Here is a 72,089-nt window from a genome sequence, read left to right as displayed (position 1 = left end):
TGTGAAAGAGAGTATGTCTACGCATCTATCTAGACGGTGAATGACTAGATTTGGCCACTGAGAGGTGTCTTACGCGCTTCCTTAATGACGCAGGCGCGGCCCACTCACTGGGGCGTGTAAAAACACGCGCCAACAGCTTTTTAAATAAAAAATAGAAAAGACAACGTGAAAATACTAAAACACCCCATGATCCTCTTAAATACATATCATACTTAAGTAAATATCATTATTGCAATCTACAGTAATCTATGTCTACAGTTACAATGAAAACTCTTTGTTATTTACCTTTCATTATAATGAATAATTATGATTTTGGAAGTGATGGAATATGGAAATGATGAGAGTACATTAATAGTACATTAAAAAAAAAACAAACTTGTTAAGTATTTTATTATTTATACACTCATATTTCATTATGAATTTGTACAATAAAATTATTATTTTGCTAAGGGTAAATTGATAATTTTTACTGGATAAAATTGTCAATTCAAGATTATAGGGAATCTAGGATTTTTCACTTTCTTGTTGTGTAGTATAATTAAAAAAAAAAACTGTTTAAAAAATACTATCTCACCATGCATTGTTTTCTTACACTATATATACATACTTAAAAAAAAAAAAAAAAAAGAGGAGCCAGGCCATATCTATGTAGCACTAATTAAGCAGCACATAACGAATCAAAGTGAGAGAGAAAGGGTGAACATACCCAATGAGATATAATACGAAATAATGTCCTTTAGATTATTAATATATATGGTAAAATTTTATTAAGAAATAAAAGTCATAATATATAGTATAGTATAATTAGTAGTTGTAAGGCGCATAACATGGTCCGTGTTGGAGGGGGTGTGCTTTGTCTGCCGTAAACCCTAAACTAATTAATTAATAGCATACAGATTCGGGATTTGTTCACCTGCTTAGTCAAATCATTTAATTTATTGTTATTTTCAATATTGGACATGAAACGGTCTTCGAAGGTAATTACATAAGCAAGTCTGCTCCTTGTTAGTCTAGCTAGGATGCAGAAATATTCTACTGATCTTATCCCTTTTATTTACTGCTAACGTGGTCTTCTAATTACTTGTTTTGCAGGAACACCAAGAACTCATGCCCATGGAAATTATATGATCCATTCTTAGGTAAAAGCAGTTCAATGATCCAAATGAATATATCACCAGCTAGCATAGAAGATTGCAGTGAAGGATGGGACATTCCCAGCGGGGGAACTATCCTCATCTCAGCATCCATCTTAGCAAGGTAATTCATCCAATGTAATCTCAATTCAAATTCAAAGATAAAATAACTTAAAATTATATCATTTAAATTTTAAATACAAATAACAAATAAGAGTTTAACCAATGTGATCTAATCGACTCAATGAGTTCAAAGATAACCTGAACGACCAGTAAAAATATTATTTGACTCAAAAAAATTCAAGGAAACATCTTTTATATATATATATTGAAACGACAACATATTAGATCGATCCAGGTCAATCTAAGTTAACCTTTCAAATTCATGACTCGGGTTATAAAACTATAATAACCTCAAATTAAGCAAATTATTATTTGGCCGCAACGGGACTGGAACATTCCAGTTCAAATTTGGATGGAATTTCCAAAACTGGTTGAGATTCTGAGCGAGATGAGATCTGTTCTAGTTTGTTCCGTTTTTTAACTAGAACAAGATATATCAACCATTCTCGATAGAAAGTAACGGAATTGACAGCCAAGTTTCACACTTTAGTCCTTAGAGTATCTCCAAGGGAAGATGTTATTTTAAAGAGCTAAATTGATAAAATAACACTTTAAATAATATAAATATGGTTTTTTTTTTAATTATGTATACTCGAATGAGAAAAAACCATTTGAAATAATTATATTGGAGTGAGAGAAATAAGTGCTTTGTTTTTTTTAATGAGTTTGATGTTATTTTTTTTTCTACATGGCTGCATTTAATTAGTTTATTTTTTGTTGACCTTGCTTTGTTAATTTTAGTTTTTTAAAAAAATAATATTTTTGGGAGAGAAAAGATATTTTGATATTTTGTTTAGCAGTCCTTTTGGAACATGTAAAACAAGCATAGAAAAGCAAAATAATATATTTTTTTATTTTTGGCTTTCCATTCAGCACACCACTTGGAGTTGCTTAAAAGTCCTTGGTATTTCAATGTAGTAATGAATAGTGAAATGCAAAGACATTTCACACTTTAGTCCTTAAAAATCAAGATTTTTGAGAACTTTTTTTATTTTTTTTTCAATTTCATCCTCTAACATTATGTTTATTTGGTATTGAACTTCATAATTTATTTTGATTTGCTTTTTATGAAGTTATTCTGGTCTTATGACCTGGATCGCGAGTTTTATAGGTTAGCATTATTGCCTCGAATAATTTTTTCCCCTTTCTTTTAATTTTTTTTCTCAACTTCATCTTTTAACATTGAGTTGATTGATAATTGAGTTTCATAATCATTATTATTTTTTTATTTGCTTTGTATTAGATTATTATGATTTCATGATCCGAGTCGCGAGTTTTGAGGGTTAGCCAGGTTAACTTAGGTTTTTTCTTTTCTTCTTTCAATTGAATTTTTTTTCAATTTCATCATTTAACATTGGATTGATTGAGAATTAGACTTTATAATTTTTTTAAAAATTTCTTTTTATATAGTTATCCCGATCTCCTCACACGGGTTTGACAGGTTAATGCGGGTTGACTCAAGTCATTGTTTCTTTTTCCTTTTTTATTTGTTTTTTTTTAATTTAATCCTTCTACATTAGGTTGATTAAAAATTAAGATTCGTAATTTATTTTTTATTTTTTTATGGGGTTATCACAGTTTTATGACCCGGATCACGGGTTAAGTTGGTTCACTTGAGCTTTTTTGTCCTTTTGTTGGATGAATTTTTTTTCAGTATTTGAGTTGGTTGGGAATTGAGTTTTATTATTTATTTCAATTTGTGTTATATGAGGTTTTCATGACCGGGTTACAAGTTTGTTTGGTTAACTCGGGTGGTTTTTTGTGTTTTTATTTTAATTGATTTTTTTATTTCACCCTTCAACATTGAATTGATTGTGAATTGAGTTTCATAATTTATTTCAATTTATTTTTTATAAGGTTATTTTGCTCTCATAACTTAGGTTTGATAGATTAACCAGAGTTAACTTGACTCATTTTTTAAATTGAATTTTATTTTCAATTTCATCATTCAATTCTGGGTTAATTAAGAGTTGAGTTTAATAAAAAAAAAGTTTTTGTTTTTTATAGAATTATCAGGGTGTTGTGATCTGAGTATCAGATTTGATAGGTTAATCCGAGTTGATATAATATGTTGTCATGGTAATACATTTTTTAAAAATATCTTGAATATTTTAAATCAAATTATATTTTTATTAGTCATTTAGATTATATTTGTACTTATCAAATCAATTAGATCATCTAAATCTTTATATAATTTTAACTTTTTTTTATTAAAAAACACATTAAAATCACCTTATGTTATTTTTTTGTCCAAAAAATATTTAATACGACCCGTCACGGGTGTGTATGTATATGTTGAACCATTCATTCAAAAGATTTGAAAGGGCAGGGGAATCCATGAAAGAGATGAAGAAAGAGACAAATGATGGCCCCCACGTAATTAAAACACAAATATGGGACCCTTCTCTTTCTAAAGAGACAGCTTTGCTTCATTTCATCTGTCCCACTTAGCTAATTCACCATGCAAGCAATAAAACACTTAAAAACAATAGAATTCACATTAAGATAATTGAGGGAAAAAAACCAGCACAGAGAGGTGAGCAGATGAGATCAGTGCAGGCAGCATTTTGCTAGTGCCTCGCTCGCTACCCTAAAAGGCTACGAGCTATAGAATATCTCAATCTCACCTCTCCTTGATCTACTCCTCCAATCCATGGTGCCAGTTCACCCAAAAAGGCAGCCTTCCCTTGCCAGGCCATCATGTTTTCTTCTTTACTGCCCCTTTGACTCGTGACTTTACACACACACACACACACACACACACCCTTTCTCTTTCCCTCTCCTCTCCTCTCATCAGGCAGGTGCCATGACCCATCATGCATCATCATCATGCTCGTACTCTTATTCATATCACTGCCTGGTAGCTACACTTACTTCTCATATACCATGCCATAAGGCCCCCCCCCCCCCCCCCCCCAACGGCTGTGTAAACATTATGATCATATGCGCCAATGTCCAATTGCATGGTTAATGCAAGCTCAACACAGCTAGCAAGCAGAAGAATAAAGGGGGGCCTGCTTTTGACATGCATCAGTGTCATTGTTTGTACACGGTCTAGCTAGGCAAGGCTTATAGTCATATCAAAGCTTCCATTGTTTAATGTTTGTTAGAACATGCCCTCTTTTGAAAATGACTTCCAAGTACACAAATTTATCCATCCATGATATTAATATTATTGGCTCATATTTACCTATGCCAAGACAACGCAAATACAGCCATATTATATAGATCGTGGAACAATTTCATCCAAAAGAAGAACACCTAATTTTTTCATGTCTTAAATAAAATATTTATAAAATCTTTCATTCATATCCTCATCAATGTTCTTATTTAAATGCATGCACATGGACAATCAAATGCAAGTGAAAGTAGTTTAGCGATCAAAATGCAGCTCGAATGATTGTATAGAAAGGAAATAAACATCATGAGAGAGAGAGAGAGAGAGAGGGAGAGAGAGAGGAGAGTTAAAACGAGATGGAAATTTCTTTTAGGAACACTTGACTCCATTGTCTTTCAGCCAAGTTCCTAGTCGACTATTATTCAAGGATTTGCTTATACATTGTCTAGTTTTTGAAAGCTTTGAGATTTGCCTAACAAGCAGAAAGCCTAAAAAAGTGCCAGACTCAACATCGGAACATTAGAAATAAATACAAACTTTGTCTGAGATCCCAACCGCAAAACTCATACAGGCTGTCTTTGATAATAATTAAACCACCACTATTTCTTCTATAAAGTCATTTCTGAACCCAAAAGTTTCAGGCAACGGTAGCTAGTTATGGGAGAAGCTCAAGTTCAGTGCCTCGATGTAAACCTGCAAAAGCACAACTGCGCAGAAAAGGTCATGCAAGCTAACCACGGTGACTATGAAAAGCTTGGAGAATAAAACAGCGATGCTGATCTTGCCACGGTGACTATGAAAAGCTTGGAGAATAATACAGCGATGCTGATCTTGGATGAGCAGATGAGTTTGATGCAGCCACGAAAGGATTCTGTTGCAACACGCTGGGACCTTCCGATGGACAACCCCACCTAACAGGACTCGTATTAACTAGCCTAGTGGCAGTTGCATGAAAGTTGCCATTGTGCAACAATGGTGTTCCACCAAGTGGAGGGTGGTCTTGTGACTGATAACAAGTAAAGGGATTCACATTACTCATGTTATAAACTGGGATGGTTGGAACAGAGATACCAGATGGAACTGCTTGTCTTTCCCTCCAGCCTTCATTGTATCTTGTAATGTCACTGATCACAACAGTTTGACTTTCAGGAACATCATCAATGATGATGATTTCTTTTACAGGATGAGCAGATGAATCTGCACGCTTGCACTGGCGGTCAGGAGTTTCTGTAGCTTTCTGCATAGTACACGTAGGAAACGCATCTAGTCTTCTCTTTAGCCTGTTCTGAGAACTTGAGAAATTATAATCATCTTTGCACTGTTGAGGCTTCATGGATGTTACAAAACTACCATCATTTTGTTGGTCACAAAACATGCCTGCTGGTAACTGCGATGGTGCCCGGGGTAGCTTAGAATCAGTGTGGCTTCCAAAACTGTTGGACAACCCAACATCAAAACGTTGAACTGCTGTCTTGTAATATGGATCCCGACTAAAGATGGCAAAACCTTGAGGGGTGACGTGATGAAATGAATGACTGTCCTGATTCTGAATATTGCCAGGAGAGACTGCAGAAATTGTTGGAAAGTGAGGAGTTCGATTGATTGTTTGAGCACAAGGTTGGACCTGCCCAATTGGCATGGCTACATGATCATCTTTGTTGACCACCATTAAGTTCTTCCCCATCAGTCTGAGTATAGGATTAGAAGCAGATGGACTAGCAGAATCACCATCTGCACGAGCTAAGGATCTCACTGCAGAATTATTGGGAGAGTCCTTCAAAGGAATAGGATATCCGGGGGGCTTGATGAGTGGGAGAACCATCTTTTCAGATCCTGAAGCTGAGTAACTGTTCAGGGAAACTAATTCAGGCCTGACATCCAAATTAATCGGCATTGGGTTTGAATTGCAACCCATTTGCTTGCTAACAGAAGGAAATGTCATCGATGGCATTTTCCTCCGCCTTAGTAGCTGTGATTCTTGGTGATTTAGAGCAACACTCTCAGCAAACCTCTCCTTTCTTTGGCAACAGCATGGCTGATCATTTTTGAAGCCAAAAGATTCCTTCTCAATGGGGATCCCATCAAGTTTCACGTACTCTCCCAAGAAAGTAGCTCTTTCAACTCTTGTAGTTGCTGCTTGTGGAACTGCATCAGCATTCTGTGCCAAAGGTTCAATTCCAGCAGAAATTAAGCCTGACCTCATATTGTCTTGAAAAACATAATGTCCTGCTGATGATGGTGGTTCTGAATAATTGAAATCAGGTCTGCCAGCCATGGAGTTAGAGATGGTCGATGCTGCAGATAGAGGGGAATCTGATGAATCTCCATCAATCACATCATACTGATCTGGAGATGACTGAACCTGGCTACTAGTCAATGATGAGTTTCCTTGAAAATCTTCAGAGCCCATATCTCTAGGACTTGGCAAAAATGACCCCGGTGGTCCTGGAATCAGAATGGGATCAACCTCAGGAAAAGAGTCTACTTTCGCAGCTTCAGAATCCAATTCCACCACCCTCGTATCAGCATTATGGCCCATCATGCCATTGCCAGCTTCAGCAGCAGAAAACATCCCTTGGTCGTGAACAAAACCTGGTTCAGTTGGACCAGTTGACACATCATTTTTCCTTGAAAGTCCTTCATAATCTTCAATAGACCGAAGACATTTTGATGGGACCTTTGAAGAAACACCTAGCTCATAGAATCCAGTGTCAACGGATTTACTCGTACCAGAGGTGCTCGTCCTCCCATCCAAAGTCTTGGAAGATGGTTCAACAACAATGTCCTCATGTATTGGAACTTGTGTTCCAGGAGATTCTAGGGGATCAATTTTGCGCAAATAATCATCATCATCAAATCTAGCTGAAGAATCTACATTTATCTCCTCGTCATGACCATAGCGAGGTGTAGATTTTGAGCTCCTCAAAGACAAGGCTTCCAGCCTTTCAGAACTACATGACAATCTTTTTTCTTGCCTAGTTTCCCGGATGGAGCTTCCACCAAGAGACACCTCATCAGTTATTTCTTCTCTTTCAAGTACATTTTCTGTATGATCCTGCATCAAATCATACTGTTCATCAACCTCAGAATGCCTGCCCATTGCCTCTTCATCTATTTCTGTTGTCGAAGGCTCTTCAGACTTGTCAAGGGTTGACCATCTCCTGACCTCGCTGGGCCTGGATTCAGTCACAGAAGATTGGCTGCTGACAGACAGTACACTTTTCCTAAAGGAGCAGAATCTCAATGCTTTAGATACAGCTGTACGAGAACTCCGGGATGATTTTGTGCTAGCAATGGGAGAGGTATCTGAATTATTACTTGTATCAGCATCAGTATAGATTGTCTTCTTGGTTAGTGAAGAGACCTTTATCCTGGGAGAGTCTGGAGGTCTTAGCAAACAGGTATCACGGATAGAAGTGCCATCTTTGCTCAACTTCATTGGTGGAAACAACTTATCCACTTTGCCATTAATCCTGTCTCTCACTGGGAGATTTGTTACCATCTTTCTTCCAGGAGAGTGCTCCATACTCTCATTTACTTGGTCTTTATGAAATGGCTTCTCCGTCCTCTCAATGTTTCTATGAGAAGATATTGGGTTATCAGACAAGATGACAGATTTCTGATCAGTGCGGCTCCTCTCTGAAAGACTATCATTCTCAACCAGCAAGTCTTGAGCCAAATGCCATTTACATCTCACAGGTTGATGATCCTCTTGAGTTGGAATCTTCTTTGGAAAACCTCTTCGTTTGGAGCAAATCCATGGTCTTAAAGTCCCGCCATCATTGGGATTGATTTGCTTCAACATCCTTTGTTCTTTCTCGCAACTTTTCCCCTCTCCGTTAAATTCTTCTTGACCTCCAGAAATCTGTTTAACAGCAATATTGACAGCCGTATATAACTACATTAATGTTGCTGACTTAATTTGCAACAAAAGATGGTGTAAAATTTGTAAATTAAAGTACAGGATAATCACAAGAAATCTATAAAATACGTTATAGAAGGGCTTGAGGTGGAAAGATAGTGTTTTAGCAATTTTTCTGCACAATAATTCCATCCAGTTAACATAAACACTAAACAGATGGACGCGACACAATATCAGCAGATGCATCCAAGATGCATTTTGCCCCAAAACATAACATCATTAAGCTTCTCGATGGCATTAGAAAACAAAAGGAAAACTAACTGATCCATCACATACTCAAAATTCTCAAATTTCTTGGCTATTGAAAACGGACAAGGGTAGTCAGTGAGATGATTATATATAGTTTGGGAAGGGAAATAAGAATATGTAGTGCAAGCAAGAGACTGTACCTGAGCGCAAGGCGCCTTGTGGAAGAAAATCTTTTTGCTCTGAGAAGCTAGTCTTAGATACTTTTGATGCTTTTGTGCTAAGCGTTTTTTCTTTTTCTTTGAAATGTATTTGCTTGCTTTGCCTCCTTTCAAAGATTTCTTTGCTCCAATATCCTCCCTTCTTGCACCAATATCCTGGCTTACTTTTGCTACTGGTGGTGTATCATTAAACTGAGATAAAATCCTTACTTTGGTACCATCTGCATCAATATAAACTGGACCTACATCAGCAGCATCCTCAGGATGAATTGGGGACACCCTTTGCTTTTTCCCTTCATTAGGTGCGTCACTCTTCTCAGTCTCTTGAGCAGGCAAGCTTGACATGGTGGCCCAGCTCGTACCATTTCTTCGATCAAGGTCTTCTAACGTGCAATATTGAGCTGTAGCGTAAATATCCACCATCAACCGTGTCTTTCTCGGCTTAATTCTATACCTTGTTGGCTTAGAATCTGATGTCCACTTGGGTGTTGACTCCACAGAAAGGCACTGATCAATGTGAGCATTCAAGGTGGTGTTTGATGAGGATGAGAAAGTTTTGCAAACAGGACAAACTTTTGAAGCCATTGTTTCTGATGTAGTAGTACAATTAGAAGCAATATCTTCAGCTGAGCTACGATCAGAGCTGCCACCAAATTTCACAATCAACCTGCACTTCTTAGCCAACGGCCTGGAGGTGCTTTCAGTCTTGTGGGTCACAGGAGCTTCAACTTCAACAGCGGCTTTGACCAAAGATTGAGTTTCTAATGGTGATCTAGGTTGCCTGTTATCAGGAACTGAGTTTATCTCACTTGTTGTTGTCGATGGGAAATCATTTTCTTCTCCAGATCTACATGAACTAATGTCTACACAGGATTCTGCTAGCTTGTTATTTAATTGAGCATCATCAGACGAGTCTAGCAGCACACGATTGTCCGGCCTAGAAGCCTCCTTGTCAAAATTGCTTCTTTTGCTGATGTTTTCCTTCTCAACTGAACTGGTTTCACCTGTACATCTCTTAAAGAACTGGTTTCTTACAGTATCATGAGGCTGAAATTTTGGCAACACGTCCTTCACGCCATGTTTCAAACAAAGTTGCAAATTGTGTTGAGAAAAAGGCCAGCTATTCTTGATATCCTTGCTCCTGGCTTTAAATACATAATCTCTGCAATGCAAACCACTGTTTCTGTTAGTATTAACTAAGATCAAGCTATCTATAATGAGCTAAAAACATCAAATTATATATGTAAGCTATAACGATCTTATTATGTACATAAGAACTGGAACCCTTAATTATATCATATGTTAAAAACAACAAGTTCGCAAGGGAAAATCTGGTTCATGGAACTGGAAGTGAATCCCAAAACAGTAGGAAAACAGCCAAGCAAAATCCAAGGGAAGGCAAGATTCGAAAATCTAGTGACTGAGAAAAAGTCTGCAGGTTGCAGCATGATATGGCTAGAACAAGTACAGATTGTTTGTACAAAGTGACATGAAATCACAAGCAAAAATAATCAACAGAGATTAGAAGCAGTGAGTAATGACACAGGAAATCATTAAAAAACACAAACATATGAACCCCAAGAAGAAGCCTTCAATATGATCATTAAAAGCCAAGCGAGAAAAAAGTCTTCAGAGACTAAAATAGAGACAAGATGGGAGGTGTGCCCATGTTGAACTGAGCCATAAGGGGAACATGTAACTCTGGATCTGACCCAACAAAAGATCTTAGAGATCGATTAGCTGACTTTGATCAGATCACCACCATGAGAAAGGAAGAAACAGAAAGAGGAGGAGTCAGCTTAGCAAAGAAAAGCAAGAGAGCCACGACAAAAAATAAATAAATCAAATTAAAAAAAAGTACTATTCATATCCCTGAAAGAAAGGATCAGATAAGAAGAATGAATTGTTTTACCTTATGGAGAAATTAGGAAGTGGGGTATGATGATGATGATGAAGAGATGGGTTTGTGTTTGGCAGATTTACTACTACTACCTCTGACAAATTAGGAGAAGGAAGCTTATTATTAGTACTGGTGGGAAGCTGGTAAGCCCTCTCATCACTACTATTCAGCTGGGAAGAAGAACATGAGGGATCTGGTACTGGAGGGTTTTCAATGGATAACATCTGATGCTATTATTCTCTCTTCTTGTGCTGTTTCGGTAACAGTCACAAGCAGCAGCAACTTCAGCTTCTCCACAACTAATTCCAGTACTGCTGCCTTGCCTTATCTTTATCTTCTTAGTCTTCAGCATATATATAGCTAGTACCTAGTAGTATATCACTACAGCCCTTCTCTTTTTCTTTCTTTCTTTCACTTATAACTTGTTGTAGTAGAAGTATTGCCTTTCTTTTTATCTCTCTCTCTCTTTCTATTTCAAAAAACCCCACCACCAAAGAACTCTCACCACATGCGATTGACCTCCACAGCCGCAACAACAACAGCAAAGACGCAAACCAAAGCTCTAGCTAGCTATCTATATTTGTACACACGAACAAGAAGAAGATCAAGCAACCCCATTAGAATCTTCATCCATTTAACCTGCCTGCAAAGATCACAGACAAAAACAAAAGGAAAAGAAATCATGAGATCATTAACAGTTGTAGCAAAGGACATGGCCAGAAGTAGAAGATATTAATATCAGTGGAGGATTAGTGGGCAGCTAGCTAGCTAGCAATTAAGGAGAGAATCGCCCGTAGAAAACGTTATTTTATGTGGGAATGAGTGAAACTGAAGCATACTGTAGTGTTTTGATTGATCAAGCAAAGAAAAGCACCAAAGTTTTCGCAAAACAACAAACACCCACTTCAGCAAAGATGATGTTGAAACTCTTCTCAAAAGTTTTGATGAGTATGCGTTATTTTATGTGGGGAAAACAAACCCACAAAAACAAAGAAAAGATGAAGTTCAATGCTCAAAGTACAGTATCATCAAATCAAATCAAATCTCATATGATTAATGATAATACATAGATAATCATCGAGATTAAAAACCTTAATTAAGAGGTTGTAATCTGCATAAACACACAACTTTCAAAAATCCAAAAGGAGCAAGGAATATTGAAAGAGATGTAGCTATCCATCCAGCCAGCCAGCCAGCCAGCCAGCTAGCCAGTGAATTGTGAATGAAGCAAAATAAAGACCAAAAAGAAACTGGAAAAAAAAAAAAGAGAAACTACTTTAGATAGATGGATTGAATATATGGATAGCTGAGCAGCCAGCTGAGAGAAATCAGGAGAGAGAGTCAGACACCCCAAGATTTCAGGCATCTCTAGATTTACAAAGTGAACAGTTTGAACTGACCCAAAAAACCCAGGAGAAACTCTAATCCAAGAAAGGAAAAGGCATATTTATGACCAGAGACCAGACTAAAACTATTGACTGCTTTCAAATTAAATATTGAAACAAGAACAACCCGGAAAATCAAAGGGAGAGAAAAATGAAAGAAAGAGAGAGATCATGAAATCACACGAACCCATATAAGAGTTTGAAAGCAAAAACAAGAAAAGACTTGATCTTTGAGACAGAAACAAGCAACCCACTAAATTGAAGAGAAAGAATTAATTATTAATAAGTTAAACAAACCTTAATAAGCTTTGAGATGGTATGGGGTGAAGAGCAGAGAATGAAATAAAGAACAGAAAAAACGAGGCTTTTTCAAGTTTCTTTAGAAGAGAGATGACGAGAAGGAAAAGGAAAGAGACAGTACAAGTGCTCCCAGAGAAGAATAGAGATAGAGAGAGAGAGAGAGAGGGTATAAATGAGAGAGAAGAGAGGAGAAAAGAGCACCACCCACTCACACATCAAAAGGCGCATCAGGGCCTCCCTTCTCTCTCTCTCTCTCAAACATTTAAACAAAAAAAAAAGTTGAAGTATTTAGAGTAAGATTTTTATTGTTAATATGAATTTATATGTAAAATACAGAACCCAAAAGATAGAAACAAAGAGGTACAATTAAGTTTATGTTTTAAATTGTGTTAATTTTTATGGCTATAATTAAAAAATATATTTAGGAGATTACAAATTATAATTTTCTTTTAATTATTGTTATAAGAGAGAATCTTTATAGTATGTTTAGAGTTGTGGTAATGGTTGTTTTTTTAAAATAATTCTTGCTTAAAAATACATCAAAATAATATATTTTTTATTTTTAAAATTTATTTTTAATATCAGTACATCAATATAATACAAAAAGGACACAAACTTAAAGCAAAGAAAAAAGATAAATTTTTTAAAAAATTTTTATTAAAATACAAAAAACAAACAGGTTTTAAATATGAATTTAAAATAAAAAACAAAGTGAAATTTTATTTGCGGCAATGTGTTTAGCATTGTGATATAGCATGCTTTTTTCAAATATTTTTATTTAAAAATACATCAATATTATTTTTTTTAGATTTTTATATTTTAGATATGAACACATCAAAATCATAAAAAAATACTAAAAAATTATTAATTTAATATTTTTTAAACCTTTTAAAATACATCCAAGAACACAAGACACTCTCCTTAACAGAGTTGTGTTTATCTCGTTCATCCCAACATTATTATTATTATTATTATTTGTAAATTGAGAGTGGTAATAAAAGTTAAAAATCTTAGAAATATATGTAGTAGGGGGAGAAAAGGATTTTTAATTTTTTAAACGAGAGAGAGAGAGAGAGAGAGGGTGTCCTCTGCTGGCTATCATCCTCCCCTATGTAATCTTGTCTAAGCTTACCTACTACTACTATTACTACCCCTACAACATTCACCAAGATTTATGTCACTTGTTTGTTTATATATGTATGTATATGTACATATATGTATGTATGTATATGTATATGTATGTATGTATGTGTATGTATATGTGAAAGAGGGCGTTTTCTTCCCTGTTTTCCCAACCTCTCCCATGATGGCTTGTTTCTTTCTTGCCCCATCCCATGCTACAGGAGAACAAAACCTCTATCATCTCTCGATTGTTGACAATTTACCACCCAACCCCCCTTTGAGGATTTCCTGCTCCTCCTCCTCATTCACGTCTCGTCTTTTTTATAATTGTCAATGCGCCTGTAATTTACTAAAAAACCCACCCTCGAGCTATGAATCATTTTTCTTCACACGGTGTTCTTAATTAAAAGCTGGCCAAGGTCAAAAGTTTCTTCTCCCACGGTACATTCCTAAATAAATGCCTCCTTTCTAGCTTGAAAATTATATTCTCTTTTCTACGCCAAACACGTCTCAAATCTCGTAGATAAACGTGACCTGGGTGAACTAATTGTTCTAATTCCCAAAAAAAAAAAGAAAAAAAAAAAGAAAAGGGAACGTCTAGACACAGTCCATTAACGGCACCGCTGCTTGCTTTAATTTGTTCCACGATATTGGAGATGAAGATTAAAGAATGGCACTTGTCTTGAGAAGAGATTAAAGTCGGATATTCTCAAGGGAGGGAGCTGGGAGCGAGCGAGCACAGATAATTAGGGGGGCGGGGGGCTGCATTGTGGGAGCATTCATGCATGCAATATCTAAACAGTACCAAGAAAGAGGAGCTAGCAGCAAGATATCAAGAAGATATACATGCACGCATGTCCACATGATCGATGTCTGCTGCCCTGCCCAGCACCGATATATCAAAAAGGAGAATGAATGAAAGAGGAGGAGGAGGAGGAGATCTCTTCTTTTTACTTTCATACAAGAGGCCGGATCTAGCTTTCTTCCTTCCTTTCCTTCTTTCTCTGATATATATATATATATATATATATATATATATATATATATATATATATATATATTTCTTAATTAATCCTCGAACTCCCAGCAGGAGGGATGTACACAATTTATAAGGTATCTCCAAGCAAACTATATATTAACACAGTACGTACAATATTATGCAAATTAAATGCAAGGCAGCTAGCAAGGCAGATGTGCGTGTGTTATAAAGTAGCTAGGATCGATGATCACTACGCGTGTGTGTGTGTATCTCGAGCTAGCTAGGCGTTGCAATAGTAGCAAGTACAGCTATTCTATCCCAATTCTGTGCTTAATTACTCTCTTCCTTCTTCTTCTTTTTTTCCCGTTTGTTTCTGAAAAGTATTTTCTTTTTAAAAGGTAAATTTAAAAAAAATATTTAAAAAGTAAATTTCAGGAAAGTATTTTTCAATGTTTAGTTGTGTATTAAAAAATAAGTTGGAAAATACTTTCCAGTGTTTGGTTATGTCATGAAAAATAAGCTGGAAAATAACTTATTAATGTTTTATTTTTCTCAAGTTTATTAAAATAATGAGGAACAAATCTTACGAATTAAAAAATTGAATGAGAATGAAATTAAAAAAATATATAATTTCATAAATTATCTTAAATAAAATAAATAATAGAGATCAAATGTAAAAAAATTAAAAAAAAATGAAAGATGAAGAAATTAAAATAATAATAATTAACATTTCATAAATTATTTCAAATAAAATAAGTAACAATAAAAAAAATGAGGATCAAATTTGATAGATAAAAAATTTTAATAAAAAAATGATAAGGAAAAAGCAAATAGCAATTATAAAAATAACAAAATTAATATAAAAATTAAATTTTAAGAGATGAAATTAAAAAATAAATATTCAAAACAAATTACATATAACAATCAAAAGTTTGAGGATTAAATTTGATATAATCAGCAAATAATGATATTTTTAAATTTTTCACAACTTCCGGAAAGTGTTTTCCGCCCAAATTTTTCAAGAAAACACTTTCCTGAAAACCAAGTCAAATTTTCCTTTGACTGGAAAGTATTTTCCGTTGACCAACTTTTCTAATGGCAAACAAACACAAGAAAGTTTAGAAAGTGGTTTCCCGGAAACCACTTGGAAACCACTTTCTGGAAAACAAACACAACAAAAAAGAAAAGCACTTTCCTGGAAACCAAACACAGCAAAAAAAAAAAAACACTTTCTTGGAAACCAAACCAAATTTTGTTTTGACTGAAAAGTGTTTTCTGTTGACCGAAAAGTATTTCTGTTAACCAACTTTTTTAATGGTAAATAAACACATGAAAGTTTGAAAAGTGATTTTCTAAAAATTACTTTTCAAAAAATAAACATGTACTTAGTTATTTGTTTTCTTCCCATCAAGAAAATGGAATATATATATATATATATATATATATATATATATATATATATATATATATATGTTCCCTTTTCCTGATGCTATAATTAAGTAGTCACTAATTAATTAAATGGAGAGATATTAATCAAGGAGACTGTGGGTACGTACGTACTGTTAAAATAATATTAATCTTTTCACAACGAATATATATATATATATATATATATATATATATATATATATATATATATATATATATATATATATATATATATATCAACGTAACTTTAAAGCTGATCGATCATCGCCTCTGTGAGATTAGGATTAATTATTTTATCAAGCAGCTAGCGTTGATCGAGGGACTTCTCTCTCGATCCTCTCTTCTATTTTCGTGAAGCTTTGTATGCAATCTTCTTGATCCATTGATTGATTTGTTGATGATAGACAATAATATATATTTTTGGTTTAAATTCAGCTCCTAAGTTGCTTTCGATCGATATCCTTGAAAATAAATTTGGAAAACTTAATTTAACATAAACTAATATATATATATATATATATATATATATTAAAAAAAATCAATAATAATATCATTTTAGCCACACCACTTTATAATCACCGGTATCATAACTATTATCATTCACCGTCTCATTACCACACTATCATCATACTTCTCACATTATTTTTTATTAAATACAAAAAAATAAAATTTCAAGAGGGAATGGTACAGATTTTACCCATAATTTTCTATGAAGGAATAATTAAAATCTAATATAATACAATAACGAAATTTATTTTATGTTATTTAGGAATTCACATGGTTAATAAATAGGTAAATGATGGGAAAATGGGATTAAACCATTTATTAGGTGTAATGATTTTTTTATTTTATTTAATGTTGGTTTATTTTTTCTTAATTAAAGGTGAGATGGGGTTTACGTATTGAAGACACACTACCAAAATCGGTGAAAACCAACGAAATTACAGACATAATTTTTTCATCAGTAATTTTTACCAACAGAAATAATTTTGTCTTTAATGTTGTCGGTATATACCGATAGACCATTTTCGTCGGCAATATGGTCGGTATATACCGACCGTATTGCCGACGGATTATGTAGATTTTTAAAAAGTTACAACAGTGTGATGATGTGGTTTTTTCAGATGATTTTACCGATAGAAAGACCGAGGGATTTAAGTTAGGATCTCCGTACAGTGATGTGGCACAGTCACCGGCGGATTTACCGACAGGTATACCCACTCTGCCGACTTTCTCTTCCTCTATTTCTCCTTCTTCTTCCTCATCCCAACTCTCTCCCTTCCCAAACTGCAGTCAACCACTTATCCCAACTCTCCCTCTATTCTCAACACAAGCACTCAAGTTTCTTATACTTTTATACGTGGTCACAACATCTGTTCTCCGAACAATTTATTGTGGATTTTATCATTTTTTATAAGTAAATCTATCATTTTTAGTTTTAACATTTAAATGTCAATTTTATTGTTTTTTTTAGTATGTACTTGTTTGATTGTTATTTGTCAAATAAACTTGTAGTATGAATGTATAATTTTGTAGTTGTTATAGTTTGTTTTAGGTTTTATCAAATTGTATTAATTTGTTTGTAAATTGTTAAAACTTTGTTTGAATTATACCGAATTAGATGTGTTGTGATGAAATAAATAATAGCTTGTTTAACAGGTCCATTTTAATTTTTATCAATTCTATTACGGAATTGTGATTTCTGTAAATTTATATATATATAAATTTGTATGGACGTTGATAATTGATAATGAATATTTAACATAAGTGATTTCTTAGTTTGTTGAATAATGTCAGGGCAAACCAATATTTTTGCAAATTTATTTACGTAACATAGTTAATTAATACATGTTGTCGTCATAATTTTATAAAGGTTCGATAGAAGTCATGAATAATCGTTCATGGATGTATCAGGACTCGCCCCAAGGATTGCGGAGAATGGATTATTGTAACAGGATTCAGGGTTTTATAAATATATTTAACTTGCAACCTTTTTTTTCCTTATAGGCTACGTCTCTTGGACGTGAGTCGAGCCCAATAGAGCTGTTTGTAGAGACGCATGTGCGGAGTCAAGACCGCCAAAAGACGGTGCAACATTTCGTGGACAACTGTGCTCAACACTTTGTGGTATGTTCGTTCAATCATTTTATTTCGTAAGTTATTATTTTCTTGAATTGAATATGATGATTTTTTTTTTAATTTTTAGGAGACCTATAATAGTCGGTTGATGGAGAGATATTGGGACAATCTTTCGACCCATCCGAATTTATGGATGGAGGTAGGATCATCTGGTAGACCCGAAAAAAATCAGGTCTAAGTGACAAGTTACAGTGTTAATATTATGATAAGGGAATAATATATATCAAAATAATTGTTTTTTATTTTTTTATTTGTAACATTAACATATTAAAATCATAAAAAACACTAAAATTAAATACATCAATTTAATATATATTTTTCATATGAAACTTATTTTTAAAAACAGCAAACTTCCAAACAACTATCTAGAAAATTAAAATGTGGAAGGCAATGCACACCTTAATTAAATCTCATAATTATATATCATGCTTCCTAGCTCTTCCTCTTCTTATTCAACTCTTGAATATCATAGTCATATTGTATAAATTAAATAATAGAATCTACTTTTACAACCTTTTCTAGCTGCAAAACAAATTCAGATGCGCTTCTGCCCAGAATATATATATATATATATATATATATATATATATATATATATATATATATATATATATATATATATATATATATATATATATATATATATATATATATATATGCTGAGCTTGAGCTGATTGTTGTTGAGACAAAATTGTACCTTGGGTTATATATATTTTATAGAGCACAAAAGGTTGAGAGGGGGAACAAAGGCAGACCCCACCAGCCATTAAAGTGACTCGAGGAATGATCAATTTCTAAAGAAAATCATGAAACGAACAGAAACAACTTGTAAGTAAGTAATTAATTTAATTTAGAGTAGATATTATACTGCTTTTCTTTTTGGTTTCTCAGACAATCTCTCTTTGATTGCAATCACTAGACTCCAGAGTACAAGTTAGAAAAAGGGATCCAAATGCAAGAAATTTCAAGGCAGGCACCAATCATAACCCTTTCACTTTTCCTCTTCTTACAATATATTCTTCTAATTAATTAATTAATTAATTACCATGCTTCAACTCCTCCAGTGGGTGTTCTTTATATTTATACACACACACATATATATTCATTGGAATCCATCCTTTTCCCCGGCCCATCTTTTATTCCTAGCACCTAGCTTTCCATGGAATATTTAACCTAGCCAAGATTCACTCTTACACAAGTACTACTGTTCTTCTTTATTTTATATATATATATATATATATATATATATAATACAAATATGTTTTTTTAAAAAAACTAATATTCAGGTGATTCACTCGAGTTTAATAAACTCGATTAATTTAATAACATGATTAGAAAAAAAAAAGATATCAACAAATAAAATAAAAAACAACGACGACGACGACGACTTAATGCAAAAAATAAACACTTGTCAATATTATAAAATATATCTTTACAATATTCCTAAGATATATCAATAATCCTATTTGTTAACAAAGTGAAAATTAAATGAGAATGAGATAATTACATAGAAACTCAATTCTCAGTAAATAAAATGACGAATGGAAAAATTTAAAAGAAAATAAATTTAAAAAAAATAAAAAAGAAATTGACCTGATTCTATCTGAGTCATTACATAGGTAAATTGTTAAAAATACATCGTCCAAAAAAACTGAACATTGAGACTGAATCTAGGGATAAATTTGAAAAAAATTAAAAAAGGTTAAAAGAAGAAGAAAAAAAATATAGATTTGAGAACAATGAGAGCCAAATTTGACACAAAAATAAAATCAAATCAAATTATAAGGAATGAATTGAAAAACAATTTCATTTAAGAAAATGATAAGAAAAATAAAAAAAATAAAAAAACAAGGATCATATTTGATATATAAATCAAATGTCAATAGATGAAATTGAAGAAAAAATTAATTCAATAAATGATTCAAGACCAAATACATTACAATTAAAAGAATGAGGACCAAATCTGATATAAAAATAAAATATCAAAAGATGAAATTGAAAAAAAAAATTAACTCAATAAATGATTCAATCTTAAGTACATTGCGATCAAAATAATTAGGACTTCATTTGATTCGAGAAACAAATAACTAGACTTCTTTGTGTTTTTGCAATGACCAACATATTTTTTTAGGAGGAGAGAGAGGAAAGAGGGAGGGAAGAAATAACATGTGTCCAGAACGTTTAAGTATTTTTATTATACAAAAAGAATTGAAAAGCCCAAAAAGCCCTTTGATCTAAAACAAACATTTTTTTTTCTTTTAAGAGTAATAAAGTGATTACATTGTGTATCAAAGATGTAAAAATATTGATTAACCCCCTCTTTTCCTATAATGACCAATGGGTTCCAAGAAAAAGATCTTCCTACCCCTAAGTCCAAGCTAAGTGAGTTTTCCCTTCAAGAGTAAAATAATATGTGTAAATAGGATTTTTTTAATAAACAAAATTGATCAATGAATATTGAGTAAAAAATTGAACTAAATTAACTATGGCATGCATCAATTGTTTTCACTTTGCATTGCGGCTAAAACATTATTTGCCTAAAATTTGTTGAACTAAACTTTATTTTAAAATATTTTCAAGAAAAAAACACTCTGAAAAAAATATTGTTAAGAAATATAGGGTTTTTTTTTCAGAACAATATAATATGATTAATAAATGTTAAATAATCCAACAATAATAAGTATGATTATCAATAAAATAAATATAATATTGAGACCCTTATTGTGGCAATAGGAGAAGGTTCTCATACATCAAAATGAATCAAATTAAATGGAGAAGAAGAAACAAAAATACTTTAATTAAAAGGTAAAGTGGAAAATTTTGTCAGTTTACACCTACTACAATCAGAAATATCACAAGTTTGTAAATTTTTTAAGGCTCCTATGGATGCCAAAAATCTCAAACGAGAAGAAGAAATATGACTTAGACGAGAATGCTATAAATAAAAACTAGAAGAAGAAGGAATCAAACGAAAAGAAGACAAATAAACACTAGCATTAACAACTGACACTTTTAACTCATCCAAAATATATAGTCATTTCTCCCTACAGCCTATCTCAATCAACTTCTAAGACTGTTAGAAGGTACTGCTAGCACAAAATGATTAGAAGTAGAGAGAATTTTCTTTTCAGAATAAGACTGAAGATGTATTTCTTCAGCTAATAACTCATTGACAATTGAGTCAACAGAAAAAAGTGGAGAACGATGCAAAATTGAACCTCTAAGTTTTTTAAAATCATTGCGAAGTGCAGTTCTAAAGATGTATTTCTTCGGCCAATAACTCACTGACAACTGAGTCAACAGAAAAAAATGGAGAACGATGCAAAATTGAACCTCTAATTCTTTTAAAATCATTGTGAAATACAGTTAAAAATTGTACCAATCGTTGCTGCTCTCTATGATCAATATAGGCACCACATGCCTTTAATTCTGTTGATTCTGTAAGAGCCAATTGATCTCAATGATCTATCATAGTAGAATAAAACTCTTGAATACAGTTGAGAATGATAAAATAACTTAAGTTGTGTCTTAGCTAACCTTTCCTATTTATATGTATGTGGCGGTATATGACAGTAGCTGTAGGAATCACAATATTAGAATAATCCTACATTAATTCCCCCCCCCCACACACACACATTATATAATATACCCTCTCAAGCCGAGGATGAAGGATCGACCCAAAACTTGTAACGAAAATTAGTAAATGAAGCAGCGGAAAGTGGCTTTGTAAAGACATCTACAAGTTGATCCTGAGAGGAGATAAAATGAATCTGAATCTCTTTCTCTGCAACTCGGTCTCGTACAAAATGATAACCCACCTCAACATGTTTAGTACGAATATGAAAGATAGGATTTGCTGAGAGATAAGTGGCTCTAAGGTTATCATACCAAATGGTAGGAGTAGAGACAGAGAGAACCTGCAGATCTGTTAACAAATATTGAAGCCAGATGATCTCAGCAGCACCGTCTGCTAAGGTTTTATACTCAGCCTCAGTAGAGGAGCGCGCAACTATGCGTTGCTTGCATGACTTCCATGAGATCGATGCCTGACCAAAAAAGACAAGGTAATGACTTGTAGATTTGCGATCATCAATACTATCAACTTAATTTGCATCTATAAAACCATGTAGAGTAAACAAGGAATCTCGAGTGATATGGAAATCATAAGATGTCGTACCTTTAAGGTAGCGGAGAATGCGTTTAATGACAACCCAATGACTTGGTGAGTGTGGAAGAGGGAGACAATGATAGCATCAAAAGCAGAAGAAGGCTGCAACAAAGAAGTGTTTTTCACTCAAAAATGTATTAAAATAATTTTTTTTATTTTAAAAAAAAATATTTTTGATATCAGTATATTAAAATGATTTAAAAATATAAAAAAATATTAATTTAAAAAAATTAAATTTTTTAAAAATATTTTTAAAACACAAAATAAAAGGAACAAGATGACTACATGATCAGTTTGTGGTTCCTGCCGCATCATCATATCATATGGCAGGTTAATTAAAGCTAGCTAGCTAGCTACCAACCTAATGGAAGACGATCGATCATCATGTTTATGATCTTGACTAAACATATATATATATATATATATATCTCCCTCCATCCTTGAATCTTCTCGCAGATCTACACATAATAAAGTATCGGTTGGTGCATTTCTAGATACGATGTTACCTCCATTTATCCAGGTCTTTTCATGAAATCTCTTGACTCCAGAATTATTGCTCGGGCGACATGACATTGCCTCCCTCCATCCTTGAATCTTCTCGCTCGCTGCTGTCATTCGCCTGTTGAGACGTCGTCTGTTGATATATAAATATAAAAGCGCACTGGTTGTGTGTGTGTGTGTATATCATGGCAGTGATGCTTGCATATTATAAACCCTAAACAATCAATGGCAGGCAACCGATCAATTAATTGATTAGGAGGTTCGATGTATAATCTTAGACGAAAGTAATAAACCCTATTTCGAAAGTCAAATAGTTTGTTTTCTTTCGGTCACGATCATTATAATTAAGATGAAATGTTGAGAGTCTAGAGACCTTATATATGGTGTTTTTTAAAAATATTTTTAAATTAAAAATTTATTGAAATAATATTTTTTAATTTTTTTTATAAAAAATACATTGAAACCATAAAAAATACAACAATTTAATATATCTTTTTAGAAAAAAACAATTAAATAAATAAACAGAAGGTAAGGAGGTTAGTCCACATCACACCTATTGTTCATGCGTGCATTTTTTTTAAAGTTTTGTTTGATATTGTTGTGTTGTTTTATATCATGTTGGTGTAGACTTCCCCCTATTTTATAAGAAAAAAAAGTTGAATAATTAATTAAACAAGAAAAGATAACCTTAATTTGCATCTCGAAAGATTAGTGTTTTTCCTAGCTATATATACCCCAAGAATATATATTATTAAAGATAAGAAGATATAAATATATAATAAATCTATTTTCATAATAATTTTAAAATGAAATTTTTATATATATAATTATTTTTTTGGGGGCGTGGGTCCCCTCAACATCTAGTAGTATATACCATCACGACGTTACAAGAAAATGAAGAATGGAGGAGGGCCACGTGTACGGGGATTAATGCTACTGGGAAGGCACGTTTACTTTCTTTTTATTTATTATAAGTCTTGACTACAACTCTCCTGGCTGTCCCTGCCTACCTTACCTCACGCCCATGCACCCGCCCATTTGTTTTCAAATCTAACCCATATATGATCCGGTTTGGATCATGGATCCATGAATCTAATCTCCCATTTTTCAATTAAAAAATAATTTTTTTATCCCACTGGAATATTTTGATTGTGTTGTATGATAAAATTAAAATAATCAACCACATATTAACTTGGTTGATTAAGTTTAATTTAATTAATGACTACTTATTAGTCCAATTATATATAAACTAAACCTGATTTGAAGTTTGAAATGCTAGTTTTTTAGAATGATTATCAAACTGATATGAGTTTTACAATCATGCATGCAAGTACCTTCCTCGTAAAGAATATGTGGTGTATATATATAGTTATTAGATTTAAATCATTATCAATTTTATTATTATGAAACCCTAAACATAACGTAAATTAAATATACTTTATTAAAATAATATTTTTTAGTTTTTTTAATATTAGCACATTAAAATCATTGAAAAAAACATTAATTTCATGTTTTTATAAATAAAAAGTAGTTTAAAAAACACTATAAAAAATATAATGAAGCCTAAAAAACAAACACTTCATGGCTATTAATCTCCTGGTTAAAATATGGTTTTTTTTTGTGTATTTAATATTGTAGTTTAGAGTATTTTTAGCTTGAAAATATATTAAAATAATTTAATTTCTTAAATGTTTTTTTTTAATCTTTTACATGTTTACATCAAATCAAAACTATTGAGAATCACCAAAGAAAAACATCAAAGTGGTGATGCCTTTTAAAGGCAATGCAATTAAAAACACACAAAAAAAGTGGCAACTCATATCGATTATTTAAGCTTCCATCGATCTTTCGATCCCCTAGAACACCATGCACCATGCACGCAAAAGAAACCTAGAACAATATATATGTGATTAATCATCACATGTTTGATCAATTAATTAATATAACCAGCCATTATTTATTTATATATATCACTGATCTGTCAATAAGCTATAAAAACAAGATAAATGAATGCTAGGAAGAATAATTGACAGAAGTTATATTCAATTCAATATGTTTTACAGAGTTTACAATGAGAATACATATACAAGTACGTAGTTAGAAAGTAGGAGCTGCAAGTGATTGAGTCCAACTCAATCAGTTCATCTACACAATCTCAATTCCAGAAGATAATCTTCAACAGTGGATCAACATCAATAGCAGGTAGATAATCTTCAATAGTGGATCAATATTAGCAGCAGATTAACTTTAACTGTTGAAGATCAACTTCTACTTATTATTTTCAACACTCCCCTTCAAGTTGGAGCATGAATATTGAGAATGTTCAACTTGCTTGTTAATTTCTTGAAATTGTCCCCCCTAATGCCTTAGTGAATATATATGTTAGTTGAAGATAGGAGGGAACGAATTTTAATATGCTTTGTACGTTTATGATATACCGGATTTGCAGCAATATGAAGTGCTGCTTGATTGTTACAAAATAAAGTGATTGGTTTTAAGTGCACCTGTAGATCTTTAAATAGGCATCTAAGCCAAGTGAGTTCACATGTTGCAGCAGTCATGGACCTGTACTCAGCTTCGGCAAATGACCTGGAGACTGATTTCTGTTTTCTTGTCTTCCATAAGATGAGAGAATCTCCAAGAAATACACAGTAACCCGATGTAGATCTTCTTGTAATAGGATAATTTGCCCAATTGGCATCACAATAAGCTCTTAGTTGCAGAGAGCTGCTGGAAGAGAATAATCAGTCGTTACCTGGGTTGTTCTTTAAGTATCTTACTACACGAAGAGCAGCATCCCAATGAGGTTTTCTCGGTGTATGCATAAATTGGCTTAAGATGTTGACAGAATACATGATATCTAGTCTAGTAATTGTAAGATAGATTAATCGCCCTACCAATCTTCTGTAGTGTGAAACATCATTCAATATCTCACTTTGGTCATTAGTAAGCCTCAGATTTTGTTCCATAGGAAAATCAACAGGTTTAGCTCTGAGGCATCCAACATCGTCAAGAATTTCCAGTGTGTATTTTCGCTGAGATATAACTATTCCAGCCTTTGATCTTGCCACTTCTAGTTTGAGAAAATACTTCAGCTTACCAAGATCTTTTATGTGGAATTGTTTTTGAAGAAACAACTTGATATTTTGAATAGCACTGTCATTATTCCTAGTAATGATTATATCATCTACGTAGATAAGAACAATGGTTAGAGTAGAACCTTTTTCTTGCACAAAGAGAGAATAATCTGCATGTCATTGAGAGAACCCAACCGTTTTAATGGCTTCTAAGAATTTAGCAAACCAATTTCTGGGTGTTTGTTTGAGTCCATACATGGACTTATAAAGCCAACATACAACCTTCTCCCCTTGTCGATAAAGTCCTAGTGATGGAGTCATATAAACTTCCTCATGTAAATAACCATGGAGGAAGGCGTTATTGACGTCCATATGGAAGAGAGGCCAATTGCGGATGCTGCCAAGGCAAGAAGACAACGAACTGTAGTTAACTTTGCAACTGGAGCAAAAGTTTCATGATAGTCCAAGCCTTCTTGTTGATTGAATCCCTTGGTTACTAACCGTGCTTTATACTGTTCCACAGAGCCATCAGATTTGTTTGATTCTGAAAACCCATTTGCTGCCTATGGGATGACAATGTGGTGGTAATGAAACTAGAGACCATGGTTTCTGATTTTCAATTGTAGTGAGCTCAGTTCTTATTGCTTCACACCACCTAGGATCACTGAGTGCCTGCTCATATGTTGTTGGTTCAAGAGTGCTAGTAATGTTGTTAATAAATATCTTATGAGAAGGAGATAAGGATTAATAAGAAATAAAGTTTGATAATGGATATTGAGTACCTGATCGTGAAGAGGCCGACTTGGTTGTGGATGCAGAGAGTGGTGACATACCAACCTGACCACAATGAAAATCACAGAGCAGAACAGAGGTTTGTCGTGGCCGATCACTGCGATGTAGAATAGGAGTATGTGTGTTTGGTTTTAGAGAAGGAGAAGACTGTGTGGGATTGGATGGTGGTGATGATGAAGAGTCTTTAGAGAAAGAGGATGATAATGGAGTGGCAGGGGTCTCGGTTGGTGAGGGAGAAAAAATTAATGGTTGTGGAATTGAGCTGTTATTAGGCTCAGGAAGTATAGTTGGCTGAGATGGTTGTTGAGAGGAATCGACTGAAGTGTGATTTAAGAAAGGAAATGTGTTTTCATGAAAAACAACATCTCGACTAGTGAAGAATTGTCGAGTGGTAAGATCATAAACACGGTATGCTTTTTTATTAGAAAGGTATCCAACAAAAATACATCGACGAGCTCATAGTGAAAATTTGGACAATGGTTGTAAGTTGGTGGCATAATAGAGACAACAAAAAACACGGAGATGGGTATATATGGGTGTTTTTCCATATAGGAGTTCATATGGTGACTTATGATTCAAAACTGGGGTGGGAAGATGATTTATGAGATAAGTGGCAATGAGCAAGCTCTCTCCCCAAAATTGTAATGGTAAATTTGCTTGGAATCTCAAGGCACGACCAACATTGAGTAGGTGTCTTGTTTTTGTTCAACGACACCATTTTGTTGAGGTGTGTAAGAACATAAATTTTGGAGTAAAATGCCATGAGTGGAAAGGAATGGCTTTAAGGAGATAAATTCCAGCCCATTATCACTTCGTATACTTTTAACTTGACAGTTAAATTGAGTGTGGACAAAAGTGATGAATAATTTTAAAAACCTTTGTGTTTCAGATTTGAATTTTATAAGAAAAATCCAGGTAAAACGAGTGTAGTCATCCACAATAGTTAAAAAATAATATGCACCAGAGTGTGTTTCAATCTTTTGTGGACCCTAAATATCACAGTGTATAAGCTCAAAAAATTTAGTACTTTGAATAGAGCTTATGGAAAAGGATAACCTGGTTTGTTTTATCAAAGGACAAACTTCACATGAATGTTGCGAATCATAAACAAAAGGTGGAATTAATTTTGACAGAAACTGATAGGGTAATTTTGATGGATGACCTAATCTGTTATGCCAAACAGCTCTTGATAGAAAAGAGACTTGATATGAAATTAGTGAAGATGAATGCAATTCTGATTGTGGCATAAGGTAGTATAGTCCCTTACTTTGCTTTCCCAGGCCAATCATCCTCTTCGTAGCTAGGTCATGCAATATACAAAAAGTGGGAAAAAAATAAACATAACAATTAAGAACAGATATGAGTTGGCTGACTAAAAGTAGATTCACATGAAATGAGGGTGCACAAAGAACACCATGGACATGTACGCTTTTGGTAACATGTGCAGAGCTAACACTTGTAATTTTTGCATAGGAGCCATTTGGCAAGATGACTTGAGAGAACATAGGAACAGTGACTTTATCAATAACTGAAGTGGTTTTATGGTTAGTGACACCACTGCCAATGATCCATTGTAAAGCCTCAGAATTTTGAGTCGTGGATGATGAGAAAAAAGGAGTGGGCTTACCTGTATAATTTGCAGATACAGTGGATTTTTCGGCTTGAAAGAAAGCTTTGATTTATGAAAATTTTTCGGGAGTGAATTGAAGAGGCTGATCAGAGGTTTGAACAGATTTGATATTGGTGTGAAATGATTCAATTCCTGTTTGATTTGCAGTAGCTTTTTGAGCTCGATTGCGAGGCTGCACATTCTTGCCATGAAGAGCGTGACCGGTGGGAAATCCAATCAAATAGAAACATCTCTCCATTGTATGTGTAGTTCCATCACAGTAGGTGCAGTGAAGTCGTTTCTTTGATCCTTGCATAGTTGATGAGCCATACATCCAATTTCGAGAGAAATCTTGTCGTTGTAAAGTAGAACCTGATCTTTTTACATTCATGGCATGAACCTGTTCATTAACTTTGTGCTCAACCAGTCCTCTTTGCTTTTCTTCTTCACATAAGAGTGAATATGCTTTCTTAACAGTTGGTAAAGGTTGCATGAGCATGATTTGCCCTCTAATAGCTGAATAGTTCTCATTTAATCCTATAAGAAACTGACCAAGTCTCATCTTTTCTTCACTGTTTGACAGTTGTTTCATTCCACCACATGTGCATTGAATGGCTGGACTGGTCATTTTTAATTCATCCCATAACGTTTTTATATTGGTGTAATATGTGAAGATGGAATCCTGATTTTGCTGCAATTCTTCTATGGAACGTTGAACTTGATAATGATGAGAAAAATTACCTTGTAAGAATCGTTCTTGTAGATCCAACCAGATTTCAGAAGGGGTTTCAACACAGAGAACACTATTGGCAAGCTCTTGGTTTAAGGAGTTAAGAATCCAAGAAAGAACCATATCATTGCATCGTTGCCATAACATGTATTTAGGATCAGATTCACCTGGTATAAGTATGGTTCCATTGATGAATCCCAACTTGTTTTTGGCGTTGAGACTTATTAGCATGGAACGTCTCCACATGACATAATTGGTTCCATCAAGAACTTTTGGAATAAGAGTCATGCTTGGATGATCTGATGCATGAATAAAAAAAGGATCAGAAAGATCAATAGTTAAAAAGGACATGTTCTGAAGGGTAGTGTTTTGGTTAGTACTGCTTGAATCAGTACTGTCCTCCATTGGAGGTTTTGCGGAAGCTTGGTTAATGTGTTTAAAGTTTCATACGCTCTGATACCATGAAAAAAACAAGATAAATGAATGCTAGGAAGAATAATTGACAGAAGTTATATTCAATTCAATATGTTCTACAGAGTTTACAATGAGAATACATATACAAGTACGTAGCTAGAAAGTAGGGGCTGCAAGTTATTGAGTCCAACTCAATCAGTTCATTTACACAACCTCAGTTCTAGAGGATGATCTTCAACAGTGGATCAACATCAACAGCAGGTAGATAATTTTCAACAATGGATTAACATTAGCAGCAGATTAACTTTAACTGTCGAAGATTAACTTTTACTTATCTTTTCAACAAGCTAGCTAATAGGAAAAACAAGAAGGTAGCAACTAACTACCTAAGAAAATCATTGTAAAGAAAGAGGAAGACTCCAAGAAATCTCTGATTTAGGTTTGATCAGAAAACTGAAAGTTTGTGAAATAGGAGCTTCATGAGATAAATGCATGGGAATAGCTAGGCAGGCAGGCAGGCAGGTGCCATTAATTTTGCTGCATATAGAAACTATAGGGATGAAGCCCCGCAACTCCAAAACATTCCATGATTAATGAATTATATATACACTACAAAACTAGCTGTAATCCACCAAGTCCATTTCCTTACTTTCCATTCAAATAAATGCTGTTTTTAGGGATCGTATAATATATATGCAAATATATATATATATATATAGAGCCGATTGGGTATCAGTCACTCACATCAAGAATATTACCAAAAGGTCAATCGATAATATTTGGCATAAATCTAATTCTTCTCCTACCAATGAAAATAATTTATGTGCTTAGATTACTACGTACTACTACGTCATCAAGAAAAGAATTTATATGTTTATCTTTTAAAAAAATATATTCATGTATAGAAGAAATACTAGCAGAGCCGGCTTCAGCTTAGAGCTACTCGAGCAATTAATGGCTCAAGACCTTCACTTAACAAATTAAAAATCCCAAGAATAAATAAAATATATTTATTAATTAGCGGAAGTCCCAAATATTCACCTTAAGCATGCTCCGAGAAAAAGCAGCTACATAATCACAAGGACTAAACGAATTAAAGACAATTAAGCATTATATAATTGCTTAATTGAAGGAGATGTCGTTTTCGGGTGGTGTTTGCTTAACGTAACCATGCAGTTTTTTTCCTGCAAGAAACTTCAAATTCCATCCATGTCTATCGATCATTTCCCAGCTCGACAAGGACATGTAGCTGTTCCCTTTTAACACCTAGCTAGGCCACTTCCATTACACAAACTACTTGCCCCACACATGTCATGCTGATCTCTCACTCGTGAAGACAACACAATTCAACTGCAAAGCAATTTCTTTTACGACGAAGAAGAAGAGAAACTCAACATCCTCACATCCAAGTGCTCTTACTGTTACTAACAAGTGATTTGCCAAATCTTATGACTCTCGTGAGCACGAGCCATGAAGGAAGGGATGATAGAAGATAATTCCACTCATGCCATGCGAAGATTCAAGCCTAACTCCCTTTCGTTTTTCTTTAACACCAGCTGAATTCTCTTTTGACCTGGGGCAGCTAGCACTATGGGCCCATTGTGTTTCAGACAACACCGTTATCGAGTCAAGAGTCAAGACCCATCAAGCTACTGCCAGCGTGTATGTGTATCTGGGAACTTTCGTCATCAACAACTACAGGCTGGAAAAGTGGCTTTACTAACACTGGCTGTACGCGTAATTTAAGCCCAAGACTCAACAAACATTCAGCGAAATGAGTGTATGATCCTGGAAAATCAAAGAGTACAGAGTGCAGATGAAGAATGACCATTGGTACATTACTATTTCAGTGTTTGTTGTCAGAAATTAATGCTGAGTTCCAAGTATTCACTACTGAGTTCCAAGTATCCCTTTGGAGGAATTGAAATCAAAGAACGAAACTAGAAGGCACATGTAACATGCCCATTCAGATTGGAATCTGCATGAAAAGCTTTTCTATGTGATACTTTGTGCCTTGAGAACCCAGATTGATTTCTTAATCAATACGACAAACCTCTTTAACCATATAATGAAGAATCCCAACAGCCAAATAAAAGAAAATCTTCACCATTCCTAAAATTCCTACCAGGAAAGTCATTTCCTGCATCCTTTATAAACAACATAGAAAGGGGGTGTGAGAAAAAAAAAACAACAAAAAAGCGAAGGATGGTGGCATCCAGATTGAGCGAGTCATTGCAACAAAAGACCCCAATGACCGAGAGTAAGCATACCAAGCAGTAGTCCTTGCTTATTCAAAGAAACGCTGAATCAAAAGGGCTTCTCATACTCCTGCGGTGTTGGCTGCTCCCAGGCAGGTATGAAGCCTACACGAGAAAACAAGAGACTTAGTCGAGTAGAAAAGATGGTGTCAGATAAGATGCTGCGAAATATTAACTGACAAATTGATAGGCTATTTATTTGCTCAGAACATCAGCAGCATGCATGTTAAAACAAAACTGCTGTGCTGCTTGATGATAAAGATGAATATCGACTAAAACAAAGCATTAATGAATATGATTTAACATGCTCATATGAATTACTACCGTGTTCTTAGTTGAACAAACAGTTCTGCTATGCCTCTGAAATCTGGATTCCTCTAACCGAGGAGAGTGAATAAAAATGAACCAGTAGGACCAGCCATCTAATGGTTCATTTCATATAGACACTTACTTATATGACATTCACAGGACATCAATGTTGTAAACTTGCTTTTGAAACCAATACACACTCCTACCATATTTTATGTAGCTAGCAGATATAAATATCCTTGCTCCTGCTGAGTAGCTAACTTCTGCTTGTAGGCCAAGTTTACGAGACCTTATAGCAGCCTTTTAGTTCTACTTTGAAATCTCTTTGCATTGGTTTCAACGGACACCAATATCATTAATTTGCTTGTTTAACAAGATAACTATTAAGGTATTGCCATTTTAAGTTCTATGATGAAGACAGTGATGGAACTGAAAAGAACTCATCCAATTCTCATATAGCTGCATCTCAATGACGTGGGAAAAATTTGGTGAAGACATGTATAATCATAGACAAACAAGTTTCGGAAAAGATGATTTTGACCTAAAAGCAGACCAATAAAAAAACCCTTTCTCTCAGTGAATGTGGTTATGATAAGGACTAAAAATTTGGAGCAAAACATAGTTTATAGGCTATTGAGCACCCTGGAATCCTGGAGTGCACTTAAATTTATTAACGGTCAATTTTCATTTCAAACAATTTTGAAGCAAATAAAGCTAATGCAGCATCATGATTTACTATTCCCCTAGCTTTTATTAAAATCGCACATTTTTTGGAGTGCACATCAGGTTTTTGGTAAAAGACTTCAGCATTAATTTGAATGTCAAGCAGAAGCAGAGACGCCAGAAAGTTATTAAAGATGCCAGGAGAAGAAGTTTCTTTATAATCCTTTCCTTCTCCAATTTATATGCTTTTGAGATCCAAATAGAGCCATTTTTCGTTAAAATATATTACTTATCTATAGATCTATGCACAACTTATTGTAACAACAAAAAAAAAAAAAACAATTTTCACAATAATGTGAACAACCATCACCAAATATACCTCGATGGTTAATGGTCGTAAAAATGCGTTTGTACAGCCTATTAGCATGCGATTAAACACCAGAGTTAGGCAGATCGACTACATGAACTCTAGATTTATAAGAAATCAAACCAAGAAGTTAAATATGTGGCATACTTAATGGTATTTCTCCCAGGGACATATAAATCGAGTCATCATCACCAAGAGTCCCCTGAAACAATCAGTAATACTAAGTGAGTTATTCATCAACTATATGATGGAAATGTATTTATTTATCTATCTTCCACTACCAAAAAGATGAATTCTAAAACTAAGTGCCGCATAAATGCCATGAGATCATGTGCATAGAATTATACATTTAAAGAAGCAATTGATTGGAATATGAATGGAATGCATACAGCATCAAGTAGCAAAATGCATACATCTTAATATTCTTGCAAACTTTATTTTTTTATTTCAAAGAAAGGCTACTTGGTTTTCATGTTCTATTCAGGCTAATAGGCTACTTCTATCATACCTCTCCATTGTCAAGGCCCATTTCGTTTGGCAGTGGATTTATGTTCTCCGGAACAGAGGTACAATTTGGGAAATTGCTGAGAAACTCTGAGAGCATAAGACCATCATAGTTATCCTGAACATCAGTAACATTACCAACATTCTGTGAATGGTTGGGAAAACCTTCTGTCCCATTAAATGCAATCTCCGTCCTAAGAAGATGGACAAGTTAAGATCAGGTAGAAAAAAACTACATCCAGTATCTGAACAGACTAAAATGAGAAGATCATAAACACAATAATGAAGAAAGCTTCTTGATGTGAGAAACATGCAAGGTACCTGGTATTATTGTTTGACAAGTTAAGAAACATATAAGAGCAAAGAGAAGGAATAATTATAAAAGGAACGTACTTTCTTTGTGAACTATCAAAGTCTTTGTCTTCCAGGGTATCATTCTCTAAATCAATTATTTCAACCTGCTTACCATCAGTCATATGTCTAGTATATTCACCAGAAATGTTGGAATTACTCATTGACAAATCAATGTCAACCTGTGGTGCTTGTTTTCCGATTGTCATAATAGATGGGTGTGTGAGAACTGGATCACTACGATGTGTGTCATTCATATCAGATGTTTCCATGAGATTAAGATCAACGATTTTAAATGAACTAGGAAAAAGCTGTTTCTCTTGTGCATACTTGAATCCTGGTTCACCACCAGTTCTTGGAAATCGACAATTACTAACATAAGTGTCTTGAGTAGCAGCCATGGTGACTTGCTGATCAGGTGAAACCCTCTCTTCTTGAGAACCCCCTGCATTTTCATTCAAATTAGAGAGGTGCAAGAGCTCATCAGTGGTGTTAACCAAGGATGGAAGCCATTCTCTAGGTTTCTTCACCACCTCGCTAAAATCACTGCCTTCTGCAGCCCGTTTCTCACCTCGCTCTTTGACTGAGGTGGACCTTCCAAAACCAGAAGGCCCCAGGCTTGATTCTTGTTCGTTGTCATGTATAAAAGCTCTAACCGGAAAAGAATGAGACCTCACACATTTTCCCTGCACAGCACCATATTCAGGGCCTTCTTCATCCACATCCTTGGCAGACTGGACAACAGCTACTTCAGTTATTTCAGAGTTGGGACAATTTGAATCATGAGGTGCATTTGCTAGCACATCAGCTGCAGAAACATTGTCCAGGCCATCTTGAACTGAATCTTCAGATCCTTTGTTAAGCCCAATACCAGAAGTGCCTTCATCTTCATTATTGGGAACTTGATCAACCCTGGAGGTCCTACATGACAATGCAGAGCGTGTTTTCGTTGGCACATTGGCGAACTTGCTCAAAGTTAGTAAATCAGATCCATTCTTGCCCGAGATGTCACCCTCCACAGCACTCTGCTGGATAGGTAAATCCTCTGGAACAATCTGTTTCTCAGGTTCATAATCATAATTGCTATCCTTCACCTCCCCGTTCCCAAGATTTAAGTTTGCTGGATCACCAGAGCCCTTGGAGGGTTCGCCACCAGTCTCTTCTTTCGGAACACTAGAAGAACTTGCCTTGGAGCCAGTTTCATCTGGGTGGTTGTACTTGCTCAGTCCTGATTCTATATCAGCAGTTTCTTCACTTTCTGGTGCCACCCCACTCAGACCAGATTTCTCCATCCCATCACCAACATCATTGCTAACTTGCTGCTCTTCATAGTGTTCAGAAACTGTATCACTCTGCCCCTCCATATCAGGGGACACTCTATTCCTATCCGACAATGGCCCACTCCTCCCATATTCTCTACCCCACTCAGCGCTATAACCCCGGTAATGTTCTCCTCTCCTCCTTCCTTTCACATGATTCCTCGAATTGAAGTCATCAGAGTATCTTCTCCTGCTCAGTCCAGTATCAGAAGCGCCACTCCCTAGCCGAGAATGGGCAGATGTTCGGCCCTCATGCATAAGGTCTTCTTGTTGCCTAAAGTCCTGATAATCCCCAGCTTGCATTTTGAAACCACCATTCTGCCATTTACCAGAAAGTGCACTCTGAGGTAACAATCCCTTGGAAACTAAATACTCAGCTGCAAGCCTACCAGCTTCCATCAAAACATCACCTTTCTGTGTCGGTGGCTGAGGAGGTTGGCGAAAAGATCTGGGGTGGCCCTGGCCGCGGCCAAAGCCACGGTTATTGAAGCTTCTGTGTTCGGAATTGTAAAAGCCATGGCCTCTAGCTGAAGTATCTGGTGATATCCTGGATGCACCCACGCCCACCCCCATGGCACCAGACCTGTATCCATTTCCAGGACTTCTATGCCTAGCATGCATGTTCCTGCTTCTGATAGTATGTATCCAAGTGAAATGCTTATAAACCCTACAAGCAATCAATTGTCACAAAATTGAATGAAAACCAATGATAGCAAATACAGTACAAGTAGCACAGGTTATTGTAGCTCCGAGCTGCAAGCCCGTAATCCATCTATCAGGATCAGGGAATTTACAGACAAGACTAATTCTTTCTCATATTATTCAGCTACTATAAGGAGAAGGAAAAAATCCCAGAAAGAAATGATATTGTAGAGGTAAGAGGCAGGTAGCTAACAATCAAAAAGTAAACTTAATAGTACCAACAGTGCAATTGTGTAAACTTAATCAAAAAGTCAACAGATGAAATAGTCAAAATATGAAGCAAATCCAGGAAACCCAGAATCTGAAACGCAAACATGAAGAGGGATCTTGTCTAAAAATCTGACCTTTCTTGTGTTTTGCTATTACGGATTGTACAGTGTAAATGTCCAAGACAAGAAGAAGAAGAAGATCCAGAGGTGTGGTTATTAGGGTTTGAAGATCCCACATCAACATCCCATCATCATCGTCATCATCATCATCATCTACACCATGACAAAGAAATGAAGAATAAGAATCCTCAAAGTAGTCGAATAATTAATTTATCCAGTGTGTAAATAAAAAGGGAAGAACTTTAAGGTCAAATCGATCACAGGTAGCTTTCTTTCGAACAAGGAAATGTAGACACGTATAATAACTCTACGAATTCAACCTCTCTCTTTTCTTTTCCTTCCGTTTCTCCTCCCGCTGATGGTGAGCGGCTTTTGGATTGCTGGAGGTTCAGTTTTCAGTATTTTCTTTTCTTTTTTGTTTAAATTTTCCTTTCCAAAAAAGATTTAAAAAAAAATAGAAAAAGGAAAAGCGTGAGTCGTGAGTGATGGATAATTTTTTCCGCACGTCAATGCTCTCTCTGGCACGTGTCTAAACATGGTTTATTTAGTAATGCCGGGATAAGATTAATTATATATTTTTATTATGCCTGCTAAATTTATACAGGCGATTCAAACCATATTTGGCTTAAAAAAACATAATAAATAATGTCTTTTGAAGCTAAATATAATTTGAAACGCAGCAAGAAGTTGACACAAACATCGATATTCTTAACTCGACGCATCTCGAACACAAACGCATGCAAACAAGTCCTCTTCTTGACTTGGGATGCAGATTGTTCTTTAACCACTGGTTTGCTGATTTCATAGGAATTTAGGGTTTAATTTGGTTCAAGATTATTGTACTTTTAGAAGAGCCTTTTGTTTTAGTTTTACCTCGAGTTTAGGTACAGGAATGGAATGGGGGTGTGGTGGTGTTGACTCTTGTGTGGTGAGGAATGGAAATGGGTGGGTGGGTGGGTGCTAAAGGTGAGGTGCTCTTTCCACCCACAAGAAAAAGGTAAAGTCGAGCGTGTCATTTCTACACTGTGTCATTGTATCCCACAAATCTGTGAAATTAATTGAAATACATATAATTAACCTCGAACATTTATATTAATAAAAGAAAAAAGGGGGGCGAAGGAATTCATTGTTAGAAATAAGGCAGGCGAAGCCCATGAGTGACTGGTGAAGGGTTGTGTAACAAGAAAAGGAACAAAGGGCATCGGCTACTTTCATCGATGGATGTTTGATGGTAGCGTGCACAACGCCATCATCTTCTTTCTCTATTGCTTGAATAGGGAATTTAGGTTTAATTTGGTACAAAAATAAAAGATAGTGCTCGAGATTTTGTCTTGATCATATTGCATGGTATTTGTAAATTGTATTTGACGATATTCTCTCACGATAAGACAATTTATCAATGTCGACGCTTCTGTATTCAGGATTGTAAAAGCCATGGCCTCTAGCACAAGTATCTGGCTGGGTATGTAACCACATGGAACCTGACCTGTGCCCATCTCTAAGACTTCTAAGCCTAGAATGAATGCATCTTTCTGCTTCTCACAGTATCCTCCTAATCCAAGCGCAATGCTTATAAACCCTACAAGCAATTAGTTGTCGGAACAAAAACACTTGAAAACCCATGATAGCAAATGAGCGAGTGCAGGTAGCACGCACACATGATTATGGCTCCAAGGAAAACAAGAACAATCTATCTTCAATTCCTGTGAAATTTAAGCATCCCTTTGTCCTTCCTTAAGGAAGCAATAAGGAAGGAAGACATGTTGGATCTAAAGAATCACGTTGGCAGTCAAACAAAGTCTTGATTAACGTTGAACTATCAGCCTCCTGTATCTCCCTTTCCTTTTTCTTCCTTTTTTTTTATTTATTTTTTTTAAACTTCAATCATGCTGTGGACATTGAAATGTATCTAGGATATTACATCTCCAAGGTGCTATTTGTGCATGGGGAAAACCCACCACATAATATTTAATTATGAGCCTGCAAGCCAAGAGACTCAAAAAAATATATACTGATCATCTGTGGACTTGGATTAATTCCAAAATACGGACATCCAGCTATCCGGTCTCTCTTTCAACCTGTCTTCTGCTGCGGCAGTGCACAAAACTCTGAGACTTGCCTAGCACTTCCATCACCACATTAATGCCCGTTTTCAATCATCTCAATATCATCCTCTTTTCTGTTCTGATGGACTCGTCCCCTCCGAGCTATCTCCTCTCTGCAATGGAGAAAGATATCCCAACCAAACAGAAGTTTCAGGAAACGGAAAATGATTAAGAATTCACAAAATTGATGTGATATTCACACATATGCCACTATGGCACTGTGTCCACTGATAAGGTGTTCACAACATTCTTGTTCAGTTACGAGCTGTATATAAATAATGAAGAAAATTCACAGAATCAACAATCAAAATCTGTAGGCAAATTCAATGGCCTAGCAAGCTTGTTTTCAGGTATGCTAGTTATTGTACAGAAAGCAGGTCCCTGCAAACTCAACAGAGAAATAAATCTGTGTCGCATGGCATGTTGATTACTAAAACACGAAACATTTCTTAAAGTTAAAACAAAATTGTTGGTATAGCCAGTATATAGCTGACACAAAAATACTTCACACTTGTATATTTGAATTATGTAACTTGCCAATATCACCTAACCATTTTCATGTTGGTCACAGAGCTGACGCAAAAATACGTTACTTTTCATATTTCAACTGTTGGAAGTTCCTATGGCAGCTGGCTACGCTTTTAACATTAACAGCCAACTTGTTGATCTAGGCTGGTGGAATCCACAGTCAGAAAATTTTCTGCCAAAAAGATGGCTGGGTTTTTAACTCACGCAACAACCTTCCATTTTGTTTCACAAGTACAATGTACAGTTGCAAGAACTAGAGCACCCATTGGTATCAAACACTGGATCATTATCATATGTAGAAAAGAAACTAAGACCAACAACTACACGTCTAAAATACATGACATGACGGAGAAGACAAAGTTAGAGAATCTGAAACCAGGAAACATGCATCGATTATAGAAAGAAAGAAAGCTATAGTTGAGACATTAAAATCAGTAAGAACCTGAGGCAATTCCAGATTGAGTCATAATGAAGGATAGCAACAATCCTTCGTTTCCAATCTTTTTGAGAGCCTCCACTACGCTTAACCACAGGCAACTGCTTGATGCCTTTGGCCTCCATCAAATCCTTGGCAATTGCCAAATCAGTGTCAGGATAACATGTCAAAAGTCCACGAACTTGACCTCGGTACCTTATCTCCCGGGTGCAAACAGTAGAAACAAGACAGGTATTTACCTGTACCAAATAAAAAATAAAAACTTTAAATATCACACTGGAAAGCATACACAAGAAGAAAGAAAGTTATCTTCATCCTTTTATACATCTATGATTGTTGAATCACCCGTGGAAGCATCGCTAGATGTCTTGGACAGCCGTCTGATGTCGCCATATGTTAGTATTCCTTCCAGTAAATCTTCATCATCAACAACGAGCAAGCAATTCTGTTTACTGTCATGCATATATTTTATAGCTTCTTTCAATGTTAAGCTTAATGAAACCTTTGCATAGTTCTTTGACATGGCCTTAGAAACCTAACAACAAGCAGGGAAGAATAGAGTAAATAAATTACACCTCAAAATAATACACAATTCTGTCTGAAGAGAGGGGGTTGGTGCACATTAAATAACAAAAATAACTTAAGCATGAAGCTTCATTTCTTAAATAAATCAATTGTCCAGACAAAAAAATGGAAAAATTCAAACCTTGAGATTTTCTGCAAGCAAATCTTCATTGATTGCTTCATCATCAGTATCGTTTGAAAGAGAAGAATAACCTCTAGCCAAACTATGAGCACCAGGTTTTTCATTCTCCTTGCCATGGTCAGCCACAGATGGGACCCATATCGCTAACCCAACAGCTCCCTGCTCACATTTCATGGCAGAAGAATTAAATTAGCATTTAAAATGTGAATGCCAGGAAACATATGGCACCGACCACAACAAAGCCTACTTGGCAATGAGCCAATGACAACAAAACGTTTTCAGTCCCATTTGCAGTGACGTCAGATTATTGATGAGACCAAGCAGCAAAAATACAGTTGACAGTTTATTAAACCAAAATACACTGTTTCTACACAGAAATATAAGGTTTAGGATAAAATAAACATCTCAACAATCAAGATTATTCTGGAAAAATTATCAAGTAAATCTAATTACCATGAGGGGAAGGATTATCCTGTAATCTTTTGTCAACTCAAACAGAAGTAGAATTGATGTCAAGGGCACTGAACAAACTGATGCTAACGTAGCAGCCATTCCAACCTACAGCAAAAGATTTGAAATACTTTAATCAACTTGATACAAATTAAAAGGCACTTCGGCCAAGAGAGAGATATTGAGACTGCATCTCATTAAAGTTACAATAGCCCAAAATAAATACCATCTTACCAATGCATATGCCTGTGGCTGGGCAACGGCAGCATTTCCTGGAATGGCTGAATTGATAAGTTCTGCAGCTGAACCTCCAAATACAGCACCAACAGCTGCACCAATCATCAAACTTGGTGCATAAAGGCCACCTACAAGCAACGAACCCTTACACAGAGCAGTGGCCACAACTTTGGCAGCTGCTAGTTGGGTTAATAACCAGATTCCAGGAGCAGAAGCACTCTTTCCAGTGTGTAAGATTTCTTCAACATTGGTGAAACCCCAATATAGTATTCCAGGATACTTCAGAGCAATTATTCCAGCTCCTAAACCACCTAAAGCAGGGCATGCAACAGGATGAAGGCCAAATTTTTCTTTGATAAACTCAAATGACTTGGTGAACCAAGTGACCAATCGAGTGAAGGCCACACTTACAACACCACATAGCATGCCCAAAATCAGGTATAAGGGTAATTCTGCAAAGCAGAACCAAAAATAGGATAAAAATAGTCAGATTTTGCTAGTGATACCAGTTTCTTACTAGATAGGATTTGCACACAAAGATCTCACTGTTTTTTTTCTTCATTTAGTTAAATGGGGAGAAAAATGAAAAAATCATTATAATGTGTTTTAGACAGACGTTCATGTCAAATTGAGCATCATAATATAGAAATAAATACATCAAGAGAAACGAATAATACCAGCAGCAGATTTCAAATCATACGATGGCACTGTAAAAGCTGATTGTGTTCCAAGTAACGTGTTCGATACAGTTGATGATATTACAGAAGCCAACAGAATCATTGCAGTTGTAAATGGAGGTGAATTTTCAGCATGGAGAGGCCTCAACACAGTTTCAATAGCAAAAAAACAACCAGCAACAGGTGCATTGAAACCTGAATGAGAAGAGCAAAAAGAAAATTAGAATGGAATTCAGATAAGAATTTGCTGGAGCAGAATGGATAGAAACAGAAGAAGGAACTGTGATTTGATCCTGACTTTGTTTACATACCAGATCACCAGGGAAGCAGAGATATGAAATACAGTTAGATTGACAAAAACTACAAGATGATTGCAGAAGATTTCAGTTGTGTTTGGAAATTAGAGATTCCTACTCAAGTGAAAAGGCTAACAAATGCACTACACATGATTAACGTGTAAAGGAAATCAGTCTCAACATCCAGATTCTTAATACCCTCCTTGAAACATGCATGTCATTTTCCCATATTTTTTCTTTTCAATTTTTTTCTTCTAAAATGCCATATAAAGTGTCATTACTCCTCCTTCAAGCCTTATCATGCTCAAGTTAATTACTTTAAGGCTAATTTTTTATGAACAGTTGGTCTTCCATTGACTAGGAGGTGCAATCTAATACCTTCACTTGAAAAAACAGAACATATGGGTTGCATTATAAGTGAATGACAGGCCATATAAGGTCGTGTTGTTTTCGGCTATAAATGACCAAAAGTTGCCGGATGCTAGTAAAAATATATAAAATAGATGATCTTGAAACCAAAGCAGCCAGCCACAGCCAGGTAATATCTGGCTTTTGAAAATTTGATTATCTAAAGGAAGCAAATGAGCAGAAACAAAATCTTATCATGTAAAAAAGGAGAGATACCTGAAGAAATCCCAGCAGCTGCGCCAGCTGCAATAAGAGTATTCATCCTTTCTCTATTGTTTGCCATCATTAAAGAGAATCCATGGGCACATGATTTGCCGATGTCTACACTAGGTCCTTCAGGACCCAAAGAACAACCAGTACCTAAAGTAACAGCTGCCTGAATGGCTTTCACTGTAGGAAACACTCCTGCGACCAAATCAAAACCTTTTCTGTGAGAAGAAAGGTTCTGCCTTATTTGCTCCAATATTTCAACCAAGCCATGCATCATTCCAACAATAACTCCTCCAGCGACAGGGATTAAAAGAATCCGATGCCAAGTGTCTGACAGCCTTTGCAGACGAAGCCATGCAGCACCCTCGTTTGGAGTCCCAGCCCAGGCCCATTCATGTATTAAATGAACCTAAAGAAGCATTACCAAAATATCAACGACAGAAAATCTGAGGAAACTAGCAATGCAAACATAAGTGCATGAAAAAGCATAAGAAAGAAACATGTACGCCTTTTTTTTTCTTTCTTCCCCCTTGCTGTTCTTCTTCTTCAATATGAGACAAAATCATGTGATGTGATTGCACAGTTGATTGTAAAAAGGCTTATGTCAGAGAATTGAGTAGTAAGCAAAATCAATAATAATAATAATAAAACTTAAGCACAGCCAATTATTGAGAAATTAAACAGAAACTGAGCAGCAAAGCACAATGAGAATGAGAGAGAGATCCATCCAGATGAATTAAAAAAAGAGAGAGAAGAAAGCAGGGAAAAACAAACCCCTTTATTGAAAGCGGCGACACAGAGACCGGAGGCGAGACCGAGAAGGCAACCAATAAGAAGCAAGGCCCATTCAGGAGTGGCACCATTCTCTAAAACGTCGTCGTCGTCGTGATCATTAATATTCTTAACACGGTGGTCATAATTACGATTTTTACGGTGGTCATGATCTGATATGGATGGAGTGTCGTCGTCTTCGTCGTCTAGATGATGATAATGAAGATTGCTGTTGTTGAGAGAGGACGAGGGACGACGACCTGAGAAACCTCGAATCAGATCTTTGATAGCAGCAGTCTTCTTATGTCCTCCTCTGCTATTATCACTGCTGCTTCTGTTGAATCCTCCTCCTCCTCCTCCTCCTCCTGCTTGTGCTGCTTCCAAGTCGTTATTGTCTACAACAAGTACTAGTGGTTGTTGGTCATGGTCATCGTGTTGTTGTGTAATTGATGAATTGGATTTGAGGAGGAGATGCTTCTGATCGCCGTCTTCCATTGTTTCTCTCAACATTTTTATCTCTTTCTCTCCATTCCTAGATTCCAAATCAAATCAAATCAAATAACTGTGTGTGTGTGTGTGTGTGTGTGTGTATATAAAATGCCTTTCTTCTTCTTCTTCTTCTCCTCCTTCTCCTTTGCAACAACAATTAAATTACTTCTTCTTCTACTCCTTCATTTTCTTTTTCCCTTTCTCTTTGCTCTGCTAAACTGCTAATTAATTTAATTGGTATTTCCGTCCTCGAATAATATCACCTTTTCTCAATCTCAACTATTCGATCTGGCTGGTTCCAAAGCCTAATTCCATTTAGATACTCGAATTTATTTTTATTCTGATTCTATCCCTAAGACTGATCATTCCTCTACTCGCTCCACCCAAATCCTTTTGATATTGGACACCACTCCCACCAATTTTTTTTCTTTCTTTCTTTTTACTTCATCATTATGCAATGGAAGGCAAGATTGTGCAATTAATCAAATCATATTTTGTTGTCTCAATTTCTATTTAGGGCAATAGACTGTTTAATGTCAATTTCATACTATTTGGTTTCAAAAAATGCAATTGGATCCTTAACCTTGTGGTTCAGCTCCTGCCCTGCTAGTGGTAGTCCATGCTATGAATGAAATCCGGTTGCCCCCAATATTACATGACACTCATAATTTACCACCAACACAATACGCTTTTTTTCGCTCCGTTTCGGGGCGTAATCTTTTTAAAAAAAAAAAATTAAATAAAATTGGGTTTGTTGGTTATTTTATGTAAAAAAATTTAAAATATAAATTACAAAATTTATTCAAGTATTTAATTAATTAAATTAATAATTATTTATGTAAATAAACAAAAAAATATTAACAATAAATAAAAGAAAAATTAAAAAAATAAGAGATGAATGTATGTCAAAATATTTGATCTTACAAAATAAAAAGTGTATTTATTTATGTCTATTGAATTTATTTATTAAAATCAATAAAAAATAATAGAAATAAAAACACATACAAAACTGATTGAATAAAACAAAAATATTAAGCAAAGCCAAGCATATCATAAAATATTATTTTATAAAATAAAGCTCATTTATGTGTGTATGTGTGTGTGTAAAGATCTCTTCAAAAAATAAATACAAAAAAAAATACTTTAAAAAAAAACTCAATTAAAAAAAGATTAGAAAAACCCATAATACAAGGTATGAGACAGGGATAAATCGATACAGAAGAAATTGTAAACAACCATTTAATCAATTTTTAAAAAATAATATAGAATAGTAAAATCATAAAAGAAAATAAAAAAAATATATCAAACCGTATAAACTTTTCAAACTCTTTACTTGTTTCATTAGAAAAAACTGAAAAACCCATTCTCCCAATAAATCAAACGCTAAAGAATAAAAGTTGAAAAGAATCAATCACACAACAAATTGTGATTAAAAAAATAAAGGTGAAAATCAAAATAAAAAATAAATTAGAGGGATTAAAAAATTTAAATTGGAAGGTTAAATTAAAAAAAAAACTTTAAAAAAAGAAATCAAGATAATAAAAACTAAATTGAAAACAATAAAACAATATAAATTTGAAGGATAAAATTGAAAACATAAATATTTTTTATTAAAAAATCAAAAACAAAAATAAATAATAAAAAAATAGGAACCAAAAGACACAGACACTAGCCACATACCGACACGTCTTTATGACACATTAATAAATTTTTCAAAGTATTTTTTCAAATGAAAAATGCAGGATCATCTCCGTAAACTTAAAAATTATAAAAAAAAAATCATGAAAGAACACAAATGCCACATGCTTATGCCTTGATTTTTGTTTTTTTTTTGGATAAAAATGCATTTTTACTTATTCTAATAAGTGAAAAACAAAAAAGAAATCCTTGATATTTTTATTTACTTGAGAAGTAAATAAATATTTTGACTTTTTAAAAATTTTGAAAGAACTAAATAATCATTTGTGAGTTTTGTTGACTCCGAAGGTAAAAATAGATTTTAACTGCAAAAGTTAAAAAAGATTCACCCCCCGAATAATTCTAATGTAATGATGAATGGAACTCTAGAAAAAACTATGAAACTACTGTAAGTAACAAAACATCTTATATTTTTTTCACTAAAACTAAAATAATAATTTCACCATGTGAAACTCCAACCTCCTCGCGTAAGGTTTCTTCTGTTAGTATCATATATTGCAATCCCAACCAAGGGACACAGTTTTACGTTGAAATGGCACAGAGTACAACACAGATATAAGAAAAATCAAATTCCCTAAACCCTAAAAACACTAATTTAATACACCTCAAGCAGCGCTTCCTCCTCGGAAAATATTGCTCTTGCCTCTATACATATATGAGAGCACCACATCAAGAGGAAAAAGAGAACGAATGGTTTTTGCCCTTCTATTTTCCTTGCAACAAAAGTAAAATAATTATAACAACAATAAATAAACGTTTGAGAATACAAGGAAATGGAAAACTTTACATCTGAGGCCCAAGAGGCAGCCTACTCATGATTTGCTGATACAGTGTTCGATTGTTGGAGAGGTTCAGACTAGGTTCTGTCACAGGCCCCACCTTTGGTTCTTCTTTCGGCATCATGAACCCCATTTCGTTCCCAGGATGTTGCTGCGCCAAGTATGGATGAATGGGCATAACAGGCATCTTTGGTTGGCCCTGACCTAAGCCAGCCATTGCAAGATTGGCCAAGCCAGGTTGATTCATTCCAAATGAGAAGCCAGGCGAAGGCCCCAGCTGCTGCCTTCCAGGCAGGCTGAAGGATCCAAATGCAGGAGGCCGCTCAAACCTAGCCATGCTGTTGTGAACCTGTGATGGCTCATGTCTGTGAACTTGGGTTTGAACAGCAACAGCAGCAGCAGCTTGGCCTGGGGTGGCATTGGAGGTGCCAGAGTTCACATGGCTGCTATTGCGAGCAGCAGGAACATCGTGATTGTGCTTCCCCTCATACGTAGTGATCACTGACTTGAGATCATGTGATGCCCTCTCCACATGCTTTCTAACCGTGCAGCCTGCACTAGTACACTTGTAATAACTCCTGCAAAAAATCACCCGATTATCAATTTCAAATTGTGAACAATTGATTTTTTGCCTTCTGCACAAGAAAAAAGGATTATTATTATTTGTGGGCGGGGAGTTTGAACAAGAGGCCAATGTTGATTTAACAACCTAGGATTTGGATTTCCTTTCACAACTTTCTGCCCATACTTTCGCCAGCGATATCCATCATCAAGGATATCCACCTCACTGGTTGTCTGGACCACAACTCTAGGCTCACGAATAGCTCTGGTGGCTCCACTCATTTCAGTTGCATATGTTTCAATTTTCCTGAGATGTCAAACAACATCAGTAAATCTTGTGCTGATAATAACATCATGAGAGGTGCATGCATGGAAAAACAAAGAGATGGAGTGGTAACCTTCTCTTCGACTCAGATTCTTCTCCTTCACCATCGTAACCTACACTGCCATGTGTAGCCCGATCATCATCTTCATCATTTGAAAAGGTAGATGAGGCATCAATGGCATCACCTGACTCAAAGGGAGTTCCACTCTGAGCCTGTACCGAGGAGGATGGATTCCCAAATTCAGGGCCTGGGCCCCCAGATGCTGAAGATGTAACCTCGACATTGTCACGCCTCCAATCAGAAGTCCCTGCAGCAATTCCCTTTTGTGTACCTGCCCAAGCCGAATCATTAACAGAACCAATCTGTGGAACAACTTGTTCAGGAATGTCCAGTTGTGTATCCAGTGATCCAACAGCTGACCTCCGGTTGGGTAGCGGCTTGGGATGGCTGTGTGCCCCCTTGTATATGATCTCTGTTATATGGCCCTCGAGAGAACGTTCCACTTTCTTCTTAACTGAGCAATTTGGATGAGTGCACTTGTAATAACTCCGTGGATATTCACTTCCTTTTACTTGTTTCTGTCCATATTTTCTAAAATTATATCCCTTGTCAGATGGCGTGCCACCAGCAGCCATTGAATCTCCACTGGCTCTTTGATCTCCTTCTCCATCTTGTTGCTCATCAAGGGGAGAAGAATGCTCAGCATTGCCACCAACAGTATCAAAAGTCCTCTGATCTGCTACGGTATTTCCTCCATTATCCTTTTCAGTTGTCAATTTGAAGAATTCTGCTGGAAAATGAAGGGAGTTTCTACTCTCAGACTGAACTTTGGCGGGTGCAGCATCATGTGACTGAAGAGCACTTTCAGAGTGAACAGAAACATCGATACTGGGAAAGGATTGCTGTGGAAAAGTGGCTGAAGTTATCTGTATGAAGAAGGCAAATTTTAACCCTAAGATAGACATATCATTTACCTATTTATATCCACTCCCTTCTAAGTCTCACGCTTGGAGTGCTGTTTTTTTTTTTCCGTCCAAACAAATAGTCAAAAGGCAAGACTGCCAAGTGTAATTACCTTGCTTGTTCCACCAAGGAAAAATGAAGAGCCCGATTCTCCCATAGGCTTGAATGCGAACGAAGATGAATTGATGTCGTCGAAGAAAGTTTCTTTACTATTGTCAGGAAGTTTGGAGCCCGCTGTGGAGTTCTTACTGCTACCATTTGGAAAAAATGAAAACTTTCCAGTAGTTGGAGATGGCTGAGCCTGAGGAGCGAGGCAGAAGAACTCATAAAAAAATGTTTTAACTTTCAGTGTACTATTAATGTAATATAACGTTGATCTTGGCAAGAGAAAAAATTTAGAGATTTAAGATGCTACTGAGTGACCCTCAAACAATGGTCATTGCCAGATAGAACAGCCTTGAACTGAGTAATTTGAACTCAGAAATATCAAAAAAGCATGTTTTATCAAGGTTTTTCTGTGGCTACTCCAGACATGTTCTGGTGTACAGATATTTAATCCATAGCTTGTCAACCTATTTCCAAATCAAAAGACATTTAATATGCATGTCCAAGCAAAAGACAGTGATTTACAGCAACAACATCATGATAAATGGGTACTTGCAAGGTAGGGCCTACATAGTTTTTGAGCTGCAGCACAAAATTAAAACTTTCGCATGATCCAAGCTTTCACATAATCCAGATTCGTTGTATGTAATTTCAGTGTGAAAAGATTCAGTCATCACATGCCAAAATATCCGTTTCCCAAAATTCCATCAAACATGATGAGATCATGCTTGAATAAACAGAGAAATATGAAGATGAGCTAAAATTATTAATTATTAAAAAAAGCTAAACATCTTCCAGTGATTTCTTAAAATTTAAACGAGCAACCAATAATCTTAAGTAACAAATCAGGGTCCTAATCCGTCAAGATGTGAAGAAAAGGGAAAAGAAGAAAGCAAACACCCCAGAATGAGGACATTGTATTTGGGCAATAAATACACAAATCAAAAGTAGACGTCGTACTTATATTTAATTGAGCTCATATTGATCAAAGCTTAACCAGAATTAATGCCTTAGCGCAACAATCTGGCATTTAATAAGTTATGTTATTGGATTCAGTTCTTTGTTATTCTGATCTAACTTGAATAATGCATTGATTGCAAATCTTGAGAGCTTGTCACTGTCTCCTCAGATTCCATTTTTCTCAAAGGTGGCAACAATACTTCTCTTGAAGGCCAAGAGCCAACCAAACAGCATGTAAGAATTTCGAGATTCTAAAACTTACCAAGTTTGAAAGGAAAACTGGAGATTCCAGCAAGGTTGTCGGGCTGAGACCAGGTGGTATTGTCAAAAAAGGAGACCTAATCTCAGGGTTCAGTGAAGTTTCAGCAGACCTGATACTTTCTGTATTCAACCTTGGAGCATTAAATCCAGCTCTGGCTGCCATTCTTTCAACGAGACCTCCACGTGAGTTTGATTTTTGCTCAGAAAATGAACCCAATTCAGTCAGCTGGGCACCACTAGTTCGTGCTCCATCTTTTTTTTCGGCATTTCCTGTTGTCATCTGCTCTGGTTGTCCCAGAAAGAGCCCTTTAGTTCTATTCTCCCCAGGGGGTTCTGTGATTGTACTTGAGTTAATATCATCACCTAACATTGCTGAGAAAAATGCTCTTGGGCTTGGACTAGGAGGTACCCAGTCACCAATTATAGCAACATTATCATCAATCCCAGCCATGTTTCCAAAACCTTGGAACAAGGTCTGAGGCAGCAATCAGCCAAGGCGTTGGGGACGTCTAAGTTCCTGAGCGGTTTAAGCAAACATATTACTACATGGCTCAATAAAATACAGTTCCAGGAGTTCAAAGAATCACAAATCACAAACATGCCAGAAAACAAAACCCCATAAATTTAGTTGCAAAGGACATGTAAGTAGAAAAAAAGGTCGACAAAAGGTTGCCCTTTTGAACTGAATTCTTGTTTTACTCAAGCTACAAAACCAACACTTTCACTCAACAAACTGCAACATACTTGAGGTTAGTATACAATAACTGGAAAGCAACACAAAAGCAAAAATTGCATCCAAACAATGTATTTTCAGTTATCAAAAAGAGATTCGGCAATAAAGTAACAACTTTGCCAGTAACTTATTCAAATTGAACCCAACTCAGCCTGATTTCCAATTCCAACTAAGCATTTACCAGAAGAAGGGAAAAAGATGAACAAAATGGACAAATGGGCAGTGATGATGATCAAACTGGTTTCCATTTTTGTTAGCTGTCAAAAAGTAGCAACCATTTCTATAATATTACAAATGGATGATAAAAGACGACGTTCTTAATTCGATGATGTTTTATTGAGGAAACCAATAAAATGAAAGGGATAAAACTTCACAAACTTAGAAACACATAACATCCAAGCTTAAATATTTCCCATCAAGATCTAACAATAATAAGGCATTTGATATTACCCAAAGAACGCAAAATAAGAAAGATTCTGAAGATAAAAAAAAACACCCCGCAAAATAAAGTCCAAGATTTAGACTAAAAAGGTGATTTAAATTATGAAGCTGAAGGTCAGTATCTTAAAATGGCAGGGAAGATATACATGTCAGACATACAATAATAACAATAACAATAATAATAATAAAAGAATTTCAAAATTTGAGAGATAAAAAAAAAAAAAAAGGAGATAGAGAGAGAAGGAGAGAGAATGATTAAAAATGATTACCTGATTGATTAAGGAGTCAGGCTAAGATGATGATATCTTAGGAAAAAGACCCACCACCACACCTCAACCTTCACCACCACCACCACCAACCTGACCCTTCAATGAATGAAGTCCGGTTCCTTTGATCACCTCTCTGTTTAATTCAATAGAAATGGAAATGACCCACTTTTTTGTTTTAGCCCAAAAATGATATGATGATGTTTATTGATTTTGAAAACCAAAATCACAAAAAGGAATCACCTTTATTTATTTACAGTCAAGAGGTTTTTTAAAACAAAAATAAAAACCAACAGACAGGGTTAAAAAGGAGAGGAGATGATTGTGGAAATGGAATGGTGGGGGACCAGAAATGGATGGAATCTTTGAAGAATGAAAAGGAAAAGAAAGCAAACAACAAAAGCTTTATGGAACAGCATGTTTCATCTTCTTGTTTCTAGTTTCTACATTAACCTTCCTCGCTCCCCCAGCATTTGTTAACTACTCTCTTGAATAAATAAACAGCAAGGTGTGGGGCCCTTCTCAGTGGATCCAGTTAGGAAGTGCCACGCGGGTGCTCAAGGGCAGTATTGCCAAGCAGGTCTTGAGATGGGTGGTCGAGATGGATTTGAAAAGGCAGGGTGCAGAGGAGGGAGGGTTGCAGGGGATTAAGGATTTGGGATTTTGCATAATTAGGGGATTAAAGAGTGGTTGCTGAGGCTAAAATGAAGAGGAAAAACAAGATTCAATAATGGCAAATATGTGTAACGTTGGGGTGTCAAATTTCGTAGGTGCCTAACACCTGTGTGTTTTACCTCCTATGAAAGTGAAAGATGTTATAACTAACTCAATCTTCTATTTAGACCCAATAATCTCCTAATCATTCAATCCATCCTCTCCTGGTGCTGCGGTTAAAAATGATCTTAGATTCTGGTTTTTGGATTAGTTTTTTCGAATGTTGTTATTATTACCAAATAAATAAATAAAAGTATCCCTCGCACTTTTATTCAAGAACACATTCACCATGGATTTGATGAGTTTTGCTTGCTTTGTGAACGAACGGAGGCCCCAAGGATGCAGGATCATGGAGTCTAGGATGGGGACAAACGGAAAAGGCTTAATTCCCATTTTTAAACCACTCTCTTGGAACCATCTTACACACTCATAATAATAAGGATTAATTTTATATTTCATAGTAATAAATCATAGTAGAGTTTTACATATTCCTTCTGACTGTTAAAGGGATCCAATTCCCTAATCTTTTCAGTGGAAATGCAACGCAGCAGTACCGGCCTCATCCTACTCTCTCCCCTCCTTCGCTAAATAATGGAGAAAGAATTTTCTTTTTGTATTGCTGGTGGTCTGGTCTGATCTGATCTGATCTTGTGAGGAGTTGCCCACTCACCAATCAAGTAATTAAAGCTATTCTTCCTACCATCCTATTCCCTTTTTTTTTTAAGAAAAAAAACCGAGTTCTTGAAATCTTAAATATTTCATGTTAAAACAGGAGATGCAATTTTAAGATTATCTTCTTAAGAGAAATAATATTAATTAACCTATAAATTGCTTGAAGATATCCTCGCCATCATGGGAAAAAGAAAAAAAAAGTATTGAAAATATATGATCTTTCAAAAGCTATCATAAAGAGAAATAGATATACCAAGTTGTACGTACTGCAATTGTAACATTCCTAACCTCAAACCTACCTTACCCTGTTCATGGACAACCTAGCAATGATCACCAACGCTATGTCACACACGACTAGCCGGCTAGTAGTGGTACGTTTTCAACCAAAAATCTTTGAATGCACGCGATGAAAAGTTATTTCATGTTTAATCGACAGTGATAAACGATGATCGTCAGATCATTTAATAGCAGGCAGGCATGCAACAGTATTATCAGCCAAAAAGAATACTTTCACCCCTTTTTCTCAATTCAATCATTCACTCTCAGAATCACAAGTTAAGAGTGAGAAGTAGTGCTGATGCATGCATGGTGCAATCTCACTCTATTTGCTGATTACAAGTATTATTTGCTGGTTTGGTCTGTGATTTTGATGAGGAAAGGATTATCCAGGAAAGGAGACGTCCGATGGGCACTTCTTTCTTTCCTTCATCTCATCTCACCTCACCTCGCTTCCCAGTCAAAAAGATGCTCTTTGACCAAGTGTTTTGTCTTTTTTACACTACCAATGTTTTCTCAACAAATCAAATCCATTGGCAAGTGGACCCCCATTGCAGGACTAATTTCACCTTTCCTGCTGTAACATGCTTGGGAGATTACTGCCTGCTACTGATTTTTAGAAAGAAAAACTAAGAAATGGAAGCAACATCAGAGATGAAATCATGACAGGGATATATGTATATGCTATTTCTTATTTAGTTCTGACATGTGAAATGTTTGTGAAAATATTCTCATCACGGACCTCTATTTTTTACCAAAGCCGAAGGACCCCTGTACTTTATCTTCAGAATTTGTTGCTCGAGATACCTTGATTCATGCTAGAGACCAAGCAACCGTTTAAGCCTAGTGAGGTGCTGTCTTCTGTGTGACTTTCACAACCTGTTTGTCTCCATTTTTGTCACAAACCCAGGAAAATTATAAAAGAGTTGTTATTGGTGGGGGACCTCAAAAAGGGTGGGATTGGGACGCTGGAAGCCAATCTCGGACTCTTTCAAGGTAAAACTCGAGTCAGAGAATTAGCCAGTTTTCTTGTCAATGGGACCTCTCCTTGGACTGAATTCCATGGCTGAATAATCTCAAGATTCTGTTCCCAGTGGGCCATATGGACCCCATCTTAGAAGAGCTGAAAGAGCCCTGCTATGTAGTAGACGTGTGCCTTGGATTAGCATTGTTTTGGCCCATACTGAGACTAGAGGTAATATTTAGACTTGTCCGTGGGCCTTTCCAAGTCATAGATGTTTTACAGGCATCAATCGTGATTTCTTCCCTAAAATCAGAAGCAATCTGAGGACTTCCGGTAGGAAGAATTTGAGTCAGGAAATATTTGTTTACATGCATGCTTATGTTGACAAATGCATCTTTATCAACCACAAGAGTTCTGTCAAGAACATCATGAGAGAGGAGTCCTGGAGGCTAAATAAAAGAGATTTTGACGATGCTCAAAAGATTCATATTCCTAAACAGAAACCTAGAACTAGACCTTCCTTGATTAAACAGGCAAACAAAGATTATAACGGGCCTAACACTCAACACACAGGATGCCATATATCCTCAAAAAATCACCAGCATTTGCTTATGTCACCATATTGTCAAGAGTTGCCTTTTCTTTCTTTATTTATCCGTTTTACACTGCCAATGGATCCTTTGAAAGCGCAATGAGATGAGCACAAATTGTTAAAAGAGATTCCATTACTTGAGATGCTGCTTGTTTACAACTGTTGCAATCAACAACGAGAATATAATTAATACATATTATTCCATTTATATGACCTCAGTCTTCACAGGTCTATTTATATGATGCTGCAAGACCACTGGCTTTTTCCCTAAACTTTCCTTTTACATTCTGAATGAATCTCAATAAGATGATGTCAAAAATTCTGCAGTGTTCTTGAAAAGAAACTTGGATAATCTTTAGCTGCCTCCCCAGGGGTGCTTCAGTTAAATGGATGGCGGCGTGCGTTGCAACTTGATTTGGAGGGTGTGTAATAAATCTAAAGCAGCTTGGAACGGTATAGCCTTCATGACGATACGTAAAAGGAAAAAGGCAAAAGACTAATGGGAATGTTACAGAGGTTGACTGGAAAAGAAATGCTTGTGGATCATCATATTCCTGAATCAATTGCTTTAATCCATTCCACATCATCTACTGAAGTTCACTACTAAATGTAAGAAATGCACATGTGATTTACTTTCCAATAATGCTACCACTACAACTTTACAGAAAAGTGTGTTCATTTCTAAAATCATAGCTTCCTATAAACAGCAATAATTGGAAAATAAACAAACAAATAGTGAAGCATCAGTTAGCAAAACTGTGACGGAATAAAGAAGCTAATGGTGAAGAGAGACAAAGTTTCAAGTCTTTTGCATTGTACATGGTGATCAATGGAAACAAAAAGTACAAGTTTCCCATCGTTGAGCACCTGAAGGACCCGTTTGTTTGTTCTCTCCCCATTTTCCTGCAACTTTCTCTGTGTCATTTCAGCATTCTATTATTTACAGTAGCTGAAATTTGAAGGATTACCCCATATCCAATTCAGAAGCGCAAATGACCACTTCCATATCTGTAATCACAGGCAGAGCAGATCAAAGGTGCCAAAAGACAAAACCTTATAGTCCAATCAAAAGCTAAACATCATTAGCTAGACTCTTTCTCCCTGAATTCATCAATGCTTGCATCTTTCAAAGAGAAACCATCTAGGATATCGCTTTCAGAGTCAACCTGAAGCTCTTTGAACATAGCCATAACCTGTATCATGGTCGGCCGTCTGAAAGGCCTGTCATCAAGGCACTCGAATGCGATTCTCAAATACTGGTATAATTCAGCTTCTCCAGATTTTTGTGTCATTAACTCAGGGTCCAGTATCCCATTGCTTCTCTTCTCTCTATATAGCTGCTTTGCCCATCCAACAAGGTTGTTATCATCACCAAACTCAGCGGAATCTATTGGCTTCTTTCCTGAGAGGAGCTCCAGAAGTATGACACCATAGCTGTAGACATCCCCTTTCGATGTGCATCTAAAGCTCTGATAATACTCAGGGGGCACATAACCTGGAGTTCCTGCAAGTGTACTCACGCTAAGATGTGTGTCAAGGGCGTTCACCAATCTTGCCATTCCAAAATCCGAAACCCGAGCTTCAAAGTTTTCATCTAAAAGAACATTGCTAGACTTCATGTCACGGTGGATAATGTGAGGTATGCAGCTGTGATGTAGGAAAGCAAGTCCTCTAGCTGAGCCTATTGCAATCTTCTTTCTTGCTGCCCAATCAAGCCTTGAGCATCCTCCTTTGGACCTGTCATGAAGAACAGACTCTAAACTCCCCCATTTCATGTATTCATACACAAGAAGCCTCTCCTCTCCAATTTTGCAGTAACCCAGCAAAGGAACCAGGTTGCGGTGCTTGATCTTCCCAATAGTTTCCATTTCTGCCATAAACTCTCTGTCCCCCTGACCTGTGACATGAATCAGCTTCTTTATAGCAACAACACATCCATCTTTTAGTTGTGCCTTGTATACCTCTCCAAATCCACCAGACCCTATTAAGCTATCAGCACTGAAACCATTCGTAGCTTCAAGTAGATGGGCAAAAGTCAACTTTCTTAGAGGTTTCTCGAAAGTGGCAATGTTGATGCTCAAAGGCTCAGGAACACCTGAAAGTTTCCAGCTGCTGCTACCTGAAGTTGGGAGGCTGTCGATGTACTTCTCCCTCTGTTCTTCCTTCCGCCGGTACCTCTTTACTCGATAAAGAGCCAATGTAAGACCAAAGAGGCATAAGACAAAAAATGTGATGCCAATGACCACCCCTACTTCCACAGATTGCTTCTTTCCCCCAGTGGTAAAACTTTGGGGGTGACCTCCAGAGCTACAAGGGGGCAATGGTACACCGCAGAGGCCAGAATTGTTTTCATACCTGGATTGGGGGAAAGTAGTTAGCTGCCCTCCAGAAGGGATAGGACCAGTGAGGTTGTTGTTCGACACATCAAGATCACTAAGAAATGAGAGAGTCCCTAAAGACCCTGGTAGAAATCCTTGGAGATCATTGTGTGAGAGATCCAGAACTCCAATTGCTTTCAAACCTCCAAAACTGTCAGGAATATTTCCGGTTAGCTTATTGTGCCCCAAGTTCAAGACCTGCAAATAGCTCATCGAACCAAAATTTTGAGGGATAGTTCCTGACAACGAATTGTAGGCAAGATCAAGGAATATCATGCTGCCATTTGTGACGAATGTATAAACTGTCATGCCAGAATAAATTCTTGTAGTTGGACAAGAGTGAACCATAGGAAGATTTTCCAACCTTTCTGCCCGGATCCCCTGAAATTCAACCAGTCCCCCAGCTCCTCGGCATGATGTCCCACCCTCATTTCTTACAAATGCAAACTGCTTCCCGGATACAATTCCAGGAACAACTAGACCAGCTTGGTCTGCAAGCTCGGGTGGGAGAGGACCACTTAGGTTGTTGCTGTTCAAATCAAGCCAAATGAGGCTCCGACAATTGCCAATCTCTGGTGGTATTTTCCCGGTAAGTGAATTGTTACCCATTTGGAGAACAGCCAGATTAACTAGATTTCCAACGCCAGCAGGAATTTCTCCAGTAAGCCGGTTGCTGGAAAGGGAAACCCAAATCATATTAGTGCAATTGCCAATGGACTGAGGAATGCTTCCTGTGATGAGATTGTTATTGAGAATCAAAGTCTCGAGGTTTCCTCCATTAACACAAATGCCTTCCGGGATCTCACCAGTGAGATTGTTTGCCCACATAACCAAGTCCAAAAGATTTGGCAAGGTCCAAACCTCCAAGGGAATTGGTCCATTTAAGCTGTTGAAACTAAGATCAATGCTCCTCAGGTTTTTGCAGCTTCCAAGCTCTGATGGAACTTTTCCTGATAGGTAATTATCAGCTAGGAGTAACTTTTGGAGTGCGGTTGAGTTCGAGGAGGAACACAACTTAGAAGGAACACCCCCCGTGAAGCCATTAGAACTGAGGTCAAGCACTTGAAGATGAGTACAATTTGCGAGAGACAGAGGCACGGTACCAGTAATTTTGTTGAATGGAACATACAGATATATTAGACTTTGAAGATTGCTTACAACAGTAGTGAGGAAATCCCCGGAGAGTAGATTGTTGCCAAGATTCAGACTCTGCATAGAAGAACACGATGCAAAAGTCAGCGGCAAGCCACCAGTGAGTTTGTTTGCTGATAGATCCAATTCCTGTAGAGTTCCACAGGTCTGTCCCAACTCAAGAGGAATGTCACCATAAAACAGATTGTGAGCCAGAGACAACTGCCTTAGATTCGTGAAACTCCCCAAAAAGTTACCAGGAATCTTTAATTGTAGCTCGTTACGGGAGAGGTTAAGCGTCTGTAGAAGCACACAGTTCCTCAAACTTAATGGAAATCCAATGCCGGAGAGCCTATTTTGTGACAAACTGAGCCAAGTAAGATTGCAATAGTGCCCAAAATCAAGGCTGGAGAAGTTGGCAGAGAAGTTGTTGTGTGAGAGATCCAAATATTTGAGAGATGGAGAGTCTGCAACAAAATTAGGTGGTATCTCCCCTGATAATAGATTGTATGAGAGGTCTAAAACCGATAGACTGTTGCAGGACAAGGGAGTGACCGCAAGTTTTCCAGCAAGCTTGTTATCGGAGAAGTTAAGAAGATTCAAGTTCTGGCAGGTGGAAAGAGAGTAGGCCAGCCAGGTAGAATCAGAAATAGTATTGCGAGAGAGGTCAAGCTGTAACAAGGAAGGACTAAATCGAAGGGAACCACCAGGAATGGAATTATGAGAGAGGTTAACATAAGAGAGGTGATTGCAAGACTCAAAAAAGGACTTTCTTGGAAAAGGGTCCGAGATGTTGTTTGAAGACAAGTCAAGACTCTCAAGAACACAAGAAGAGGAAGCAGAAAGATCAGAAGCAGAGAAAGAATTGCCTTGCAAATAAAGATGTTTGAGAAATGGCAAGGCCCCAGTTAGGTTATAGAGGTTTAGGGTTCCAATGAGACCACCGTTGGTGAGGTTGAGAGTGGTGACATGGGAATCAAGAGAGCAAGAGATGCCTGACCATGAACATGGAGTAGCAGAATTCGGAGACCAGTTGGCTAATAAATTATTTGGATTAGATTGAACAGAGGATTTCTTGAAGGCTAATAATCCCACAACTTCATTATTGGTACTTTGCTGCGATGACAGCTCTCTGGTTTGTGATGATGATGGCATAAATAACAACAGCAACAGCAACACGTAACCAAAGATTCTAATCATGGCTTTGTGTGGTGGCCTTTGTGATGATATCCTCCATTGTTTCTTCATTTTTTTTTCTTTTGGGGTTAATCTGGGTGTTCAGATTTGCTGAAATGTCCCCTCTTAATTAGTCTCTCTGCATTACTGGTGCAATTGAATCAATCTTGAAAAAATGAAAGCTTAATCTCTCCTTTCTTCTGTCTGTTAGCTTCTCTGTATCTTCCTTCCAATCAAAGAAGCATCTTTCCCAAAGCATTTAGAGATCTGTTCTTAATTAAATCCTCTTCTGAGGTTTCATATTTCACCAAATTTCCAAACTTTGACTTGTTGCTTGAAAATCTGAAATAAAGAAAAAAGCAGTATTAATTAATAATAAATTAAGAAAAGAAAGAGATGGTGGAAATCACAATCAAGGTAGTAATCAAGTGTACTAAAATTCCAAACCTTTACCCCAAAAAAACTGATAATAATAACATCAAAAAATAAAAAAAGAGAGAGAAAAGAAGGGGGGGATTTACCTGGAGAAGTTATGAAGTAGAGGGGAAGGTGATGTGATGGTTTCTTGTAGAGTACAAATTAAGTCCAAGGAAATCAGAGAATCAGTTAAGGAAGGAGACAGAAGAGTGCGTGTGTGTGTGAGGGGAAGGGTACGATGTGCAGAAAGAAAGAAATGTCGGCTGTCACTTGTTGACAGATAGCATTACCACCGTGTGACAGACATAAACTAGTACTGGAAATAGCATTACCAATTAAATAAACCAAAATTATTCAAGAATCAGCCAGAAACACGAACAAGAACAAGCAGTCGTGCTAGGCTGCTCAGCCCAGGTGCAAGGTAGAGGTGGAGGCTTAGGAGAAGGAGGAGAAGAAGAAAATAGGCATAGAAGTAAAGAAAGAAAAAGATGTCAAGACCAAGTAAAGTGACATCTGCACACGCACACATTTCAGAGGGAGAGAGAGGAGAATAGAATATTAGTAGTAGTGAGTCTCTTGAGAGGACAAGTTGAATGGTGGTGCATTGGGGGTAGGCAAGGGAACAGAGAGAGAGAGAGAGAGAGAGAGAGAGGAGGGAAGGGAAGGGAAGGGAAGAGTGAATTGTGGGAGATGTGAATCTGTTGCTCCCCCACTTATTTTTTAAAATTTGTTCTCATTTTTCGGGTACAGTCAAACCTTTGGATTTGATTCTCTCTTCTCTCTCCCTTCCAAAATCCAAACTCCATCTTTTCTAGGAACTAGGAGGAGGAGGAGGAGCTTTTGGCTTGCTTGTACGCCTCTCCCTCATATATATATATATATATATATATATATATATATATATATATATATATATATATATATATATATATATATATATATATATTCCATTTCTCACCTCAATTTCTTTTCCTTTCTTTAATCTTTCATACTCCACGGTACTTCGTCTACTGTATCGAAATCTTCATTTTCCGAATTTAATTAAATAAAATACTGAGAAAGCTACATCCTAATACTCGTGCATAATAACTAGAAATCTGTAGCTTTTTACCCCCAACGTGTATCTCATCTTAACATGCCATCAGACACGCTAGCTCACCACCCTAAGTTTGCTCCTTTTTTGGCACTTCACTGCCCTGCCCCTCCACGACTCTTTTCTTTTCATCTCTGAATCATCTTCGATGATGATGTAGTTTAGTTTACTCACCGCCATATTCGATTCGAATGTATATTCAGGTGTGCAGGTATGGCAAAACACAAGAAAAAGATGAAGAAAATCCCAGCCTATTTGCTCTCTCTCTCTCAAATTTCACGTTCCATGAAAATTAATTTGCGACCGATCGATACATGTTTGTATTAGGATTACCATTATTGTTGCTCGGGGAAATTTCTTATAGAGGCAGTAGCAGCTAGCGCTCCTAACTCCAGCTAGCATGCACTTCAGTTCAGACAACAATATTAAAAAGATTCTAAATATCATTCTCCTCCTCTTCTTCTTCCTTGTTATTATTATTGCGATAAGTAAATAATTTTCCAAGTCAATTGTTAGCAAATCCGGCGCTAGTATAAAAACAACTCCCATGACATGAAATACTTGTAGTGGAGTGCCCGTAAGGCAACTCAATCTAAGCTGTCAAGTTTTCCTTCTTTATTTTCATTGCCATTCATGATTTATATAATTAATCTATGTTAATATTGGGAATATATGTACAATTCCTCGATTAGTTTTTAATTTAATTAATTATGAACCAGCTTTTTTTTCTGCCGCGTTACTCTTGATTCGTTCCTAGGAAAGTTGAATTATATTTATTTTATAATAAATTATGCGCTTTTTAAATTTCTTTTTTATTTGAAAGATATTAAATTAACATTTTTTAATTAATTGTTTTTTATATATAGTTTGGATGTGCTTCCATAAAAATAAAAAATATATAAAAATATTATTGTAATATATTTTTAATTAAAAAACACTTTAAATCGCATCGCCGAACACCTACTTACTATATTTATCTATCCGTCTCTAAATCATTTGCATTTTGTCAGCGTAAATAGGCAATTAATAATAATAATAATAATAATAATAATAATGTGAGGAGATAGCAACATCTTGTGCCAAAACTAGAAAGAAGGTAACGAGCCTCTGTTTTCTATGAAATAACACATCAAATTAAAATTGGTAGGTTCATATTCCCATCTATCCAATATGAACCAACTCTTTTAAGTGTTAAAATTGAGTTTTCGTAATCAGGTTTTAAACAATTGAATTCGCAGGTAAGATAAAATCACACGTAGCAAATTTATTTACTTCATAATTAAGCTTTCCAAGTCGATTTTTTTTATTATTATTATTGAAAGATAGAATTTGTCAAATAATTGCCACTAATTAATAAGAAATATGGGCACGCTCCTTATATATTTTATTCTTAAGAGTCAATATATATTAAACCCCCACAAATCATATATATGGACATGGATTGGCAAGCAAGAATGAAGCAACGATAGCTGTAAAGTGCAATGTTGCTGTTAATTTTATTTCCTTGATATGCATTATATATGTAGTATATAATTATATTAATTAATTTCCTACACTTAATTTGTAGTTGAAGCCATATATAGTGAATGCGAAATAGAACACCCAACCACAGAGGGAGAGGTAATGACGTTAGGTAGGATAGACCCAAAGAGAAATTAATTGAGAAATATACATGTAGTGGTTGTTGGTGTCTAGTTTCAGGTCAATGGTTATTGGGGGTGTACATGCATATGAAACAAGAAGAGGCTTACTTGATTAGCCAAGGCAGCATAAGAGAATGCATGCGCATCGATGATCTCTTTCATCATGATATTGAAACTGAAAGCAGGATTAATTAAATTGAAAAACCCTAAGATATTGTAATTAAGATTAAAAAAAGAGAGAGAATCCCTTGGCGTAGGGATATCGGATGTAGTGGAAGGGACAACATCTTGCTTGGAAAGTGGTGGGTTCCCTATACTATGGAGTAGTACTGGTATTTCTATGTTAATTTATTATAATGACGATAATCACCAACATGTAAAGACATCTTTGATTCTTGAAGGATGATACAGATTGGTAGAAGGCTAAGCATAGGCAGGCAGGCACGGGGCGCGGGACGTCGGGCTAGCTAGATGGCTATGGATATTGGATTATGGAAGTGTGTGGCTTGGTTGTCTGGCACCAAATCACATGAAAAAAAGAAAAAAGGGGGAAGATGAAGGGGAGTGGGGAAGCATTTTGTCTCTATACACACACCACACGAGTGCATCTTGTCGTCTCCTACCTAGCTAATTCCTCCCTCCTCAATATATATATTTCACAATATTCCTCGTAAAATTCAATATATATAATAACCCCATATTGGGCTAGCTAGGGTTCGTGATATCAAAGTACTCTGCTAGCTGCTCTCTTCCAAGTTAAAACATTATTCTTAAAAAGGAAGAGGACAAATTAACCCATCTCTTCCACGAGTCACAACCCCACAACACGTGTAGTCAAGTAGTAGAGAGATGAGACGAGAGGTCCTTTTCCATGTAAGACTTGTAAGATGCATGGATGGATAACAGGGTAGAAATTTGAAACCTGATTATAGCAAACTAATTAAAGAGATTAAATACGACAACGATTATTAAGAAAAAAATAAGCACATAAATACTACTTGTTTTCAGATAGAAAACAGCGGAATCCAGGCAGATTTCTGAACCCATATCCCTTTAATATATATATATATATATATATATATATATATATATATATATATATATGTTGATTAAAGAGTTTATCAAGACAGGAGTACTGTGGCCCCTCCCTCTTACCAAAGCCAAGACTTTTCATTAACGTTGGTCATTAACTCCTACTTGGTCACTATTTAATTTCCCAACTTGTGGAGGTGTGAAAGAAACCCCACTGTTTATTAATTGAGTGTCCTTTTCATTTTGCCACACGAGCGTCTCTCTTTTCATCAATTCAATTCATTCATTCATGCAGAATATTACAATTGATCGAGTCGACGGTATTACTGCTCTCTTTTTCTGTTTTTTAACCCTTTTTTTCATACGGATATTCAATTCTTTCTCAATGGGATCTTAATTACCTTAGGCACCGAGTTTGAAATTAATAATGACATAAGAGTAAATTATTAATAATCGTTTTGGTCACACACGCGATTGAAATGATACACTGCTCTATTTGATGAGACGTTGCGCTATTCAGCAGGGGAGTAGTTTCGTTTGAATGAAGGTGGTGCTGATTTCTTTTGAAAATTTGAAACAATCGTAATATTCCTTTAGGTCTCCTTGAGCGGGTGAAAAAGGAGGGCAAAAACCATTTGGTCTAGCTGGTAATAGTAATGGCAATTAGTGAACGGATTGTGGTGGAGGTAAAGGGGACCCTTTCGAAATATTTGACTCGGAAGATGGGCATCATATCGGGTGATAGAAAACGTGTCCAATATATATATATATATGCAAATGGTAGGGACATTAGCTGGAATTGGTAAGCTTAGAATAGACGTCTAATTGCTGCTACACACACATCCTGATTTAATGCCATATCTAGGGTTTGGCAGGCACTGCATCTGCAATCTTCCAAAGCCCACAAATTTGGACTTTTCTTTAACATTCAAACTCTTTTTTTCGCGATGAGAATAGTATCTTTAAACTAATTTACGCTACAAAAAAGAGAGAGAGAATGCCTTACAAGCATAGTTATTAAACCCGGCCCGGGGGTTGACCCGGCCAAAGGGCCGGGTCTCGGGTTTCATGGGTCAACCCGGGTCAACTCGGGTCAACCCGGATTAACCCGGAAAAATTAAAAAAAAATTAAAGTTTTAATATTTCATATGAAAAAATCCATGTAAATATAGATTATACATATTATGAAGTTTAAAAGAATATTTTAAAAACATAACTTTTTTCTTGGAAACATAGAGTATATATACTAATGGGTTTCAAATCCCACATTGAAAAAACATAACTTTTTTCTTGGGAACATAGAGTATATATACTAATGGGTTTCAAATCCCACATTGAAAAAACATAACTTTTTTCATGGGAACATAGAGTATATATATGAAAGGGTTTCAAATCCCACATTGAAAAGATAATATATTATCCTTTTAAGTTGAAGTATTTAAACCAAAAGGTTTTTTTATCCCACATTGAAAAAACATGGTTTTTTTCATGGGAACATAGTGTATATATATAAAAGGGCTTCAAATCCCACATTGAAAAAACATGGTTTTTTACATGGGAACATGGAGTATATATATGAAAGGGCTTCAAATCCCACATTGAAAAGATATTATGTTATCTTTTTAAATTGAAGTACTTAAATCGAAAGGTATTTTTATCCCACATTGAAAAAACATGGTTTTTTTCATGGGGACATAGTGTATATATATGAAAGGGCTTCAAATCCCACATTGAAAAAACATGGTTTTTTACATGGGAACATGGAGTATATATATAAAAGGGCTTCAAATCCCATATTGAAAAGATACTTTGTTATCCTTTTAAATTGAAGTACTTAAACCAAAAGGTTTTTTATCCCACATTGAAAAAATATGGTTTTTTTCATGGGAACATAGTGTATATATATGAAAGGGCTTCAAATCCCACATTGAAAAGATATTATGTTATCCCTTTAAGTTGAAGTATTTAAACCAAAAGGTTTTTTTATCCCACATTGAAAAAAAATTGTTTTTTTCATGGGAACATAATGTATATATACTAATGGGTTTCAAATCCCACATTAAAAAAAAAAAAAACCGGGTCTCGTCCGGGTTTGCCCGGGTCGCCCGGGTCTCGGGTTGACCCGCCGGGTCACCCGGGTTTGGCCGGGCTGTTGCCACGGCCGGTCTTTTATTAAACCCAGACCGGTCCAGCCACCGGGTCGACCGGGTTCCGGGTCGACCCGCCGGGCCGGGCCGGGTTTAATAACTATGCTTACAAGAACTTTACTTGTGGAGATTTTACTTTTAAAAAAAAAAACAAAAAATTGAGTTCGAAATTTGACATCATTATTAAACTTGTTTAAGGTTGTGTTTTTAAAATTAATTGAAAAATGAATATAATCTCGAGTAATGTATAAATTAATTTATAATTATTATTTACTTTTGATTTAAAAAGAATGATATGAAAGAGAATTAAAGGAGATATATGGTTAATTCTTCTTTTTCTATTTTGATTGCATAAAGGTTAAATTATTTTTGTGGGACACCATTAAGTCATCAATAAGTCAGTTTTTCAAAAGTATTTTTATTTTTTTTTGTTTTTTATACTATAACAATATTAAAATCTTAAATAAATATCTAAAAAACATCAATTTGATGTTTTTTTTAACCAAAAAAATAATTAAAAATACATTTTAAAAATCAAATTATCCTTTTTCCTAAATTGGTGCTGTTTAAAGCATAATTAGTAATGTACCAACTTTATTACTCATCCATATCTAGTGGGATCATAATTGCTTGATTTATTACTTCTACTCTTGTAAGTTTGTAATAATAGTTCTGGAAGCTAATATTATTATTCAAGATAAAAATGAGTAAAAAGTGGGAACCACGTTTTTCTTCATTTCTTTTTTTCCATACGGTAGGGGACCTGCATGCCTCAATCTCTTTAATTTCTTCGTTTAAACCTAACTAGTGATCACGAGACAAAGGATTTGATACTTTTCTCCTCTTCTTCTTTTTTGTTATTAGAAGCTAGCCTTTTTAATTTGCTTTGACACTGGGAGCCGGCCAAATTATGAGTGAAAACAAATGTTATGAACAATCAATGTCCTATCGTAGTCATGGACTTTCATCATCATGCCACCGTATATACATCTATTCAAAAGTTCAAGTTATTTCGATCGACACGTTATGATATCATGTGATATCATCCAGAGCCTGCCGGAGGAAATTGAAAACTTGAGCAATTAACTGAGATCCCTCATTTTAAAAAAAAAAATTCAAGAATAACAAAGTTGTATTTACCATTATACTTTATGAAATGAAAATTACTTCCACTTACTAAAAAATTTCAAACGGATCCCTATTTAACAAAAAAATAATAATTCAAGAACAAGAAAGTTATATTTACTACTTATACTTTATGAAATGAAAATGGCCTTCACTTAATAAAAGGTTTCAAATGAAAAATCAAGCATTCAAATTCATCTTCGTACAGGCCAAAGATAAATGATGTCATAGAAGCCACCAATAAGAATGTCAAGAAAATTATTTAGAAAATGATAATCACTTACAGAGATTGGCATAAGATGTTGTCGTCAGCTCTCTGATGCAATCATATTATTCAATAGTTTCACCCATAATATTTAACTAGTGTTTTGCCTATGTTTTATATATAAAATACTTTAATATTCTTTGTTTTATGTTTTTAAAGGCACTTTTGGATGAAAGATGCAAAAAGAAGTAACACTACGCCATTATACAGTTTTACCGACGGATTAATTCCGTCGGTATAAGGAACACAAACTGTCGGTAACATTATTACCGACGGTATCTCCGGCGAAATAAATCCGTCGGAGTCATGAGCGTTAGTAATTCTAATTCCGTCGCCATTTCTGTCGGTAATAAAAAAAAACAATACCGACGGACATTCCAACGGAAATACAGACAGATCAGCGCACCAAAAAAAAAATCCCGCCACCAAGTTACCGATGGAATATTTCCGTCTTTAAAATTCAACGGTAATTACCGATGGATATTCCATCGATAAAAGACACGGTAATTTCGTCGATGATTCCGTCGGTAATTGTGGCACAAGCCCGTAATTTTTTTCCAACTCTCTGTGAAATACCGACGGCACTATTCCGTCGGTAATTGCCGTCAGTGATTCCGTCGGCAATTGTGGCACGGCCATAAATATTGTAAACGATACTACAATACCGACGGACACATTCTCTCTGTAAATCCGTCGGTATAAATTTAAAATATTAAAAAAAATTATTTATTAATAGTTAAAAAACTTATAACCAAATAAATTTTCATTAGACATTAAAAATGTAAAATTAATGTAAAATAATATTCATCGAAATATTCATTACAAATTTAATGTTTTAAAAAAACAAAATTAAACTAATTAAAATAGCGACGGAGCTGGAGGAGGAGGAGGCTGGTTGTTGCCGGGACTGTACGGCCAAAAAGAAGCAGCACATGGATCATCACCCATCTTTGATCTAATCTCCATGACCATTTGATGGAGCTGAGCATAATCCGTCGAGAGGCGTTCGTATTGTTGTTTCAAGGCTAAAAACTCCTCTGACTGAATGCTCGATACTGATGGAGAGCTCCCAACGGTTGAGACACTACGGGCTGACCGTAATTTTTCAGCCGTCGTGTTGAAGAGCCCGTAGACTCGATTTTTATCGGGTCCACCAGACGATCTGACCTCCATCCACAAATCCGGATCGAAATCTGGTTGGGTCAAAGGATCGTCCCCATATCTCTCTCTCAACCGGCTATTATAGGTCTCCTGAATTTTTTTAAAAAAATCATCATATTCAATTCAAGAAAATAATAACTTACAAAATAATTTGATTGATCGAACATACCACAAAATGTTGAGCACGGTTGTCGACGTACTGCTATACCCCCTTTTGGCGGTCTTGACTTCGCACGTGCGTCTCTACAAATAGCTCCATTGGACTCGGCTCACGTCCAAGAGACGTAGCCTGTAAGGAAAAAAAAGATTGCAAGTGAAATATATTTATAAGCAACAACAAATTAATTAAAGATATATTTCATATAAAATAATCTTACCATCCGCTTCGCATGTGCGCTGAACGGGACGGAGCCGTCGGTGTGCGTGGTCACCGAACCATGAATTTCCCGGTTCTGGTTGACGGCTCCGGATTGTGAGCGCCGTGAGAACCGCTCATACATCACGTGCTCAATATATGCCGCCCATATATCTCCCGAGATGAATGGCGGTTTAAATTCCCGCCAAACTGCCACCTCATTCCAGCCTTCAAGACCGTTGTCCCTCGCATATCTTTTCACCTTTTTTTGAGTGTCATACCAAAAATCACGCAACCTACATCCATAGTAACCAATTAGAATTTAGAACATAAAATTATAAATCAAAAATAAATATTATTTTCGATGTTACCTAGTTGCCGCATGATTCTCCCATACTCTCCTGACAACATTGTTGTCCGCGCTATCCCACTCAAATTTATTCTGTATATATAAATAATTCATTGAAAATAAAAATAGTACAAGATATAAAATTACAAAAATTATTTATTAAAAATAAACTGGAAATTAAAAATTAACACCTACCTGAAATTGCTGAAACCAGGCATCGATATTAGGTCTTCACTCAGGATGTCTGGAGACCTGACTCCATTGAAACAATGGAATCTCCATCGACGATTTCATCGCCAATGTAATTGTCCTGGCAGCCTCAATGTTTGTGAACCTGAAATTAAATAATAAAAAATTAATTATTTGTTCATAAATTATGTTATAAGTATTAAAAAAAAACTAAAACCTAAACAAACTTACATTGAGAGGTCATCCTTCCATTGTGCCTGGTACTTGCGGGTGAATTGACCCCGTTGTGAAGGCACACCGCTTTTGCGCTGTGAAACAGCGGTAGAAGAGGAAGCATCACACGGTGGTGCAGATGCATCGCCGTGATCAGCACCTAAGGAGATGTCCTCCTCGCTGCTAGAAGAACTATGTGCAACCGTCTGCTGACGACGTGCTGTAGATTTCATTCGATGCATCTACACAAATGTATATGAATTATTACATAAATTAACTTTAATTATTTTAAAAAAAAATCAGCAGCACCTCCTTTATACTAGAGACTACCCACAGTTTTCAAACCTGCAATATTTATAATAACCACAATCCATATAATCTCCATCAACATCATATATACAACCTAATATCATTAGGAATTCAATCATTAATAAAAATTCGGCAGCACCTCCCCTATATTGGAGACTACCCACAGTTTTCAAACCTGCAATCTTTATAATAACCACAATCCATATAATCTCCATCAACATCATATATACAACCTAATATCTATACCAATTCAACAATAACAATTATTCCAATACAAACAATAATATCCTAAAACTAATATAAACTAATTAAATTTAATTCTATATTTCAATTTACATTTATAACATAAATTCAAAAATAACAATTATTCCAATACAAACAATAATATCCTAAAATTAATATAAACTAATTAAATTTAATTCTATATTTCAATTCACATTTATAACATAAATTCAACAATAACAATTATTCCAATACAAACAATAATATCCTAAAATTAATATAAACTAATTAAATTTAATTCTATATATCAATTTGCATTTATAACATAAATTCAACAATAACAATTATTCCAATACAAACAATCATATCCTAAAATTAATATAAATTAATTAAATTTAATTCTATATTTCAATTCACATTTATAACATAAATTCAACAATAACAATTATTCAAATAAAAACAATAATATCCTAAAATTAATATAAACTAATTAAATTTAATTCTATATTTCAATAACACTAAACAAAACATCCTAAATACAAAACAAACAATACACAAAACTAAAAAAACAATACATTAATTCAAAATAAAATTTGGAATAAAAAATGCTTACCTTAATAGTGTTGATTTTTAGATTTTATCTATAAAAATACACAAAACAAAGAACACCAAAAAAATAATGATAATTAAAATAAAAAAAATACAAAGATAAAGAAAAACCATTACATACCTTTTAATATGTTGAAAACTACCACCAAAACAATCAAATCTCTTCCAAAACTTAAACTAAAAACCGAGAGGAGAAGAAATAGAGATGAGAGCCAAGAGAAAAAATGAACCAAATAAGGGGGAGGAGGGGGGTTTTATATGCCAATATTTCCATCGGAATTACCGACGGAACATTAATTGTTGTCGGTGGCATTTATTTCCGTCGGTAATTCCGACGGGAAATAAATTGAAATGCGCACCAAATTTTTTGAAAATGCCGCCTTTTGTTTTTATCCGTCGGCAATTACCGTCGGCCGACAATTCCGTCGGTAATAGTGCCTCTAACAGGCGTGTGCTTCGGGACGTGTGATTTCCGTCGGTGATTCCGTCGGAAATTGTGGAACAAGCCCGTAATTTTTTTCCAACTCTCTGTGAAATACCGACGGCACTATTCCGTCGGTGATTTCCGTCGGTGATTGCCGTCGATGATTCCGTCGGAAATTGTGGCACAAGCCCGTAATTTTTTTCAAACTCTCTGTGAAATACTGACGGCACTATTCCGTCGGTAAAACAATCAATATTTACATGATTTTTCTTCTATCCTCCTGCACACTTAGATCACACACAACACAATAACAGGAGCTCACAATTAAAAAGGAATAAATATTTCATGTTCCAAAATATTACGTTATAAAAATAAGGTTTTACAGCATGTTTAGTCAGAATTTTCATCTTCGTCCTCAATTGAATTGTTATCATCCGCTTCATCGCGCTCTTCAATGTGGTTATCATCTTCTTCATCAACATTATGTACAGCACTAGTAGAGCTCAAAACGGCATTCAACTCCTCTACGTCAACATCAACAAGACTATCGTTGAAAACACGAAAATTCAAATTTTCTTCTAAGTCAATCGAAGGAGCAACTCGGTATGGTTCAACCAACTCACTAGCTTAAAAGACTTCATCTATCACACTTGTGTTACAAACACCGCTGTTATATGTCTTTCTTCCATGCCCATATTCTTCAGTATGAAAGATATATCCATTGATAAAATACCCGTTATAGCACTTGACTTTTCTTTCAAGGCCCAGGCTTAGTAAAGACAGTGAAATAGTAGCACTAACTCCCATTTGATAAACCTTGTATATTAAATACAACAATAATCAATAAACAAATATTATGTAATATATATTTACGTACAGTGAATTACATTGCAAGAGATTATGAGTTTGTGATAGGACTTACATGTGTTATAAACCATGTGGTAAATTGTTCATCTTGTAATTGAAAGATCTGGGATTCAGTCAGCTGTGAGTTATTGGACAGTAAGTATCGTCGATGTTGCCTACAAGGTTGTTTCAAATTATATGAGTTTATGGTATCACAAAACATAAATAATACACTCTTGACAAAGTTTATGTCGAACATCTACTTACTTAATAAAAGGTCTCAGCTCATCACAATTAAATAGGATATAATTGTGTGCTTGTCTGAACTCTATTTCAGACAAATATCTTCCCCTCACAGCATTTTTAGGTGTGGGTCGTCCAGGATTAGAGAATATTGACAAGTTCCCACTTGAAGGCACTTCACCACCATCATCATGCCGTGGAACACGGTTGATCCTCGTTCTCAAATGAGGTTCGAAATAGTATGAGATAAATGTTGAGATCTCCTCAACAATATAGGCCTCATATATTAACACCTCAACATGCGCCTTGTTCTTAACCTTTTTTTTTAAGATTGAACAAGTACTTGCATATATATATATATATATATATATATAGAATTAATCAAAAATAAAAAAATAAAAAAATAAAAAAAACATTTAATTATGAATTACATAGCAACTGTAATATTTAACGTCTCGAATGGATACATCTATTTGTACTGGACCAGTCCTCCAACTTTTACCTTAAACGGTAAATGTACGGGTAGATGCTCCATTGAGTCAAAAAATGATGAAGGGAATATCATCTCAAGTTTGCATATTGTCTCCACGATATTCATTTCAAGCCTCTCAATGTGATCAACATTCAACTTGCTGGAGCATATATCTCTGAAGAAATGACTGATCTCCGTTAGTGCATCCCATATCCCCTTTGGCAACAAATCACGAAAAGATAATGGGATGAGTGTTTGCATAAACACATGGCAGTCATGACTCTTCATTCCATATAATTTGTATTCCTCGGTATTAACCAGCCTTGATATGTTCGAGGCATGTCCATCAGGAAAACGCAAACTCTTAAGCCATTTGTAGACTAGTAGTTGTGCGTTTTTCTCTAACACGAAGCTTGCTCTTGGTTTTGCGACCTGTGACCCATCACAAACCAACTCCATATTTTTACGGTTACAGAACAATGCTACATCCAATCTAGCCTTGATGTTGTCCTTTGTCTTCCCCTTCACATCCATGACGGTGTTGAAAATGTTCTCAAACACGTTCTTTTCAATGTGCAGACGTCAAGGTTATGACGGAGAAGATTGGTCTTCCAATA

The 72,089-nt window shown here is 35.7% G+C and overlaps 5 protein-coding genes across 13 annotated transcripts; all 5 read right to left on the bottom strand.

The window, feature by feature from the left end:
- Nucleotides 1-4,720: 4,720 nt before the first annotated feature.
- Nucleotides 4,721-12,473, bottom strand: LOC133701376 (uncharacterized). The gene is made up of 4 exons (XM_062125277.1): nt 12,286-12,473; nt 10,616-11,246; nt 8,686-9,865; nt 4,721-8,239 (listed from the first exon to the last, which is right to left on the bottom strand). The coding sequence occupies exons 2-4, from the start codon at nt 10,825-10,827 to the stop codon at nt 5,168-5,170; spliced, it is 4,464 nt and encodes a 1,487-aa protein (XP_061981261.1). The 5' UTR covers nt 10,828-11,246; nt 12,286-12,473; the 3' UTR covers nt 4,721-5,167.
- Nucleotides 12,474-31,274: 18,801 nt separating this feature from the next.
- LOC133695121 (uncharacterized protein At4g26450-like) lies at nt 31,275-36,523 on the bottom strand. Of its 5 annotated transcripts, none has more exons than XM_062116943.1 (7): nt 36,370-36,523; nt 36,065-36,202; nt 33,742-35,685; nt 33,353-33,542; nt 32,992-33,046; nt 32,857-32,894; nt 31,275-31,610 (listed from the first exon to the last, which is right to left on the bottom strand). In XM_062116943.1, the coding sequence occupies exons 3-7, from the start codon at nt 35,637-35,639 to the stop codon at nt 31,539-31,541; spliced, it is 2,253 nt and encodes a 750-aa protein (XP_061972927.1). In that variant the 5' UTR covers nt 35,640-35,685; nt 36,065-36,202; nt 36,370-36,523; the 3' UTR covers nt 31,275-31,538. The 5 variants fall into 5 exon arrangements, with proteins under 5 accessions (XP_061972927.1, XP_061972936.1, XP_061972944.1 ...); XM_062116952.1 differs by having other exon boundaries at nt 36,291-36,477; XM_062116960.1 differs by having other exon boundaries at nt 36,311-36,477.
- A 1,331-nt stretch (nt 36,524-37,854) lies between these two features.
- On the bottom strand, nt 37,855-43,649 carry LOC133695110 (chloride channel protein CLC-f). The gene is made up of 9 exons (XM_062116931.1): nt 42,877-43,649; nt 42,109-42,511; nt 41,189-41,383; nt 40,509-40,963; nt 40,278-40,382; nt 39,825-39,983; nt 39,444-39,653; nt 39,125-39,357; nt 37,855-38,267 (listed from the first exon to the last, which is right to left on the bottom strand). The coding sequence occupies exons 1-9, from the start codon at nt 43,381-43,383 to the stop codon at nt 38,189-38,191; spliced, it is 2,346 nt and encodes a 781-aa protein (XP_061972915.1). The 5' UTR covers nt 43,384-43,649; the 3' UTR covers nt 37,855-38,188.
- Nucleotides 43,650-45,453: 1,804 nt separating this feature from the next.
- Nucleotides 45,454-50,921, bottom strand: LOC133704892 (probable WRKY transcription factor 2). 5 transcript variants are annotated; one of them, XM_062129952.1, is made up of 6 exons: nt 50,459-50,921; nt 49,017-49,532; nt 47,802-47,990; nt 46,799-47,652; nt 46,549-46,707; nt 45,454-46,417 (listed from the first exon to the last, which is right to left on the bottom strand). In XM_062129952.1, exons 2-6 carry the CDS (start codon nt 49,464-49,466, stop codon nt 45,844-45,846), a joined length of 2,226 nt encoding a protein of 741 aa, XP_061985936.1. In that variant the 5' UTR covers nt 49,467-49,532; nt 50,459-50,921; the 3' UTR covers nt 45,454-45,843. The 5 variants fall into 5 exon arrangements, with proteins under 5 accessions (XP_061985936.1, XP_061985952.1, XP_061985944.1 ...); XM_062129968.1 differs by lacking the exon at nt 50,459-50,921 and having other exon boundaries at nt 45,454-45,773; nt 45,873-46,417; nt 49,017-50,415; XM_062129960.1 differs by lacking the exon at nt 50,459-50,921 and adding an exon at nt 50,199-50,414.
- Nucleotides 50,922-54,190: 3,269 nt separating this feature from the next.
- LOC133691024 (receptor-like protein kinase BRI1-like 3) lies at nt 54,191-59,494 on the bottom strand. Its single transcript, XM_062111335.1, has 2 exons — nt 58,880-59,494; nt 54,191-58,700 (listed from the first exon to the last, which is right to left on the bottom strand). Exon 2 carries the CDS (start codon nt 58,428-58,430, stop codon nt 54,756-54,758), a length of 3,675 nt encoding a protein of 1,224 aa, XP_061967319.1. The 5' UTR covers nt 58,431-58,700; nt 58,880-59,494; the 3' UTR covers nt 54,191-54,755.
- Nucleotides 59,495-72,089: the final 12,595 nt, after the last annotated feature.

Source organism: Populus nigra, chromosome 1, assembly GCF_951802175.1.
Source record: "Populus nigra chromosome 1, ddPopNigr1.1, whole genome shotgun sequence".
In the NCBI taxonomy this organism is placed as follows: Eukaryota; Viridiplantae; Streptophyta; class Magnoliopsida; order Malpighiales; family Salicaceae; genus Populus; species Populus nigra.
Note: the sequence above shows the minus strand (reverse complement) of the source record. Positions and strands in the feature narration are given on the sequence as shown.

Bases quoted from the DNA above. Each gene is read 5' to 3' on its own strand.
- LOC133701376 (XM_062125277.1), bottom strand. From the start codon at position 10,827: ATGTTATCCATTGAAAACCCTCCAGTACCAGATCCCTCATGTTCTTCT. The intron at 9,866-10,615 runs GTAAAACAATTC...TTTGCATTGCAG, and splicing joins CTTCCTAATTTCTCCATAAG to AGATTATGTATTTAAAGCCA. The intron at 8,240-8,685 runs GTACAGTCTCTT...GCTGTTAAACAG, and splicing joins ACAAGGCGCCTTGCGCTCAG to ATTTCTGGAGGTCAAGAAGA.
- LOC133695121 (XM_062116943.1), bottom strand. From the start codon at position 35,639: ATGCATGCTAGGCATAGAAGTCCTGGAAATGGATACAGGTCTGGTGCC. The intron at 33,047-33,352 runs GTATGATAGAAG...TGATTGTTTCAG, and splicing joins TGGGCCTTGACAATGGAGAG to GGGACTCTTGGTGATGATGA. The intron at 32,895-32,991 runs GTATGCCACATA...GCATGCTAATAG, and splicing joins CCTGGGAGAAATACCATTAA to GCTGTACAAACGCATTTTTA.
- LOC133695110 (XM_062116931.1), bottom strand. From the start codon at position 43,383: ATGTTGAGAGAAACAATGGAAGACGGCGATCAGAAGCATCTCCTCCTC. The intron at 39,654-39,824 runs GTTTGAATTTTT...GCTTGTTGTTAG, and splicing joins TGCTTGCAGAAAATCTCAAG to GTTTCTAAGGCCATGTCAAA. The intron at 39,358-39,443 runs GTATAAAAGGAT...TATTTGGTACAG, and splicing joins GTGATTCAACAATCATAGAT to GTAAATACCTGTCTTGTTTC.
- LOC133704892 (XM_062129952.1), bottom strand. From the start codon at position 49,466: ATGGCTGGGATTGATGATAATGTTGCTATAATTGGTGACTGGGTACCT. The intron at 47,653-47,801 runs GTAATTACACTT...TTCTTCATACAG, and splicing joins TCCTTGGTGGAACAAGCAAG to ATAACTTCAGCCACTTTTCC. The intron at 46,418-46,548 runs GTTGTTAAATCA...GATTTTTTGCAG, and splicing joins AAAGGAAATCCAAATCCTAG to GAGTTATTACAAGTGTACTA.
- LOC133691024 (XM_062111335.1), bottom strand. From the start codon at position 58,430: ATGAAGAAACAATGGAGGATATCATCACAAAGGCCACCACACAAAGCC.